Genomic DNA, 60,948 nt, shown 5'->3' on the forward strand with positions numbered 1-60,948 from the left:
ATGTGTAAATACCAGTATTTAGAACAGCCTTGAGAAAGGGCATGAACTGTAAACAAACAAATATTGAAAAACAAATATACCCAGATGTTTAAGAAATTATGCCATTTGTACAAGAAGGGAAGATTCTAACATTTTAGCCTTCTCAGTACGAGGCACATTGCGGAACTAATCGTGCTAAACCTTCAACTTGAGGTTTTTAATTCAATAACATGATCAACCGGCCATGAACAAAGTTGTCCATTTGCTAAATAAGATATCTTTCTCATTCGAAGCTTTGGTGTTTAGTTGTGCGTGTACTGGCTTATGTAAGGGGCAATGCAGTTGTTTACACCTTTTCAATATCCAATTCTTAGCATTTTATTTGGAAAGTGTAAATGCTTTTCTTAAAAATAACTATTAAGTTGATACTGACATTGTGTAAAACAAACCAGGCACAGTCTCACTATGTGCTACCGTCTTAAAATGTCCAAGGAATAAAAAACACCAATGAAATCACAAAAGACACCATGCAGTATTTTAAGAGAATACTATATGTCTGCCAAATGAATAAATGTAAATGAACTATATGTAACCATGACTACCCAACAGTAATGGGCCACCTGTGGGCTATTGGTTCAGTGAGGGAGCCTGAATAACTGTGGTTAGACTTCGTTACAAACACTGATGTTTAGTTAAACAGGTCGAAAGGGTGTGCTGTTTGACTAGGTTGTCTGTATCGTGTCACAATTCTCAGTTGCTCTGCCTTCAAATAAGAGTCGTCAAGAATGCGCACCGCGTAGGAACTTCAATTACACGTTTCCTTCCCTCGTGCAAAAATGATGCGAGCAAACATCGAAAAACTATCTTTAAACCAATAAGTAATACACATGTAAACACCAAACATCGGCACGTTCGTTTGATTGAATCTTCCTTGTGATCCACCTTAAATGACTGATCCACAAGTCCCTCCCTCTCCGCGGCAGCTCTCCCAACCCTCAGACCGAATCTCGATCTTCCCTCTTTCGATTTCCAGCCACGGCAACCACTGATTGAAACTGTGTCGTTTTTCGTTGTGCGGTGAAAGGTCGCATTCGTCCTCACTTTTCCCGGCGGTAAAGGGGTTCGAGTACGCGGTTCGCCCGCAGCAAACAGATCGATAAACAAGCAGAAAACAGAAGAGAAAACTAAACCAAACTTGAATCTGTTGCGTCGCGTTCACAGCGATACACAGTATACCTCGATCCCTCGCGATTATTTCCTCTTTTTGCACTGGACGAGGAAAGGCTGTTGGATCGGGTTCGAGCGCGCTGGCTTCTCAAGTCTCAACGTGCTGTCGTGATTTAACAAGTTTCCATCTACTATTAAGATACGTTTAGCCTGCTCCCGGAGGTCAGTTTTACATGTAGGAAAACAACGAATTCCATTCTGCTGGTTCGACTGGCACCGATTCTGAAGTTAGTTTCCAGATGCAGAGTAAACAAACGCGCTTTACGAGCAGATACCCAAAGAAAGACTTGATCTGCCCTTGCACGCTTTCGCTCGGAGACGTTCTGCGTCTTTATTTGGAGTTTTAAGGAGCGGGCTCGTTTCGAAGCCAAAGGGAAGGAAGTCTTTTCTTGATGTACTGAACGAAGAGCAACGTCCTATGTGCGGCGTCCACTTTTCCTGACAGGAACGGACATCACAGCCCTAAAGAAGGTTTGTTATTTTCTTCGTTTTACACATTTTCTCAACTTTGTTTTTGGTACCCACAGGTGTGTTTTTCGTGTTTGCGTGTTCAGTGTCAATTCTTATGTTTCTCGAAGCTACACGGTGTTTGCTCACAAGAACGAACTGTCTTTCGACCGTGACTACTGAAAACAATGATTTTCAATGAGGAATTTGAATGCGGAAGTAGGGTTTACCTTTACAAAATATTACACGTCAACTGTAAAATGGCTTTGATTTCGCCACGGCATTCCAACATGGCAACGTAAACGCCAATTGCGTTAAAATCATGCTTGTCATTCACCATAACCCCGTTTTATTAGTAATTCACAATGATCGCCGTCAAATCATACAACGGCCAGCTCTATTGAGAATTTGCTTTGCACGCTGGTAGTGATTAACTCCGTTTCCTCCACGGCACATTCACAACGGGCTTTTAAATGGGAAATAATAAACGGGTGCATTTTACGTGATGAGTAAAGAAGCTCTCTTGCTGATTGATGGGGAGGTGATCAGTCGATCACTCTGACGTCATCCCCTTTGGGTAACGTCCACCTCGCCTCTCGCGCGCCTCTCTGGGTGTGTCCCCGCGCTATTGCGTCGAAGGGGAAACCCTGCAATTTGTTGCCTGTGAGGAGCCGCGATTCTCTTACCCGACGACAACAAACCCCTCATGTTACACCAGAGAGCGAAAAATTCGAGGCAAATATACTTTCTGGTTTGCTTTATCCAAAATACGAAAGTTTTATGAGTATGTACGTGACACATTTGTTGGCGTGAAGCGGTTGTTCGACTTCACGTGTCTTCACGTGTCTTGTAGTCTCTGCTGAGGATACAACAAACTGTACGTTAGCAACAGTCGTGACGGGATGTGAAAGGTAAAGAAATTGGGTTATAAAATTGTGTTTATCCCCCCTTCGTTAACGTTACAAATTGAGTAGACAAGTTATGTTTACGTGGTGTATTTTGCATTGTGTGTAAACAGCAATATGTTCTTATGGACATTTGACGTCTAGCGCACATAAAGGTTGTGTAACGTTTATCTAGTAGGTTTATCTTTCAAAGCAGGTTTATTTTTCGGAAGGTTTAATGTCCGATAAACGTATGAGAGGTTTTAAAAACTGGAAATCCTGGTTTGGTTTGTTTACCATTCTACATTCACAAAGCCTCCCAGTATGAAAAGGCAGTTACTTGTTTTATAGCTCGCAATGATGTTCATGAGCCGCCTTCTGCTTGTGTGAGAATCATTTATTTTATGGAAATTTATGCGAGATATTCTCTGTGGCTGCAAAGTAATCAATGTAGAAAGGCCAGTCATTATGAAAAATGCTGTGATAATTTACGTGCAGATCCATAGTAGTCCAAGAGAGTCCATCCCGTGGCTGAAACACTATTGTTAACCAAATGAGAATGAAACTGCAAGAGATTGCAGTGTCATCGGATAGATTACAGTGGACACATGGTTGTTTACACAGAGACGTTGAATCTTGTGTACATATGTGCTTAATGTGCATTTTCAATAAAAAATATGAATTCAAGTCTGGTTAATGTAAATCGATTTCGTAGTTCAATAAAACCATGAGTGAATGCGTTGATTTTCATGCTTTTCATTTACATAACCTGTAGGGTGGGGAGGAGGTGCTTGTAATGAGAACTTTTATTCTCTAGTGATTGCTCCAGTCAACTGATGCAATGTATTGTTGTGCAGACCAAGTTGTGTTTGCCCTGCAGAGCATCTGTTCCCTTTAATTAGGGGAGAGTTGCAGCATTGTTCATCTCCCTCCTCTGACATGATCATGGATGCAGTGAAGATCGGCCTGTACTAGTTCCCAGTATCATGATTCTGTTCTCTCCTTTAATGTCAAATGTTAGATGCATGCTCTAGTTTGACTACCGTGTTGAAACTTAATGAGGTTTGGTGGATTCATAATTAGTGTAAAAAGTGTGGGGGATGAACCTGTTGAATTGGACTGAATATTTCCTTCCATTCACAAGTGGGGATATATGAGCTTTTGCATTTTGTAGCTTAAGGGTGTCGTTTGTTTCTTTCTTATGTAAACATGTTCAGGTCATGTTTCATCCTATAATTAAAAGAACAAGATACATCGTTTAGATATAGTTGGGTAAAGAAAAGGGTGCCAATTTTGTATGCAAATGAATTGCCCTCTTACTCAAAATCTGTTAAAAAAAATCTCTCTTTTTTTTAGATCAATCGGCTTGCACATTGAATGGAAATATTTACAATATTGACGGTTTCATCAGACACACATGCCTGGCCTGAAGTTAAATTCCCATCTGTGTTTGTTATAATATATATATTTATTACATTTATACGAATATTTCATTTTATATTAATTTTATGAAATACGCAGCAGTTGTTGATTCTTTGTGGAATTCTAATTTTGGCCACATCATTTTTATGTTGTTGCCGCTTTAACAGTCTTTATTCAATAACATGGAAAGAATCTCTATTTATTCCTACAGAGTTGTTAACTAGGTAAGATTTTCTTTTATCATTACACATTAACAAAAAATTGCCAAAAAAAACAGTAATACAAGTTGTTTCCTGCATAGAGCTTGTTTTGTCCTCCACGAATATGTTACACAGGTTTGTTTTACTGTTTGCCCTGTAGTTTGCTGTTATTTGGGACATTAGTGTCGCTAAAGAGGAGAACATTTGTACCAGGGTTAAGTGTGGCGGTGTAATGATTACAGAGGTCAGGTGATTATAAGCATCTGTGAGTTGTTTTCCTCTCCGCTGTCAGAAGCTGTTGTATGCTTGCCTGGGTTTGATGGAAGAGAAGCGTAATCAGCAAACCTTGCAGGGAAGCCACGAGTCATATTGCCTCAGCTTGGGTGAAATGATGAATGCTTAACTAAATGCATAAATAAGTAATTTTGCCTTAATGGCAGATTTGACGAAGCATAGATGTGTGTGGGTGTGAGGTTGCCTGGCATGGATAGTTAGGTGAAAGATATCTGCTGACAGAGATAAAGAGAGGTGCTGTATCAATACTCGTTCAGGTGGAAAAACAAACATGCCTTTTCTTATTTGTATGTTCCAAGTAGGATGGGCTTCAACAGTTGTGCTGATATCAATGGGCGGTAGCGGATGATAGTTTCATCACCTGATTCTTAACTAGCCATGTGAAGACACACGCTCGTGCCTCATGTCTTTCTGCCTCTTATTCACACCATTACTCTCTTTCCCTGCTTCTGTTTATCTTTTACCCTCCCACTTCTTAATGAAATACTCAGGGTGTGTTTGTGTGTATGGTCATGTTTGAGTTAACGTGATTTTTGATTATCTGTGTAGGTTCTTTATACATTTGCAGCGGCAGTTACTAGCAAGAACAGAGAGTGTGTGTTCTTAAGTGTATGTTTGTTTGTGTAGGCTCTACATGCACAAATAAACGCGTTAGCAGTACCATTACTGGGTACCTATGTGGATATTCACAGTTGGAGTGTTTAGTAATGCAAACACATTACTCATATACGCTGCAAGTGAGTGAGGAATGCTATGTAATAGCACGGTGGTTGTCTTTCTTGTCTGGTTTGGTAAAGTCAGACCATCCAAGTTGCACAGTTATCACTGTGAAAAACCCATTTCAACCACGCCTAAAATAGGTCATGAAAAACTGTATTTCTTAAAGGTGCAGTGACAGAATGCAAAATGTACCAGAAATGCGAGATTTTCTGAATGTTGTTCATCTGAATAGTGTGCAAGCAATCTCTGGTATGTTTTCTTGAATAATTTAAATTACTAAGTGACTCATTACATATTAGTCCGTCAATAGCGTTACAATGTTTCAAATAGATGTAATCAATTAAATGGAATAGATGTCGTATTCATTTATTACTATAACTTCCTGTCCTCAACGAAAGTTCGATTTAATTAGTACTTTTTTTACTGAAAGTAATCCATTGTACTGTGTTCCGTGTGGGTTTGTGAAATGTAAGTGTACCAAACGCATACCACAATTTAAAAACCCATTAATATAATACAAAACACCATGCCTTCCACTGCAATATACTAATTCATTATTACAGAAAAGCATTTACTTCTAATATATACTAGGACTGGTGCTGTTTTTTAAAATTCAGATTGAAAAGCTAGTCTTGGCCTGATGAAACAGAACAGCCTTCTTAGCTTTATCAGAATGATAGCACTGCTCCCACAGCCCACGCAGCAATGGCAGTTACATAACGATCACTGATGTCTCCCAGCGCAACTGTTAAAGTCAATCGACAGGTCTCGCATCACATCCAACCTCCACTGCTGGCCTAGTACTATGGGCCATGTTGGGTGGCATAGTCAATAACCTTAGTTTGGGCGGAAGATTGTATGAAAAAAAGAACAATGACGAAGCTTTGTAGAAAACTCCCAAAGAAGGCGGCTCGTAGAGATTGTTTGGCATGTTGCATAGTCACATTTTGGCCCATTTTTCAATTTGTGGTACATTTTAAAGATGTCCTAATTACACACGGTGGTTAGAGGTTAGAGATTGGCTATCAGACAGCCGTCTATATCAACAGGCACAGATGGAGATGGAGTAAAAAACGGTAAAGCTGATCTTTCAAGGGGAAATGGAACAGCCAGAGGCGCTTTATGTACTAATACTGCCACGTTTCCCATTCATTAATTAGACTTTGATGGCCCCGCAAATTTTTATACTTCTCATAACAACATATCATGGTGTTTTCTGTTTCCCATTTTGATGTATTCGTCAGGGACAGCCACACTATCAACTACGGATGGGCATGTAAAGCAAAAATAATATTTGAAGATCGATGAGAACTATTAGAAAATTATTCGAAATTCGCACACCTCCCCCACATGGACGCATTTACAGTATTACACACACATATAGGAAGAGAGAGAGAGACCATTTACGCTTTAAATCCGTGACGACACACTGCTTTATTTATTATGGAATAGGCAATCTTACATCAAGCTTAACATTAAGATAACGCGCTGAAACATTAATATATTAACAACCGAATGATGGCACTTATTAACAGTACTTCGATCAGCATCGACCACTCATAAGGCTAGAACATTTCCTTATAAAATATGAGCATGCACATTTATGCCTACTATAAAACAGCAGTGTGATTGATCAAGGAAAAGTTATAAAGCCATAAAGATTTCAGACCAGACTTAAAACGCGTTAAAACATATTATCCGAATGACGGCATTTATTCACAGTCCGGAACGATTTCATGAATTAATAGCTCAAAAGGCTTCCATTTCTATTGTCATGAAAAAGTTTCTCCAGTCTGGCAGTGATCGTTTTTTCGAGCTGTACAAACTCCATAAGATTTTTAAAACCCTCTCCTCCGACAAAGCCGATCGGAAGTATATCCTAAGCGATCATTTTAGTAATTAAAGCCGTTATTTGCTCCGCCCGTCTGGCATCCAAATTAGTTGGTCTGACCATAAAACTAGCAACTGATTGCTGACCTGTGGATGGACCTGCTGGGTGCTTCGCTCCAAATGATTGTGCATTGTAGTTGTTGGTCCACGATAAACCAGATTTTCATTGCAGAGTTTGCACTGCACTTTATTCTCATTCATTTTATTTAAGGACCCCACACAGAACTCATTTTTGACACCGTGAAAATCGTATCTTATCTTATCCGTAATGCCACGCGGGTCTACAGTGTGCGTAACTTAATTAACAATTGTTGTGCTAAAATATTTTCCTCTACTGTCTCTTGATTGACAGCCTTTAGGTTAAAGGTGCATCGTTAATGGCACCACCACCCTTTGGTTACATGAAAACGTTACGCGTCAAAACACAGCAAATTTTTTTAAGATCTCACACAATATTCTAAATTCTATAATTAAAAAACTAATCGAATATTCGAAATTCGTGACTCATCCCTTCTATCAACACTGACTGCCATGAAAAGATTTTTCATGATTCCTATTTACATTTTTATTTTACTATTTAAAACGGCTTAATTCATTGTAGAGTTGCGAGTGCTCGGCTCTCTGTCATGCTGTGTGCAGAGCCTGGTCAGCGCCTCTCTCTCACATGATAGTGAACGAATGAAAAGGTGGCTGTGTTTTCGGTATGGGTTCCTCCATGTACTTGCCTTTCCACGTAAACATCAACGGTCACAGATGTTACTGACAGAGAAGACGGCTGATTGAGTTCATCATGACTTAACGAAAGCTTAGCAGAGCTTCGCATACACCCTTTCTCTATGTGCTTGGTGTGAGTCTGTGTGTTAGCTCTCGCTTCTATGCTGTTAAGTGTCTTTGACTGGACAACAACACTTTTTTTTGCTGTTATTCTGCTTTGACCTGCCTGTAGTTCTTTGTGTCTCAGAGGTGCTAGACAGAGGCACAGTTCTAATTTAGCTGCTGGGCAGTGTGCCATGTGGGAAACTCTTAGGCACGATGCCTTCTCTCAAGGCCCTCCCTGATCTTTTGTGGGGCTAGAGTATTGTTGTGAATGGAGGCTGCCCACTGCATTTCTGCAACTTGGTGATTGCTGAAGTACCCTGACTCTCAATAACAAAACGGTTTGTGCTTCGGATATTCTGGCAACAGTAATCTACGGAGTGTCACACCGTAGACGAGAAGCACAAATATTGCTTTTGTTAAAGTAAGCCTATTATAAATTCTCTATTATATGGTGTTTGACCAGAAATGTTTGGCGCAGTTTGTGTAAACAACCACCTTCCAGTTTTCTGCTCTATGTAACATCACATTACAATATGCCCCCCTTAACTGGTGCCAGACTGCCTGACAGCATAGATTGAGTTAGCCATACAGCATGTTTATTTTCTTGATTGTTGTGTTGTCTGTAACGGTGAACATAAAGGGGGTTGTTGTTCGCTTCCGCATATTCAGTATTCCAGTTGGGTTGTCTTCCGCTGTGCCACCCTCTTTAGGTATTTATTATTTCGAGTTATTTGCTATTAATTTGAATGAATCCGATTTCATTGCCTGATGTATTTGCTCATCTCTAGTCATTTTCGAACAAACATTTCCCTTTTTCCCATTAAATGACTTTTTAAAGCCCTGCGGCGTTATAAAGTAAGACCCGTCTGATATGATCTACTCAGTGTTGCATCTTGTTTTTACAAGTGAGCCGGGCAGTTATAAAGTCTGGCGGCTCTGCGAAAACTGCATTTCCATTTGTACAGCACGATGCCCCGCAGTTCTTCTGATGTTTTATTCAATAAAAGGGTTATAAAGTAATGCGGCTTCTTAATACAATGCGAGATGCACAAACATGCGTTTCCCATTATAAAATTTTCTGCGCAAAACTGGGGGTCCTCTTTATACAGCGCAAGCTCCACAGTTATTCTGATTTTATATTCAATGAAAGAGTTCTAAAGTGAGGCGCGTCATGTCTATTAGCCGATGGCATCCTCTTTCTGCCCAACCCTACATTGTATCTAAAAACCTTATTACGTTATGTCAAGAAAATGTTTTTTTATTTTGTCAACTCGTTTTTGAATATGCAGTGTATCTTTTAAATTTGACGGGGTGTGTCAATAGGATATCTATCGTGGACATCTAAACCAGTATTGTGACGTCTGAGCAGAACAAGTTTCTCCGAGATCATTGTTGACCTTGTGCCATTTCTTATGACGGATGCAAAAATTTCTGTCATGCCTTTTCTCCAATTGGTGTGGGCATTGTTAAATTATTTGTTACAGATCTTGTTTGGGTAGTTTTTGAGGTTGTGGGATTTACACACTGTTTTCGTTTTGTTTACAAAACATATGTTAAGTCTTATTTTTGTGATGTAAAATGATAGGTAATCTTCTCAATGACAGTATTTTCTGAAATTCATCATGATGTTCAGTTGTTTCACGTTTTTCATCATCTGATTATTCTCCACTTTTCTTTGTGGTGTTTGGGGAAATCTTGCATCTATCTGGGTCTGTCACGGATGAAAACTGCCCTGATCATCTACCTCGCGATGTGACACATGTCGTAGGGAGGGTGAAACCAGTCAGAAATGTCTCACACACTCACTTTGCACACAAAAAGGTCTAAGTTTGAAATCAGGCTGGAGTAAGGAATGAAGCATGTGAGTCGAAGTCAGAGAGGAGTGAAAGGAGTCTTTGAGATGGAGCAATCTCTCCCAACTTTTTCCACTGCTGTGTAAGGCTGACTGTTAATGCGGTTTTGTATGCGAGAGCTAGCATAGCAGAATATTGTAAGATACGCCTAGTGCTGGACAATAATTTCTTTGTGTTTTCTGACCCCATCACAACTGAATAAAAAACAAATCTCTACAAGAAATTCAATTACCCCATTAAAAAAACATTATAGTACCCAAATGTTCTGAGTTTGTGCAGCAGTTGCTGAATGGTCAGATTCCCTGCATTTGCGAGCATCTTGTGACATTCATTTTTGAAAGAGGAAAACATCTCCAAAAAGACCATTGTTCTCAGGCAGATGATTTATTTCAGACATTGTATGATTCTTAACCTCTCTACCCAATTTGTGGAGCCATTGGTAATTCATTGTGTTTCAAATTATTCACGTTTCATGTAGCTCTGAGCTTGACCCTGTGCAGCAAAACAGAATGTCTATATGAAGATGAACTGCTTTGAATTGAATTTCCTACAGGGTCATTGGCTGACATTAGGTGGGGTAATTTCCCTAACGTTGTCACAGACACATCAGAGATGTATGGGAGCTCATGGGACGCAGCTGGCCTTCAACTGAACAAGCTTTAGGTCTTTTGGTTGCTCCCTGCGGTGCGATCTCAAGTCATGAGGGAATGATAGAGATCAAATGTGTCAACTGTTGACCTCCCCTCTCTGAGATGCCACTAGAGTCCATCTCCTTATGACAAAGCAAAAAGGCTTAACTATATCAAAACAGTCCAGTTGACAGCTGATGTAAATCTTTCCACCCATCATACTTTGCTTCAATTAAAGGTAGATTATTTTGTTCACTTTGTGTATACAATATGTATGCTATTTTAAGAAAAGACGGTTTGTTTGATGGTGATAATAGTCAAGTTATTGGTGGTGTTTTCTAATATATTGTAAATTTTGCACATAATGGTTTGTTTGAATTCTAAATATTCAACTTTGTTTTACGTCTTGTCCGCCAACATTTATGCCACATATGCAAATAATACCTTAAATTGTATGGCTTGAGGAGAGATGTGATTTCTCACATGAGGATTCACTTTTTTCAACCGTAAAGACACTTGCAGTGTCCCTAAAAGCTACTATTGAGACAAAGAAACCAAAGCTACATTTTCGGTATTACATCTGTCTTGCATTGCGTTTACTCACCGTTTTTTTTTGGCAGAGCTCTACCCACAATTTTCATTCTTGACAGTTTTGTCCTCCGAGAGGAAAAGATTGTGTTGTGATCAATCATAGTGTTCGACTTTTCAAAACTTTTATCAAGGTAACAGGCACTTTTTTTGTTTAGTGTGTGTAGTTGTGCGTGTCCATTGAGAGCAAGACTAAAGCAATGCAGATAGTCCGGCTTCACCCTTTTTCTTCCAGGGGCAAGGCAGCCTTACAAGCAGAGATTCTGACATCTGTAGCAACTTCTGCCAAACAGACCATGATTTTGTCAAACTTTTCCAAATTTGTCAGGGAAAAACTGGAAGGCTGAGATAGTTCAATAAAGAGATGGGGGAATGAGCCACAACTGATTGCATTGACAAATCCTAGGCAGCATCGCAATATGTTTAGACATGTTTATGCTGAGGGTATAATTTTCACAAACCGCTTTGGTCTTGGACTGTGTTGGGAAAGTGATGTTTAGAAAGAGCACAATGGAGCAAGAAAAGATTGATAGATGGCCTTCAGGCTTGCTTGTTAATTTGTCACATGCTTGGGTCCAGCAGGTACGGTTTCTTCACTTCCGTTTAAAATGTAGAAAACTGCAGAGGTGTCACAAACTGGAAATATTTGAGTTCTTTAAAAAAAAACAGCTGTGCATCACCATCATGAATCATGATTTGGACCTCATGTTTTTCCATGACTCAGAGAAATTTTGTCATGCTTACTGACGTTTTTTTCTACCTTCTGTCTTTTAAGGGACCATTTCCTCAAAATGATTCTAGTCAATTCAGGGCTTGACATTAAGCATTGCCACGTGGTTGTCCTTCAGAGAAGTATATTGGCGATTCAATAAAAAAAATTACTTGTCCGAAGATAATAAATGATATTTCATTTGAAGTTTCGGAATCGGAGTAGTCAAGTTTGCTTCGAAGAGATTTACCTAGTTTCCACTCTGTGGCTGCCTGAATTTGGTTATACTCTCCGTAATTGCTATAGAACAAAGTATAGCAGTAATTATTATTAGTGTCAGGCCTGTATGTTAACTTTTTTTGCACTAGCACTGGTGCTGAAGATGACAAACAGTTGTAGCACAAGTAAAAAAACAAAAAAAGAAATATGCAAGTGCAGTTCATCCCATGAATAGGTTGATAACTGACATAGGACATTGTTACACACAGATAAATAAGGGACATATAATTTTTAGTTTACCTTAATTTGTTGAATTTTTTTACCATACAAACGTGGTATATTTTTGGTATACAATTCCTAGATACTATAGTGTTTTGAAATTCACTATAGTGTTAAATAGAGTTTATCAATTTACTACAAGGGCACTGCAATTTTCTATAGCAAATACTATAGTACACTAGAGTATTCTTTTCGTCATTCGCCACATGATGCACATGTTCCTGTACTTAAATGCTGATAACCTAGAATTGACTAGGGATATGCAGAACTAATCGACAAGTCGTCAGTTACAGCACGCTCATAAATAACTACTTGAAAGACGAGTTGTGGGGATGTTTTAAAGGATGAAACGGGTAGATTTTTCATATCATAGTGGCATAATAATAATTTCACTGGACCCATGCGTAACCAAACTGTATTGGGTTTGTATTGCCGCGATGCGGAAATTGCGGATGGAAGCAGGAAATGCAGGCATAAAACGAAAAAGTTGATAATAATCTAAAGGTACATACAGTTGTGTAAAAAACTTCCAGTTTGCTCTGCATGAGATTACATGCGTTCTTGTAGCTTGTTCTGCACTTTTTATCCATTGCTTTCTATTCACTTCACTTTTTTGTTTACATACATTGCTTTGCTTTATAAATAATAAAAACATGATATTATGTAGGCTATCTTGTTTGTTGATAGGCTATAGACCTACCCTACTTATAACTTGTAGGCTACTTAATAGTGTAATAGTAATAGAAACATGTTTACTAAAAATGTATTTAATTTTTTTTATTTATTTTTTATTTAACTTTAAGAATCCAAAAAAACAAACTTAAATCAAAATAAAATATATTATGTATAGGCTACATATTGTATGCCATGCACAGACCAGCCAAAGCAAACACATGCTCATCTTGTCACTTCCTGCAGCCGCTTAAATGATCCAGTCAAGGTTGGCACATCAGCAAATGCAGATATATTTATGATCATAATGTAAGGACAGTGGCCTACATTCTTTAGTCTTTCAATTGTATTACATAGGCTACATAATGTTTTTGGACTGCTTTATGGGCCATATAGTTTTTGACTAATCGACTAAAAGTCGACTACACTGTAACACGGTTTATCAACTGTCAAATTAGTCGTAGCGCACGTCCCTAGAATTGACCTGCTCAAATGTTTTTTTCCCATGGTACACGTTTCGTTTATAAAAGTAAAAAACGTTTAAAACGTTTATAATAACACAGAGACTTGTAGAGCATTGTTTCTGTGATAACCAGATTATGCTGGGTTGCAATAAGCATATAATATCTCTGACTCCTGGTCTGTTTTTATGAACCCTACTGTTTATTTTCTGTGGTAAATGGTTTTAATTTGCGTTTGCTAGGGAAAACAATTCATTCATTGTGCAGTTACTATTATGTGGAATAGATCAAATAAGAAAATGTATATTAAGAGCCATTCATAATACCAGCGATTTGCAGTCATACAGCAAACTAAATTACTTGATTTACAATGAGAAATGCCAATTTGAGGTGAAATAATTGATAGTGTTGGCGAGGAAACCAAGTTGCACTTTTGGGAAATATGTAGCTTTGGTTATTAGTGGAAGCGTAGAGCAGTTTTTTTTCCACCTTATGATACAGTTAAAACTGTAGCGGAGTAGAAACGCCTACAAGGCACCAACTATATATTGCCTTGGTGACCTCTAGCAATGTTATTACTGATTGTGTGAAAACCTCTTTTGGCTTTAAATTAAAGTAAAGAAAATGTTTAAAATCTTTTTCATTTTCTCTGAGCAGGCAGTTATCCATCTTGACATTTTTCTTTGATTGATGTTAACGTGGCAAAATCAACTGAACTGTATTTCTGTATGCAAGTTGAATTTAAAGGTGTAATTTGCCTGCCCATCTGTTCATTGCTTCCTTCCCTGTTATGCTTTTGTTCCTCCTTCGCATGCAACCTTTTGAAACCATGTAAAGCTGACTTGACCATCTACAATGCAGAATGACTAGTTTTGAGAAAGACATCCGAATGCCTGAGCATTGACTGTACTCTGGTTGTGTGGCTTCACCTGCTGATGTCAGTGTCACCATGACACCATGACAGTGTCCTCCCACCGTCTAATAAAAGAGCAAAGACCACCTAGTGAACGGTGCTGCTCATTAACACAACACACCAATTAATAAACCTGGAATGTCATTTCAGAGCAGTAGCCCAGTGGTTAGCGCTCCAGACACATACATGAGAAGTTGGCTCACTAGGAACAGGGTTCAAGTCTAACCGGGGTCATGTCCTGATTCCACATCCTGTCTCTTACCCTCTTGTTCCTGTCTGCCTCCACTGTCTTATGGATTGAAGTAAAACAAACCACCTGGAATGTTGCATCTGATGATGCATTTCAAAGCACTTCACTTCAAAGCTCTCAGAGTCATCACTCCGGTAAGATGCTGCAAATGTTAAGCTGTTGGAATAGCGACGTGGGGTGTGTTAGTTTTTTTATTTACTACAAATGTGTTAGTCAGCTGAAATCTGCCAGTCCTTTTATCCAATACCTCAATGTTTTGCAGAAGAATATACTTTTAACCTTTGAGGGTGTTTTGGAACTGAATACTTACCCCATCCCAATACCCCAAGCAGGGTAATGCACCAAAAGTTGCATATGTCAGCTAGTGTTTTAAATCATAGTTTGGTGGTTTCAATTCCTCATTTATTTTGTGCTAAACATTGCTCTTGATGCCTCAGTCTTTGTCTCCTTGTTGTGAATATCTCTTGTGTGTTTGTACTTTCGGTTAGGGGAGTGTAGGGGATCAGAGAGGTTATGCAACGCTCGTCATGGCATTTTATTTTAAAGCTCGACTGCCTCACAGCTCTTGCGCAAAGTGAATGTCAACAAGTGTCGATTTGTTTTTTGTTTAATGAATCTGAAGTTTATCAAGTCCATCTGGCAGTCTATCTTCTGTAACAAGTACACATCAAGAAAGCTCACTTTGAACGCAAAGGTCATCAGAGTTACAAGATGTTAATTCAATAAAAGCGACCAGGACGGATCGGAATGGCTACCTTTTTCTTCCTAGTGCAGCAGACTGGGTTAAACTTGTGAAGCGTGTTATTAGCATGGAGGTGGGCAACAAATACGACTGCAGAACTAGAAATATCACAAGAGCACTCCGTCGCCTACACCAGCAGTGCAGGGTGGTTTTTCTTTCCTAATGTAGCTAAGTTTCCCTACGCTCATGTGGAATTTTTCCTTTTCCTGTCTCGCTGATTTATTTTGTAGGTCTGTAGGTACTATTTTCCCACATTCCACCCCTTACTTTGTTTCTCCTCTTGTCTATTCCCTTTTTCCTGAATACGCCCTCTTTCTCAGTGGCTGACAGCATGGAATAATTTCTAAATGGAGGCCAGGCCCACACAGTGTTTTGGGAGTGGCTCGGAATGACAGGCGTACAAATTAACAATCATTTCTTTCTGCCCAGTACAAAAAACTACAGAGAGAAGAACTGTTAAAGGGGAACAAGAAAGGCTAGGGGAAGAAAAAAATAGACATGCTTTGAGAGAAGGGGTTGGTGTGCGGAAATGTGCTTTAGGGTTTTCCGTATTTAGTTTTCCAGCTAAATAGTGATTTTAAAACAATTTCACAACAGAACTAGAGGAATGCATATTTTCTCGTGTTCGCTGGTCTTTGCATTCACCTTTTTTTTTACTTTAAGACAGGATTGGAATGCCTGGAATCAGACTAGTCTACATAGCTGAACAAAACACAAACTCGCATACTCGTGCTCATAAATTCCTGTACAGATTTGGACTTGAGTGGCATTCCATTAAAACATTGAGAGGATTTTCTAAGAAAAATCATGCCTGTCCTGTTTCTGGAATGCTTCAGAAAATGGGCTTATACCAACTGTATTCTTCACGCAAAAAATGCAACAATATTAAAAAAGAGCTGCAGTCCCATCTGATTAATTTCACTTGTAACATCTGCTATTACTGAAGTTGGGAATGATTCAGATTTCGAGGAATGTACTATTTTTGTACCAAGTATTAATCCTTCTTAGCAAATACTACAGGATCTGTACTTTCTAACAGTTTGTCAGAGAACTCTACAGGCATGGGGAATTAAAAGCCACGCTACATTACTCTTCTGTACATATTGAGAGGCAGCTATCATTCTGTCGGCCTCTTTAATGACTGTTTTTTTTTGGTGGCAGTAGAATATCTAGAGAGCAGGCTAGCTAATGGATGAAATAATCACTATCAAAAGAGCCAAAGGGCTTTTGTACTGAATTTCAGATATTTAGTGCTGATATTTTGGTACAGCAGCACAATTTCGACGGTTCTATTTACAAGAAATACTAATAATTCAAAGTCAAACAAACATTGAACTGTAATACTGAAACATGATAACAATTTACATGATGCTTGTGAGAACCGCAAAAAGTTGTATGATCCAAATGTTCATTGACTATTCGAGAAGCCAATATTAGATTTTTGGTGCATGAGAACAAAGGAAAATCCAGCCAAGTGGGTATGTTTGTGTAGCACAAATTAAGCTGGAGGGCCAGACGCAAGCGTATGTTTGCACACAAGACATACATAGAAGCACTCAACCCATTCCGTCTCACATTGCCTTTCGCATGTTGAACAAACATGTTGTCCCCCTCATTTAGTGTCGGTCTTCCTGAGGCTGAGGGGACACCAATAGAGCAGTGAGTCAGACTATAATTAACCCAGCACAGTCAGTAATCCAGGGATCCCCCCTCCCTGTACCGCATCATGACTTTATTAATAGTTCACCTCCAACCCCGGATATAGTCCACCTACCCTGCTGACATCAGAACAGGTGATGAGCGTGACTTTCCCCTTTCTTTCCTTTGCCCTCTCTCCAGTTGTTTGGATCCACACAAACAAGCGTGAGTGTTGACCCATTCTTGTCATCTCTCTGTGTACATGTTTTTTTCAGGTCTTTTAGTAGGACCAGAATTGATGAAAAAAATCTTGCAGCTTGTACTCTGAGTAAGCTGTACCAGAATTTTCTCTGACATAGCGGCACTGTTTGTTGATATGTTTCACACTTATTTAACGGTCACCGGTTGCTAGATACTGTCAGCTTTCTCTGCAACACAGATCTTTGTTGCGCACTTCGTCTGTTTGCTCATTCGGTACTCTCTGCTTTGGTGACTGAAGTATTTATCATATTGAAATGACCAAAGCAGAGGTGGTGGTTTGGGACAGCTGCCTGATCCTATCACCATTGTGTTTACTCTGAGGGACTGTTTTTGATTTGTAGGAGGCCATTGATCAAGGCATGGGGGTGGGAAATGTGGGCTGGTGACTGACCAGTCTGCTTTCACTACAGTTGTTTGAGTCAATAATAGGGTTGTTCCTTTCTATATTGCAAAGCAGGACTGTCAACTATTTTGAAGTTATCCATTTTGCATGGAAAGTTAACTGGGGATTTCCATAACAATCGAATGCATATCCCCCAATAGCTTTTCAAAAATATCAGAACAGAGAAATTGGGTATTCAGCCCAATTATTCTTTTAATGAGTTTGTAATCTGATTTTAGTAATGTTATTAATAAGTATTATTTTTTGTAATTTCGTTGGCGGTTTCAATGGAAACAAATCATGCTGGTGCTGTTTTGTATTGCTTGCATAAGGCTTAGCATGAGCATCATTATCGCCTTTCCTGATGGCGATTGTATCGAAGATTAAGAGGTGAGTTAAAAATAGTTTTGATTAAGATTAAAAAATTCCAGTCAGTGTGCCAAGATCATTTCAAGGGTGAGGATGATGCTTCCTTTGGCACTGGTGTTTCAAGTGCAAGTGAGATCGATCTCCTGTTGTGTTTGACTCTAAGCCCACGTGTGTGTGTTTGAAACCTTGTGAATGTGGCTTACATTTTCCAATATCAAAAAATTTTGGGCCCCTTTTGATTCTGTCTGTATGATGTGATGATGTCTTTTTTGTTAAAGGTTTATTATAATGTTGTCTGTCTGATTAACTATTTATAACTGAAATTTAGATTTGTGATGTTTCCAAAGAAAATCCATTTCATAATAGCAGTTGCTGCGGACCTGCTGCTTAAATGTACTAGTATCTTTTCCCCTTAAATTGATAGTTCGTCAAAAAATGAAAATGCTGTCATTATTTACTCACCCTCTCATGTTTAACTTTTATAACATTTTTAACCAACCAGCACTTGCCCTCATTGACTTTTGACACAAGACCAATGCAAGTGAAAGGGGGAACTATTCAAAATATATTATTTTGTGTTATACGGAAGAACGAAAGTCATACATGTTTGAAATGACAAGAGGGTGAGTCAATGATGACAATATTTTTAACTATCACTTTAAAATGTATTTGTGGACTTGGGGAGTACCCTGTCATGTCCTCGAAACTAATGAGCATTGGCTTCCTCTAAAGTCTAAAACACATCCAGGCCTGATGCAGGTCGCAAGCCTCATGATTTTGGCAAGAATGCACTGGCACTTTATGCCAGTAGGAGCTGATCAACATGACTGTTCCCCTCCTTTTTCCAACACACTGCTTGTATTTCCTTTCCTTCCACTTCTTGTGTGTTTTTTTGCAATGTTTTAACGTTCCCACCAACAGCTACTCCATTGGCATTGGTCTGTCTGTGTTTCCGTCATTTCTGTTATCACTATGTGGCATGGACCTGCATGGATGCTGTGTCAGTGGTACACACGTAATAATTTTCCTCTTCTCAGCAGCATGTTTCTCCTTTTCATTAGGTTTGTTCTCTTGCCATTCAGCATTGTTTATTCTGCCATCAACAGGGGAAATGCAGAGGGACCCTCGGCTTAGGTTCTATTATGTCTGCTCGTCTTGGAGAAAAACAAGAATGGAACAATGTGTTTGCAATCTTTTGAGAGCCTATTAGTCTAGCCTCTGTGCTGTTGTTGTATTTCAGTGAAAGTTAATGCATTTGCTTTTGAGAGCCTATTGAGTTCAGGGTAGAATTCCCCTCAAGGGCTAAGGAAAGGATTGTAGCTCCGGGAATGGACAAACATATTTCAGACTCAAATGGCAGTTAAACTACGGTTTTACTAGGGTTTACTAGGATTCAAATGATCTTGCATGAATTGTTTTTTACTGTCTGGAACCTTATTACACATGGTTAGGATGCAGTGCTATGCATTATGAATTTTGAATCTGCAAAATGGCACAGATGATTGTGATGACAATTTTCTTCTCTGTGAAACAGCCAAAGCAGAGTTCAGCGTTGAACAAACAGTTGGAGCATTTGTCTTGTTTGCACCTGTTCGCAATCCATCTTACCCCCACCTACACCTTCGCTCCAAGACCTTTGGCTGAATTTGGTTAGCATTTTTCTTCCATGTTTCGTGTCTTCTATTCTTTCTTTTGCTCCTGTGCCATGACAACTCTTGCTACTCACGCTCTGCTAATGATGGGTTTAATTGCATTCTACCTGCCTAGTTGTTTACACGTAGATTCGGGACGTCGCTCGCTATCTGTGTAAGCACATGGGGTTTGGCGGCTGAATGAGTTCTGAATATTGTTCATGACATGCAAGAAAGCACTTGCTCTGCATTTCAAGTCTTTTAATGTGAGCAGGCTTGTTTTCTTATCACCCTCCCCGCATACTCTCTTTTCCCTCGCTTCCCTCTTTCTGATGGGCTGCATGAGATTCAGAGATTGTGTAAGGAATTTCCAACTTCCTCTGGGTCACATGACTGTAGACAGGGTGTGGCCTTTTCCAGGCAGTCAGGCTTGTTCTGTATGCTTCGTGTTCTTGTGTCAGACATGAGGCTGTCAGTAGATGATTTTTTGCGGATGGGTGGGGGGTTGGCATGAACACTAGGACACAAACAATCACAGCATGCACACAGAGACGCGAGTGTGTCACTTTCTCCCACCTGCTCCAGTGGACATAAACACGTACTTTGTACTTTTCGAGTTAAGGAAAAATGAAAGAAATATCATGAGAAAAGTTTGACTGCCCTTGTAAACTTGTATTTGGTTTCTATAGCGTTTGCAAGTGTTTAAATCATGTTGCTATGGTAAGGTTGCACTGTGTGGTTGATGGGGCATTTGCAGGTTGTCGGTCGCTAGGGTATTTTAGATGTTTACTAAGTGCTTGTTCAAGCCCATAAAATAGGTCTACAGAATCTGCCCCACCTGTTTGTGTGTAAATTCAGTGGTTTGCGAAAATAGCAAGATGCACAATTTAACGTTAACAATAATAACAAGAATACTTAGGAAACACTAAACATATGTATATTTATTTTTTCTCAGATTTGAAGAGTGATTCATGCAATAACATCTATAATCTATAACTAAAGATGCATGATTTCAGTGTGCAGCCTTAAGGAAAAAAGCATTCCAGTTTCACAGAGTATGTGATTATACCAGGTCACAAATAATGCTTTGGAGAACCAGCTTTTATCTTCAAGTCAGCTGCTGTTTGTTCAAGAATAACTTGGATCTGTTCCTTCACACACAGTTGCGGCGCAAGCCTTGTTTGGTATGCGGCACATTTGTTTTTTGGTATACATAACATAACTCATTCAGTACCATACAATGCCCCACAGACTACGGCATGTCGCAACTTGGCGGTGGGGGGGTGATTCCCTTCGGCTGTGTGGGCGCAGCAAGTGTGGGTGTATGAGTGCGGGTCTGTTGGATTGGTGCAGAGTGAGCAGCTGCGTCCAAGGCTCCGCATTCTGCTGGTTTAGTATTCAAGGCAGGTGTGGCTGCAGTCAGAGGGAGGGTGGGCTCAGGCCGCCGCCTTGACACACAGACGGAGTGTTTCGCTCCTGACTGGGTCCAATTACACGGCCCCTGTAACACACACATGCACCACCACGAATGCTTAAATGCTGTTCTGTCTTGTCTTTCTAGCCACAACATTGTTGTCATTTTTTCCCCTCTCTTTATGCCTCATTTGTCAGGTTTAGATGCCTTCCACTCCATCTCGCGTCATTCTTTTTCATCTCCTGGTACCACTCCAGTCAAAAAATGGCTTACCCTGTCATCTGCATCCATCTCATGCAGTCATCTCTCCGGGCCATGCCCTTTTGAAAAAAGACAATTCTTGTCTACTTTGATATACATCTTCCATCAGCCTTTTTCCGATCAACCCTCTCTTTCTTTGGTCGCCTGTCATGTGTTTCAGTCAGAAGTTATTTAGTTCCCGCTCTCCTGCAGGGATCCAGGGCAGTTGACGAATGAAAAGCTGAAACCTAGGTGCTGGGGGAAGGAAACACATGGAGGCGTTGCAAAGATGAATGGGCTGTCTGTTCTGCAACATGGAGCCATAGTTGGGGTCAGGGGAAGGGGGAGACAGTCACCGATTAGGTGCCAAGACTGGTCATCACTCAGCAAGACACTCATTAAAGGGTTAAATATTACAGTATCAAATACACTCGCTAGTGGGCATCTGTTGTTTTCCTAACATAAAAAAATGACTGTTCACAAGTTGCCAGGGTGGCAGTATAGGTTTTTTGTGCACTATTTGTCACGCTCTCCCCAGGGAGCTAGTGGTTGCCTGTGAGGTCTGCAAGGCATTTTCCTGTTGTTGAGCTGATCAGCAAAAAATATTGTTTGGGCTTTAAAGGGGTCATTTGACTCGGCTAAAACGAATATTATTGTTTGCTTTTGATGTAACACAATGTGTATACACGATTTAAGTTTAAAAAAACACTGTATTTTCCACATACCCATGTTTGTATCTCCTCTTTGCTCCGCCTCTCTTAAACGCGCTGATATTTAACAAAGCTCATCGCTCTGAAAAGCGAGTTGTGCTATGATTGGCCAGGTCACTAGTGCGTAGTGATTGGTCGAATACTGCACGGATATGTAGCGCCTTCTACCATATTCGGAACATCTAGCTGCCCCGGCTACGGTACAATGAGATTTTCAAGACCGCCTACCTTACTTGCGTATACATTTGAGCGTTCTTATTACCATACCACAAAGTGATGTACATGCATGGGGGTGGGTTACACGAGGTGTTTCAGGCAGGTCTGGGTTCACATTCGCTTTTAGATAGAATGCATCTTTTGTTCCGACACTTACATATTTGCAATTATACGTGTCTAATACATGCATGTGCAACTTATATCACACACACCAAAGACACAGATAAACACGTATTTCTGCCATACGGCCCCTTTAATATGCTTTGTTTAATCTGCTCCCCATGGATTCCCCACTGCCTCACCGGTCCTAAACTTTATTGGACAAAGACCTATCAGGGGTAATTTAATAGCGGCCTCCATCCGGTGCTCCGCCTTTAATTATCGGGAGTGCATCAAACAGTTTGATTCTCCCCTCTGGCTTTGATGCCTGGACTGGCCTATGGTTAATTGTATCTCTCTGCAGAGGGGAAGACTTTTAAAAAAAACACCACATAGCTCTCTGCCAAATGCATTTTGATAGGTTCGTTGCCTAATTTCATCCGCTTCCTGATTAAAAATAAATTAAAAGCATGGCGCCATAAAGATAGCATTTATATTTTTTTGGTATCGACTGACAGACTAAAGTCGACATGTCAACGCAAGTACATAACGGGACTATTGTCATTTTTAGACACTAGCTGCATTAACATGGACCAATGCAATCCGAATAAAAGTCCAATCCGAATGAAAGCACTCCTTACAAAGATGTCAATCAGATAAAAAAAATTCCCAAACCGATTGAAATTTCTGTCGGATTGTAAGGGGTTGTTTATGCTGTTTTTAATCTGCTTGATGGGAAATGTAAACCCTTGATCAGAATAAAACCGAAATAGGAAGTTGTGCACATGTGCAAAGATGAGGCTGGGTCGTACAGACGTAAGGGTGTATGACGCACGGAACGGCGCAGCTGTTGCTAAAGAAACCAAACACCATAAATCCGACAAAGCAGTAGAAATTTCCATATGCCTGTCATCTCTAAATTAAAATATTAATGTATTTATGCATTTAAAATGTCTTTAATGTTTCCATGGAGATAGTCTGTTTCTTTTTAAAACGCAATAATTTTGCAGATGTACAAACATACTGTAGGCTAAAATATCTAATCATAAAGTTTCATTTATGTTTATAGTAGGCTACCGAACATTTATTTTATTTGTCGTTTACTTGCATGTGCTTTGGAAGGATTAACTGGTTTTACCATGGTTAGTCGCTGTCACACTTCTCTGATATGTAGACATTTTGTTGCATTTATGAATTGTACATTATTATCCTGGTGTCTGTGACATAAAATAAATACATCTGTGCTAATGACTTTGTTTGAGTAGCCATTTTGTGAATATTATAATGATACCCTAGTCAACCATGCCTGTCTCTGTTTAACGTTAATGCTGATATATGAATACGCATATTATTACTTCTAAAGTTTGTTATTACCTGTTGCTACACATTTAATTATTGTTTGCCTGCAGAAGCTCTGGTGGGTCTTGGTAATTTTGTCTTGGTTTAGGTAAAACCGCATCAGATGTGCACATGGTTCATTGGCACGAGACATTACTCTGCCTTTATAAACTGTCAGCAGATTATATCGTATTTTAAGATCGTCATGTAAACACGCACATCAATCAGATCACTTTATTTACCTTTCATGTAAACACTAGATTCAGATTGCACAATCTGAATAAATTTAATCCGATGTGTCCATGTAAACGCAGCTACTGACAGCATGAGACTTCCTCGTCTACAGGGACCTGTGATGTTTCCCCTTTCAGATGTCTGCTAACTTGCGTGTTTCAGTCTGAAACTTTTGAGATGCAATGTAGACTGATGAGTCACCCTAATAAAGAAAGCGAGTGAGAGGGTGGAGCGAGAGACCAAAGAAAGAAGGCAGAGGCAGCAAAGGGTCTGTGCTGCTCTAGGGCCCCAGTAGAGTTGAGGCGGATATCGGCCCTTAAGGCCTGTGCTGGCACAACTGCTTTAGGACAGTGGAGGGAAACAGATGTGGCCATGATCTACATCTGCTATGTACCAGTGACTGCTCATACGCTTTAATCCTACAGCAGTGCCTCTCTCTTATTTCCTCCCTCGCTTGCTTCACATCTTCCATTTACACCGGATGCTCCCGCCCAGTTTTCCACTCCCCCGGTGTTTGGTCTCCACTACTTCCATCCTGTGCTCAATCCACACATTCAGATTTAGTAATACAGCTTGGGCTTTAATCCTCTCAGTGTCTCACCATCCTCCTTACTCTCACACTAGAATATGGAGAGAAAACTGCTAAGCGCACCCTCTCCTCCCTGTACGCTGTCACACTTTGCACATAGATTTTCAGACTTTTGGACTGAGAGTATTGCACGTTTTGTCTCTCTTTTCTGACACGACAAGTTCAGTATATGAAGCTTTTTCTCTAACGAACTGAGGTCTTAAATGAGGTTTGTTTAATAAGGAAGATTTACAAAATCTGCAGAGCTGTGGGTCCCAGGACGAGGATTAAGAACCACTAATGTGGAGTATCATCAGCGCAGCATTATCTCTAAGATTTTCAAATCTGTGTCTGTTCTACGAATATGTAGGCTGTGACTTTTTATAGCAAATACATTGGAATATGTTGAATCACATAAAGGTTCAATAGGCCATTGTACTTGATAATTCATATTCATACATATATTTCTGTAATTTACCACTTTTTAAAAATATGTGAAATTACTGTTAAATAAAACGGTAAATTACAGTTTGTTGTATTTTTATCTCATACCTAATAAATGGATTGTTTGGGAAATGCTGGTCATGTAGAATATGTACATAGTCGCATTCAGAGGAAGTTATGTCACTCTATTGATGGAAATGCAATATAATGTACATAACTATGTCTTCAGGTGTATAAATACCTTACATAATGAAGCGTTATGTTTTAATTGCCTTAAAATTAGCTATTTCTATCCACACACACTGTGGGTCCCCTTATATGGAATTCACCCTGTTGTTTCTACAGTAGCCCTAAAAGGACAAACTGCACTATAGAGCGCATTTCATAAAAACATTATCTCCTTCCGTAAAGAAGTGAAAACATGAAGACATCTTGGCTATTTATCAGCCACCGTAGTGGGTCGGGTTGACCCACTACGCAACCTCACTACTAGATGCCGCTAAATTTCATACACTGGACCTTTAATGTGCAGTTTGAACTTGCAAATCTAAAACGCAGTAAGTTTGTCTAATACCAAAAGAGTGAAGTTAGAAATACATAGACTGCAAAATACATTAATTGTCCAACTATGGACCAGCTTTTAGCTTTTTTCTACATTATTAAACTGCCACCTATATTGTAACAGCTAACAACCTTTGGTCCTAATAAAAGTGCATTTTAGTTTAAATAGGCTCTTTGGTTGCACATTCACTGCACCTGAGCATAAGTGGGGGGGGGGGGTTTATGTGCCTGGCCTGTGCACTTGCTAAACCAGCCTACAACCGTTTGGGTTTCATTTTGATAAATGCAAATAGCTCTTTGGGCTGAGCTCATTCCCTAAATGCATTGTATGAAAGCTCATAGCATTTAAAATGATTTGTTAAATGCCCTGCTGAGACTGTGTGATAAATTGCTCCATTTTTAGGCGTCAATCAGTGTGACTGTCAGGCCTTCACACAGAGGGTCTGCTTCGATTATGCTCTTGGCAAATGAGTTATCATCTTGAGGTATTTCTCGGAGATCATGGATCGTTTGACCACCCACATGTGTAGGAAAATAGCATGCAAAAGTTGCCATTTTAATAGGGGTCTGTCTTTCACTATAAGAAGATGTAGCATGAATTTTGTATTTTAAATGGTTACAGAGGCAGTAAAGGGTGGAACCATTTACATTGAAATGCGGTTTTTGCACTGCCATACCGGTCTTCTCTCATTGTTACACATTCCTAAAGTAAAACGTTTTTGCATTGTAATTGCTTTGTAAAAAGAAATATTTTTAAACCCTTGGTCAAACATCATTGCAAATTGTACTGCTGACATGTTATTCACAGTGTTAACAGAAACTACACATCACATGGCAACACTCAGAATAACAAGGAACAACTAGGTTGTCAACTAGGTAACAAAACTTGCAACTTCTTAACTTCATGGCAGATTTTGCATGGTGAGGAACCGGTCGCATTCCACAGAAAATATACTTTAAAAAATATACTTTAACTGGAGTTAAATTTTCAGAGATGGAATCGGACACTTGTTTTTAACATGGCCTAAGCTAAGATTGTTTTTTTTGTCTCAGCAGAAGTGCTCAAACATTTTTTGTGCTCCGTTAATCTGAAGGCTTGGTAATGGCCTCTTTCAAAGCCTTGGGCAATGGATGACATTTGTTTGGAAACACGGTAGAACTTGTTCTAGTGGCATTTACACATTTCAACATTTACAGACATTGTTACATTAGTACTTTGTGATGTTCAAAGTAAACTTATACTCATTGGTACACCCATACACAAAATGACTGGGAATACATTGACCAATAAAATTCTTGGTAAACTCTAGTTTGACAGACCTTCAGCTGCTAGGCTGTTGTCATTTTGAAAACTCAAGTAGTCATTGATATCGGCAGATTAGCAATTCGTTCATTCAGTTTAAATACAAGGCGGGATTAAAGAATCAGGTCACTCACCCTAGGCTGATGTGTTTGCAAGAGGATAAGATAATTTATTGTACAGTGGCTGAAGCTTGACCTACGCTAGAGCTGAAAACACTATAGGAGTGGACAGTAATCCATTCTGGGTCAAAACCCACCTCGGGGCTTTTCATCATCCAGTGGTTTTACTTCTCTTGGCTTCTATCAATGAATATATGTGTGATAAAAAAAGAAATTCTAGTGTTTACAAGTGAATCCCCTTTCATAGCTGTAAGCACACATCAAAGAGTGACCTCCATTTTTTGTGTGTACATAAGAACACCCGATGGAGTTGGGAGCTCTCCTATCTCACATTAACACAGACAGACCCCTATCTCTCATATGGGGTGTTTTTGTCTTGTTCTGAAACAACTCTCTCTCTCTTCTCTCGCGACCCTTCTGTGGGCTTAGAGACTGGCTACAAAATGGTAAACAAGTTAATTTTCCTCCTTAACTATGGATTCCTCTGAGGTTATTTTTTATGTATGACTGAAATGAACAGTGTCTGAGAAGGAAATGGTGCTTTTCATTAGCTGTGTGTCTGTTTGTTGCAGACTGTTTAAGTGCACGAGAAAGTCATTCTTTGCACATCTTCTGGGTGCACATTTGTGAAGGATTTATGAGAGACTGCTTCTGTAATGTTTTATTTATTCTCAATGTGTTTTCTAAAAAATGTATTGAGAGCCACACGTGTTTGTATCTATTCAGATGGTGTGAACAATTCCTGTTGTCATATTTCTGCTCCTTTACAAAACTTAGAAATGAGGTCACTTTTTGTACAAAATGTAAACGCCCAATATGTAAGATTTTTACACATTATACCCATTTTTATGTGTACTTGTATGCCAATTGTAGCAAGCAATGTTTAAATCGTAGAAATTATCAATTTTTAGCCAGTGTAATGTGCCTTTCATTGCATCACCTGTGAAAGGATCACATGAAGATGATCCCATTCCGCTTCTACAGTCTCAAAAAAGTCATTGTTGTACTCCGCTGCGTTACCGCATCATTCAATTCGACAAATATACTGCCATGTACTGTATAAGTAGTAATTTGCCATTAAACATTGATGTGATCAAAGGTTAATGTTGCAAAACTTTAGTTCATTGTCATCTTTTTCCAAGATGACAACTGTCATCATTCCATGCTCCTTCACCTTTGTTTTTGTTTTGAATATGTTACCTCAAGCTGCCAAAATGACAGTCTTTTCTTCTTTATTCCAGTTTCTCCGTGGTGCGTCTTGAATCTACATCCCCTTGCCGCCCCGCTGCTGCAGTAACATGTCTGACCAGAATCATCATCTTCAAAAACACTTCCTCTGATGCATGTTCGCTCTCTACATGAAAAGACAATTCTGCTCTACATCCGGTTGCACACACAGCAAGGCCCGTTGAAATTGGGAAAAGCGTGTCTACTACCTGAAGCGTTCCAGTCTTAAGTTTACAAGCTGACAGATCAGAAGTCTCACGTCCTGAGGTGTGACTGAAACTCAACGAGTCAAAATGGCCAACAACACTGCGGACCACCCACAGGGGAACTCTGTTGTTGAGGTCGACCATGATGGGGAGTTTGGCTGCTCGACAATGCAGCTCCGCCAGCTGATGGAACTCCGCAGCGGTGAGGGAGTCTCAAAGATAGCTGAATGCTATGGAGATGTACAGGGGATCTGCCTCAGGCTTAAGACATCGGCAATCGAGGGTAAGACTAACTGAAAACCTGTACCAGCACAGAAAGCCCGTTTCGATTTAGTTTACACCTCTTGATAATTAAACATTGTTCCCATTTCCTTATTTAAGCAACTGTTTAATGTAGTGGCAAACTTTCTAAAAAAAATTATGCTGCAGTTGTTATCCAGAATTGACAACTTGTTTTAGTCATTTTTAAATAATTTCATATTCGAATATTTGAGCTCATCGAAAACTATTTGAAAATGTGTTTATTTACATTAATTCATTTAGCAGACTTTTATTTAAATGAAGTTAACAATGACATAATTTGTTTCGTTTTTATTTAGTCACAATTTCACGTCAAGCTTATAATTATCATTAAATATTTATGACACATTTAAACTATATCCTGTATATACGTTTTTTAATGTTGAAAAAAAAACAGCATTTAAACCTTGTGCGGTATAATACAATAAGTCTGTGATATATGATTATCTTGTTTATTTTGTTTTAAATGTTCTTTATAAGAAAAACAAGCATATAGGTCTATTTTACTCTGGTAAAAGTCTGTTTAGCAGGCCGACGGTTAACAAGCCAGAGCAGAGAAAACGTGCTGCTCTTCTCTAACTCCTGGTAACAAAACCCAGATCTGACAAGAACATCTGCCTTTATTTATTATCAACATTATAAACCATAAAGTAAACTGCTTGATACCTCCATGGCGACTGTTAAGATCCTTAAAAATACTTTCACTTTCACTAAAAAGGTCTTCACTTGATGGCTATGACCTTATTTGAACTTCTAGAAGGAAAATTCTGGTTTACTAGTATGGAAAAAGGTGCCAGTCTTATGTTAAGGCCAAATTCATTAACATTAGTTGCAGTGAAATGTACATTTTCATGTTTCAAGTTGTTGAATTTATTATAAAATCATTACAGATGTAGTGAATAAGCGTTAGATAAGGCGTGACAACTCGAAGATCTTCTGTAGCTGTAACTTAACCATGAGATGACGCAGTTTTATTCTTATGAAAAATATGAATATTCAAATAGCATTTTTAATATTTTAACATTCGTGCACATCCCTGTAGTTTATATACTTATTAATATTTTATTATTTCAGAATAAAATTAAACTCATTTCCTAATGTAACTATGATGCAAGTAAAAAAATGACTCAAGACTTATATTATATGTATAGATATATTTTGTCATCTTCCGTATTCCCACAAAGATAGCAATGCCAGTAACTTTTGACCTTGTGGGGACATTTTTGATCCCATTAAGGAAAGGCTTATAAATCAAACTGAATATTTTTTATTTGAAAATGTCAAAATGCAGAAAGGTTTGGTTATCATATCTTTAAGTGTAGCAAGAGATTTTGAGTGCACATTCTCCATAAATGTAGGATTTATAATTCAGTTCAATTATTCAACTCTGCAATACACTACTATTTATGTTTGAATGGGCTCAGGAAATGAGATGCTTGTATGACCTTAGTTATGGCTAAAGTAAGGACTAATAGTTGAAACCAGAAGAAGAATCTGATTATTGAGCACTATTAGTTATTTCAATGTCTGAAGTGATGCTGGAAATTGCAAGATAATTTTGCTCTCTGGATGCGGTCTTGCCTTTCTTCATAGGTCAGTCTCTTGCACAGGAGTTTGTTTACTGTGAAACCTTGCACGGTTATCTTGATTTGATTTGAGGGCATGTAACGCCATAACATTCACTGCACTGAGGGTGACATCGCTTATCAACAGGATAGTTTAATTCTTATGTTGACCTTTAAAAATATTTGCTAGCCCCTGTTGAATAAGCAACCCCTTTTTGAAAAAGAATCACCTTCAGCAGTATTTCATTATAAATGAGCTTGTCACGGCATCAAGATTATTTGACCTTCGTCAGTTCAAGGTGAAATTGGTCATTGCTCTTTAAGAACAGCTTGAGCACGCAAAGCAAACATCAGCAGGCCTGTCATCTTCCCCTTTGGCATATGGACTCAGTTGGATCATTCTAGCATTGAAATTTGCTCCACACCATGTCCTTAATTACATTTTAGATCATCGCTCTGTTCCATTAAGTAATGAAGGGACAGCTGTACAGACTTCGCAACACAAGAAATGACTCATTTTATTGAAGGGAGCATAAATAATGTTTTCTCTTTTATCATTAAATGCAGGAGTGGGTGGAAAAGCCAAAACCAAAGTAACATTTTCGCCATTCAGTTTAGGTGCCGTGGAGATGTTATAGTTTTTACATTATTTTACGATCCTATAATGTGTCATAAACAAGTTTAGTCTAGGGCAAAAGAAATAAGCCTATTTTCTGCTGCATCTGTCCATGTGGTACAGAAAAAAAGTAAAAATATTAAAATTGTAAGTAGCGGCATATTGGCTTGGCACTGGCACTTAGCTCTTGTTGCAAACTTGGCTTGGGAATAAAAATGAATCATCACTGGTCTGCTGTAATATTTTTTTGAAATTCAAGCCTCTCCTGTTTGCATTAAAGCATGACACAGACTTAAATCAATAGTCCATCCCAGTTATCGGCTCAATAGACATTTATTAGTCCTGTTGATGGTTCTTATATATATGCTTTGACCCCAAAATCATGGCATTTGTGTTGAAGATAAAGTCAAGAAATATCTGCGTTATCTTTTAGACTTTGCTTTTTGCAACCACTCCTTAATTTCTATGGTAAATCAATAGAAGCTGAGTTCACACCCATGACTTGCTGTGGGCGTTGTATGTGCTCATGTTTTTTTGGAGGGGGGATGATTTGAGCCTCGGGTTGGGGGTCCTCCTTGTTTATTTGGATAAATGGCTAAAATTTGATTTCTCAGACCACAAACTAAACAATGCTTCCTGGTAAAAGAGACCAGCTTTTGGCAGCCTCCAGTCATACAGAGACCTAAAAATAACAGATCTACTGATTTTAGCCTTCAGACAGTTTTTTATTAATGATTAACGAAAGATAAATTGTTTTTTTTTTTTTTTAAAGGTTAAAAGGCATTTTGAAGGTATTTTGTTTGTCTAGTCACCAACAATTAGTAGAATCTGAACATAACTTGGACACCACATGCAGATTAAAACTTTTTCTGTGGATCTTTTAATTTATGCCCATGTTTTAAGATGTCATCTTAAAACACAGGTCCCGCACATTTATCACGATGTTGTGAATAAAAGCATAGCTGGTAATAGTGTCATTTAAATACACTCTGTTGTGAGTTGCCATGGCTGCAAAAGTGAATCATAACCCACTGTTAAGTCCAATTGCAGGTTTGTCTGCATAGACTTACTGATGGTCAAATAATGCTGTCATTTCTCTCATTTGAATAGCTTCATGTAAAAGCAAAAATTCTTGTTTTCTGTGCTCCATGCCATCCATCTATACAGCAGGCCTGAACATTCACATAGGGAGGAAGAGCATTTTATGTGTTAGATGGATAAAAACATTTCCTGAAGGTTTAAAATGTAATAAGTGTTTGTGGATTTCTGTTCTAAATAGATGAAAGGACTATATGCACAAAGAAGGAAATACATTATATACATACAGAACGCCTAGTCAGGGTAACATTTGTTTATTCCAAAAAGTGTGCTTTGACATCAGTTCTAAGGTAGCTGAAAAAATGTATTAAAGCGTGCAACAAACGGCTTTTTCCTCTCTTTACGCCCCTTGGTGTTTAAAACATTTCCAAGCTAATTGAAGACCAGTCTTGCATGAATACTTTTATAAAGAGGATACCTCTATAATTTTTCTAGTTTTCCTACTGTAAAAGCATTTTTTTCAAGGATTTATTTGTCACACACACAATTATATAGAATATAATCAGCAGTGAAATGTGAGTCAGGTCAGGTCCGCTCAATGGACCGTGCTATTATATGTACACAACACAAGAGAATGAAAGAGAAAAAGTTAAAAATATTGAATAATAAACAAAGCATTGTGTACTGTTGGGTCCTGACATCAAGATGAACACTCCCTGTACCTGACAGAAAGTTAGATTGTAAAGTAGGCTTTCCTGTAATACTTGGACCACATAGTAAGCTCCGTTATCAGAGTGAATTGTATTCATCTGGAAATATTGTAAAATGAAATTTGCCGCATTCATAATAAACGATTTATATTGCTTTCCACACCGTTATAATACCCACAGTTTGTCATAAAAATGATGGTAAACATTTTTAAAACCATACTTTTTAAAATGGATTCCTTTATCTATTATATATCTTTCATACAAACCGTACTTTCATAATAGTTTCAAAAATAAAAACAACTTGACTGGCACTGCTTGTCATACTTAAAACCTGAAATGCTTTGTGATGTCATGTGGGAAAACTCTGCAGGATTTGAGTAACAAATTGATCTCAAATGTAAGCCTTTTAGTTGCATAGTGAAATAACCAGACTCACCAGCTGCACTTTGAGGTAAAACTCACGCTATAATAAGCTACAAAAGTTTAAATTAAATGTTTTAACTGATGTGAGTAATTAAAACCCAAGCACACATGGTAAATTTCAATTCAAAAGACGTTAATAATGATTTGTCTGCAAAGTGATTCATCAGACCCAAAGAGATGGCTGACAACCATTAAATTTGAAATGATTGCAAGGCATGTCCATTGTCCAATGTTGTTTGCCCTATTTTAACAGCAAAATAGAAATGCTATGATCACTGTGATGAAAATGTAAATCAGAGATATTGATAAAAAATGTTGAAGCAAGGAGTAAACTGTGTAACACATGCAGTAAACTGGAGTACGTCTACGATAGCAAAAGTTTTTTTCTTCTTCACCACTTGTGTGTGTTAATTTCATTACGCATTTAACTATCTTAAGAAATGAATACATTTCACCAGATTTAAGAGAATGTCAATGATTTCTTTCTTTCCAATATCAGTGCAGAAATTACTAAAGGTGTCTGAGGATTTTGTGTAGAATAATATGATTGTCAATGAAATGCGAGTCAGAGATATCAACAACAGCAGCTGCGTCCAGTCCTTGCATAGATTTGTCAATTTTTGCTTGGGTTTATTGATTCAGTGTTTATGACGGCATAATTTTCCCTAAGTGTGAACAACAGACATTACGGAGGAATCAGGTGCAGTGATGTGAGGGAACGATGGATGTGCTGTTCAGAAAGAAAGAGAGTTTGTGTAGCTGTAGGGGGTGTGGCTGGCTGTGCTCCATTTAGCCACAGCCCTTATGCTGTCCATGTGTTAAGAATTCCTCTCTCACCTCCCATCCTCCCACGTGAAGAAAACAAAATGCTCGATTTTTAAGGTGGAATCAACAGTTTTAATGGAACGGTGAAAAATGAAACTTTGGTTATCTCATTCATCGGGATCTAAACCCAAATGCTGTTGCTTTTGTCTGTGGAATGCAGACAGTGACAGTTCATATGGACCACAGATATTAAGCAGAGAAACAAAGAACCATGTACAGTATATCTCATCAATCCTGCTTCATGATATTTTAGATGCTTTTTTGTTTGTAATTATCTATCACCTGCAATTAAAGTTGATCAGTTGTTGTATATGTTTTCTTGTTGTGAACCCACTTAAAGCCTGTTATCAGCTTGGCCCTATTAATGTAATGCTTAGCCCAATCTTCTCCATTCCCCTTACACAACCATCACCTTGCAGCATCCACTTTCTAAGCCTCCACTTCCGTCACCTTGACACCAGCCCCCGGCAACACTCTGCCAGCCATAGATGTGACTGCAGTCTGGAGCCAGTCAGCTCCTGTTAGCATCTAGCAAATAAACAAACAAAAAATATTTTGCTCTCTCTTCTTGATGATTTCCGAATGGAGACCTTATAATTAAGATGTGATACGATGGATTGGTTTTTCCAGCTTCCTTGTGCTTCCAAGACCCGAGCTGACAGGGCCTGGTGCCGTTCTCTTGAAATGTTCAAGTGGTCATTTTGTGAGTCAGATGTTTTGTGGGAATGTACCTGGTGCCGTCCTGTTACTGAACAAGAGGGCATTCATTTAGATAGTGGATAGAGAGTCAATAGTGAGAAACTGGCTATTAAAAACAACATTTAAACAAAATGAAGAACTCTGAATGATAAGGAACGTCTTTGAAATGTTTCCATTTCGACTTGATATTCCTCTGGGAGGGCCGGGATGCTTCGTCCTAAATCTCAATTTCGTAAATGTCGAAACGTATACAAATCACTCTCAGGCCAGCCTGAAATGCACTGCAGCAAGAGATAAATAGATGCAGAGAAAGAAAGAGAGGTGCAATCTCTGGAAAATCTATTCTGACCTTCAGCTTGTCTAAAAGTAGAGGGCAAACAGAGGTTTTTAAGAAGTTTGAATAATATCTAACAACAATTGATTAAAAGCTTAAGTTTCATGATTCCAGTGTTATAGACACACTTTTTTATATAAAAAAAATATAATTTGATTACTCAAAATAAACTCTAAAAGTTCTATAAAATTTAAGCCCAGGCAAAGACCAGCCAAAGCAGACAAATGCTCATCGCGTCACTTATTGCAGCCGCTATAAACGATCCAGTCAGGGTTGGCACATAAGCAATTGCAGAAATATTAATAATCATAATGTAAGGAAAGTGGAACACATCTGCTTGTTTTAGCTAGATTAAATTAAATATTGGATATCAAAAGTTTGATTAATAGCCTACATTCTTTAGTCTTTTAATTGTATTACATAGGCGCTAAACATAGTTTTTGGACCACCTTCTGGGCCATAAATAGTTTTAGACTAGTCGACTACACGGTAACCAAATCTTTGTTTAAACGATTGTCAAATTAGTCGTAGCACACGAAATCTCAGCTGCATGCTTTCTGATGTGTTCCCCTTTGAGAGGACTGTTTTAGTGTCAATCAAGAACATGCTGGTCTGTTGACACAGTCTGGATCTATTAAGGGAATGCGCACATACCAAATCTTTTATTGCATAATAATATTTTTACCAATACTGACAGTTCGTCTCGAAGGCCTGCTGTTTGCACAAAGCACTTTGCACTTTTATTGTGATTGAGGATTGATTGTTTACAAGGGTTATCTTGGTTGGAAAAAGAAACCTTAAAGGGATAGATGACCCAAGAATGAAAATGCTTTCATCATTTGTTCACCCTAATGTCATTTCAAACCTGTATGACTTTCTTTCTTCAGCAGAACACCAAAAGAAGATATTTTGAAGAAAGTTGGTAACTGAACAGCGCCGGTACCCATTCACTTCTATTGTATGGATGCAAAACCAATGCAAGTGAATTGGTGCTGGTTAACAATGGATTAAACAAAGTACTTTAAAATGGTTTTCGTGCAATTTCTATTTTGCCTAACCCCTATGTATTGGTTTCTGGTTGATTAAACATAAAGTCTAAAACTCATTCAATATTCTGGGCTTGTCTGCTACAAGCACTCAACACTGATTAATTGTTCCACTGCTCCTATAAACCTTGACACGCATATCAATGATAATCCACCTGAGATGCAGGAATATCTGACCGTGTTCATTGTTTGTGCGCTCAAAATAATAACCGTATGAAGGTGTACGATTTCTGTTTCAACAAAATAGACTCTAGCTCGGATAAAGGTTGACAAAGCGTGTTAGTTTTAAGGTTTATGGGTTCCACCCAGGCATGCTTAATTGTTCTGATATTAAATGGAGCAGGGTGTGCTATTAGTCAGGATGGTTTTCTTTTCTTTTTTGAAATGGTTGTTTTGAATTGGGCACACTGAAAAGCAAATGGCTATGGCTTTTCATTGATACATCTTATTTGTCTGCGACCAATTTGGTCTAAAATGCAAATGAACCAAGAATATGGTGACACATTGAATGTCTGGCTTCTTGTTTTATGTGTAAGGAGGCTTGGTAAAAAAAGAATCAGAATAAATATTTCTGGTAGGCTTTTTGCAAAACATTAATTTTTTTTAAATGCCTTAAAAGTTCATTTTGTTCATTTTGTACTGTCTCATATTTTCAGGAGCCATTTTAGGCCAAGTGTTGTACCCCAGACATTACTGTTTGTCACTAGTATAGATGGTTTCAATGCAGCAAAATAATGAAACGTTTTTAATAATTCTTTTTGTTATTTTTTATAGGACTCTCTGGTGACCCTGCTGATTTGGAAAAACGCCGCACAGTGTTCGGTCAAAACTTCATTCCCCCCAAGAAGCCCAAGACCTTTCTTCAGTTGGTGTGGGAAGCCCTCCAGGATGTCACTCTCATTATTCTGGAGGTGGCTGCCATTATTTCCCTGGGCCTGTCCTTTTACCACCCACAAGGGGAAAGCAGTGACAGTGAGTTGCTGAATTAAAGTTTTTGGTCTGTTTGAACATTGTTATCATTAGCCTTACTTAGTGCTAAACTAGAGCTACGTAAGAAAACAATTATCAAAACAATGCTGTTTTTAGACCGTCAGACTTGTTATTTTTATTGTTCAGGGACCAGTCTTTTTAAATCAGGATTTTGTTAGTGACTCAATATTTCTTGGCATCTTACATTTCAATAACGGCCCCATTTGGGACTGTTGTTCAAAAGAACTTGAATTTGGCTGTGACTGCAGGCTCTTCCTATTATCCATATGGCTGAAACCACACGGCTGACCTTAGACAGTCATCAAGTTCTCCAGAAGGAAATTAGGTCAATGAAGTGTAAATCTGCTGTAAAACTAAATCTGGCAAAAGGAAGCCTTTCTAAAGAGGAGACACCAGTAAAACACGAGTGTGCAGCTGCTGTTGATATTGCTTTGACTTTTAATGGTCTCTGAAGGTTATATGAACCTCTTTAAATGTTATATTGAACTTGGACTGGAGAGAGAGATTTTTTAATCGCAGGATGTTTGAAACATATAAATTGTCTTTAAATTGATTTCCTCTGTGTTTATGTAATTCCAGACTGCGGTCAAGCAGCTGGAGGTGTGGAGGATGAGGGTGAAGCTCAGGCGGGCTGGATCGAAGGTGCTGCCATCTTGTTTTCCGTCATCATTGTGGTGCTGGTGACGGCCTTCAATGATTGGAGTAAAGAGAAGCAGTTCCGTGGGCTGCAGAGTCGTATCGAGCAGGAGCAAAAGTTTACGGTCATCCGGAAAGGCCAGGTCATCCAGATACCCGTGGCTGAGATTGTCGTGGGTGACATCGCGCAAATCAAATATGGTGAGTTCATGTACTGTATCATGCTGTAACTTTATTGTGAAGTTTCCAAAATATGCTTGATCTAGACGTGACGAGTCACTCAGGTTCCCCTCTGGGGCCCGTACGTGGCTTTTTTCACATGTGACACTGATCACTGAACTGCCGTCACTGTATTTGGTGATCTTTGCTAGTGCTGTGGTATTTATAAAGGATAGCTTCCCTCCACAACCCCTTGCCTTTCCATAAACCTCAGAGGTGAGTTGATCTGTGAGTTCTCCAGCGGTTGTGACAGATCTTATGTCACTGCTGGTCTTCCTGAGACACAAAGCATGGCTCATGAGTCATCCTTAACAACGTACGTGAGTCATTGCTCATGCTCATGATGCCTGCAACGTGGGCGATGCGTGGGGCTCCAACAGCCACAGGAGATATTTGTCGTCATGGCGGCCGACTCAGCCTCTGCTCCTTTTCTCTTTCTGAACATGTCTATCTTTCTCTTCATGTGCACCACACAATCATTCACCTCCCAGTTCTGTTCCATCAGGTGACCTTCTCCCAGCCGATGGTATCTTCATCCAGGGCAATGACCTGAAAATAGATGAAAGCTCTTTGACTGGAGAGTGCGATCAGGTTCGCAAATCTGTGGAGAAGGACCCTATGCTTCTTTCTGGTGAGACTGTGTGTCTGTTTCACTTGTTTGGCCTCACATTTTACATGTACATCTATAATTTAGAAGTTTGTTGAGTTGGTCAAACACAGTCAGGCTCTTTCTAGAAACCCATCAACAGCCTGGCTCTATCTGAAATGCGTCATGCAAATAATGCTATAATGCGAAAGCAAGTTTCAAAATTTCAGCACATATTTTCTGTGGAACTATTTTACGGCATATATTCAAAATCTGTTGCTAGGTCAAAAAATGGGCCTGAGCCTTAGCTACTCTTTGGTAATTGTCATGTTAGAAGTAATAATGATAGCTTGTTCTCTGACTTTACTTGTGTTACAGTGTGTGATAGAAAGTGACAGACTGGGTGTGTGACTATATAAAATCTGGACTATGTAATAATATGATATTATAATATAATGTATTTATAATATATAATATATGTAACATATAACATAACATGTAATGTATCGTAACATAAGTTTATTTTCTAATACAATATAATTTATATATATAATCTTGGCTTAGCTAGCCGTTAAATAGGCATCTTTGACAGTACCAAATATCTGAAATTGGTTATCGAGAACTTTGAAATGTTACCTACTTTGATATCAACTACTGAAGTCAAATTTTATGGTTGTGGTGCTTCCTCTTTGTTTAGGAACTCACGTGATGGAGGGATCTGGCAAAATGGTGGTCAGTGCTGTGGGCCTGAATTCTCAGACTGGAATCATTTTCACCCTTTTGGGCACTTGCAATGATGATGAGGAGAAGAAGGTCAAGAAAGGTGAGAGTCTGACATACTTTCATTCTCTTGTGGATAATACCCTCTGTGTTTGAGTGAGACAGTCTACCTCTCTGGTTATGAGGTTTACCGACCATCAGTCCTGCCAGAGGTAAGAGCCATTCAAGAGATTTGCTGGATAGTTTCCATCTACTCCAAATCGTCTACTAATTCCTCGGCCAAGCCTTAAATTTTGTGACTATTTTCTAGAGCGTCAGTGTCACTGAAATCACCCTACGTTGTGCTGCATTTATGTTTGATTTCTAAAGGTATTGTTTTTTTTCTGGCTCAAGCCAAATTTGAGCTCCACGTTCCTTATTAGCTATTATATCGATAATACAAGATGATTGATGATAAGCAGTTAGGGAAACAATCATTGCCGTCCTGTTGTTTTTATCGGCAGTTACATAGTCAGTATGTCCCCTCTGTGTGCGCAAGCTGTGATGGCTTTCAAAGTACCCCAGGGTCTTTCAAATATTCACCTGACAGCTACTTGACAACACCTGCTGTTACCTCTCATGGTCTCTCTGATGGTCGTGTCTGTTGGGTCACTATCTAATTCAGCAGTCAATTCAGTTGAAATGATTTGACACACTCTTTTGTCATGGCCTAAAGATACATACAACGTTAGAGGAACACCTAAAAACCTTTGCAGAGTCCTCACCGAATTTCTGACAATGACTCCATTTTTGTTTCCTCTAACCCCAAGTTTAAGAATGAACTTTCTGATTAAAAAAATAGAGAAAGCTGCTTTTTTGTTTCAGCCAAACAAAATTTATCACAACAAAATTCCTGATAAAAATGTTTTGTCAGGCGTACGCCACAGTCAAAAACAGTGACATTGCCATCAGTGTGCTGTGCATAAAGACCCTCCAGTCCTTCTGTTTCTTTCTAGATGACATCTCAAATCCCACATGTGCTCATGGAATGTAGTATTACTTATATAGCTTTGGTTGTTTTTTGATTTATGTTCTTCTGTCTATGGTTTATTTTACTTTGAGCCATGTTATATCAGCCCTCCGCCCTCTCTCTCTCGTTTTAAACAGGTAAAAAACAAGGACCCCCTGAAAATCGCAACAAAGGTAACCTTACCCACTCCCTATCCCTTCTCCCCCTTCCCCATTCAGCGGCAAGTCTCGGAGTCTCGTCTCAGTCCCACTCACTTGCTCGCTCACTTTCTCTCTCTGTCTTTCACGCTGTCGCTTACCCCTTACTGCTGAGCCCCGGGGAGCTTTTTGCCTCGCTTTACCTATGAAAGGGTGCAACTCTCACCTGCTACAAACGGCACTAAGCAGCCAGAAGGCTTTGCATGTCCGCAACTTTGTCTTTCAGTAGATATAAAAAGTTATCTGTGATTAATGGTTAAATGTGTTTTTCAGATTTTGCCGAAAATAAAAAAAATACACGATTCTTTGAAATGGAGCGCATGCAGATAAATGCATTCGGTCCTTTTTATAAGGCATGAAGACCAAATGTTTTTTAGATGTTTTATGGATGATGCAGCAGGTCTCCAGTGACCTTATTAGCACTGTTGTTGGATCCTGCGATGGTGCTCTCATTTAGATAAATCTTTTACCGCACAGAACAGATCGAAACTGTTGTAGTGTCATATATAAAATGAACACGTTTATTTAATGTCATGCGTAAATATGTTATTAGAAGTAAACTGTTAAAAACATTTTTGTTCTGTCCATTTAATTTTCCCCAGTGTGACATTTCGAGGATTAATTTTCAGACTAACTATCTCTGTGCGCTCGGCCGGGTCATTTTTGACCATGTTTCAGGGTGTGCCCTGGCTGAGCCTTAGCAACCCACCCCCTATAGCGCATAGAGACCGAGCATCTGCTACACACAGAACTGCTCATCTTGTCTCCTTCCCTTTGCCCTTCATCTCAAGCACGCACACACTCAGATGAGCTGTTATCAGGCTGTGATCTTCTACCTACACGTTTGGACGAAGAATACATTCACGTGTTTATTACGACATAGTATAGATAGAGGTTTATGACATTGATGTGTTGCTTAGGGGCGTGGCTTTTGTGGGAGTTGCACCCTTGCAAAATGGACCAGCTGTGGATTGTCGTTGTTGTCCGTTTGTTGTTTCATTAGCTCTTTGTTTTTCTCACTGTTGCTTCTTTCTAGGGTGTGGCTCAGGATCTCATGCTGTCTTGTCCACTCTTCTCGTGGTCAAAATTTGACCCTTTCTTTCACCTCTTTCTCTGGTGCCGCCCTTTCATTTGGGAGCAGAAAAACGAACCGAAACCTCTCCTCTCCGATCGTCTTCCTCTTGGTCCTTGTTTTCCTCGTGGTTGTATCTCTGCCTGTTGTTTGGACTGTTTTTCTGTTTTTGAGTTGTCTGCAAATCACTTGCCTCTCGTGTTCGTTGTGCGTGCCTCTGTTCGTGTTGTCAGTCAGACGGTCAGTTCGCCCATCAATCCCTAATACATGTGTGGTCGTCGTATCTGGTCAGTTGTTTGTTGTGACTGGTGGTCAGGTAGGCTCATGGACTGTTTTTCGACCTTTCGGAATTTCTGCACCCAACGTCATCATAACAGATTTTGAGCCCTTCATGAGCGCATGTTCGAGATGATGCATAAGCTAACTGTTATATGAAAACATTCCGGCCTCTCTTTATCTTTTAAAAGGGGGACTTAATGAGAAATTGGGGTAAGGGATCAATGTCTAGCTATGGCAAAGTGGCTGAATTGGATCTTCGACTCCATTAAGTTTCTATTTCAGTTGGATGCTGGGTAATATAATATGTTGCTTTATCCCTGCCTGTTGCGTAATTGAATTAAAGTTACTGATGATACAATCAGAGTTTTTTTTTTACTTCAGCAGCTGATTTCTCTGTTAATGTCTTAAACATTTTCATTCCGAATACATCCTTAGCAGTTTACTTATCATTAAGAGCATATCAGTAAGTAGCACTATATTGGAGACACGTTCATTGAGTTACTATGCACAGTAAAGTGAATGTACTTAGGGAAGGCTTTCCTTGATAACACAATAATGAAAATCAATGGCCAATTTTTTTTATGATCTTTAGGTGTATCTTGAACATAGGTTTAAATACCTGAATGTTGTACCTTTCTGGCCAGTGACAAAGTATTTTATCTATAAGAATAGGCTCATAATATATAGAAATGTCTCATGCTGCTTGGGAATTACACACAATTTTGTGTGCATACTTTAAACCTTAAAAGGCCCTGTGATTTAAAAAATCTGTCCACACCTGCTCAAATTCACAAATTTCAAAGTCACTATCAATTCAGAGTTTTTCTTTCTGCTACGGTTGATCTGCTTAATTCTCTAGAAACCTTTAATATGACTTGCCCTCTAGCTTTTAATCAACTGCCTATTTTCTCCTTCCCTTTCTCCATCCTCTCATCTTCCTTCATCCTTTTTTTGGCCACGTTCCTCCCTTGTTCCCATAACCACTCCTGAAATCAACCTCCACAGCTAAGACCCAGGACGGCATCGCTCTGGAGATCCAGCCGCTGAAGAGCGAGGAAGGAGCGGAATCCGAAGAAAAGGAGGAGAAGGAAGAAAAGGAGAAAAAGAAATTCAAAGTCTCCAAGAAGGAGAAGTCGGTCCTGCAGAGCAAGCTGACAAGGCTGGCGGTCCAGATCGGTAAAGCAGGTATGGATACCTCTAGCGCCATTGTTGAATTTATGCACTTTGATTTGATGAGTCATAAAGCATCATTATAAGGGCCAGATTTTGCTGGTGGTGTCCAATTTTGCAAAATGGCGTTAAATGTATTTAGCGCAACAATATTATGTATTACAGTATATTTCCAGCACATGGTTTCACACAAAAATTCTGTCATGAAAAACTCAATCATAGGTTGTTCCAAACCTGTATAAATGTCTTTGTTCTGTTGAACACAAAGAAATTTGGAAGAATGTTAGCAACTGATAACCATTTTAATGGGAGTCAATGGTGCCCCAAAATCTCAGAGGTACCCCAGGACTATCTGCTTTGCTAAATTCTTCAAAATATTTTCTTTTTGTGTTAAAACTGATAATAAATGATTTCCCAGAAGTTGCTTATATATTTCCAAATATTGTTCTTTGTGTTCAACCAAAAAAGACTTTTATAAAAGGTTTGGAACAACTTGAGGGTGACAGAATTTCGTTTTTGGGTGAATTACCCATTTAAGGCGTCCTCTCCTTATGTTGTTTTTGAAGGTTTCTTTTACTTTCAGCCCAAAGAAATAGTGTCACCCCATATAAAAATGCCTGTCTCTTTGGGCTGTGTTCTACATAATTATCCTACATTTACCCTCACACACAAATCACATTCAGATTGAGAGCATCAGCCCACGGCTTGTGGTGCTACGACTAACAGGAAATTTGGTAGGCTTTACCTTCCCCTGTCTTAACTTTCTTTTCTTCGTCAGGTCTCATCATGTCTGCTGCGACAGTCATCATTCTCATCCTTTACTTTGTCATCGATACCTTCGGTGTTCAGGGACGCGAATGGACTGCAGAGTGCACGCCCATCTACATTCAATACTTCGTCAAATTTTTCATTATTGGTGTGACTGTACTGGTGGTGGCAGTGCCTGAGGGATTGCCTCTGGCTGTCACTATCTCCCTGGCCTATTCAGTTAAGGTGAGAGGCTTTAGGTTGGTAACTAGTGCCAACACAACAGTGTCATTTACTGCTCATGGTGTCTCTGGAGGTTTAATGACAGTTTTTGCCTTGTATCTTCGGTATGTGCAGACACATTGTCAGTTATGTAGGAAATATGTTAGTTAGACCAAACTTGTGTGTGTTATTTCTGCACTAACACTAGACTAACTGCTGTTTTTCTCAACAGAAAATGATGAAGGATAATAACCTTGTAAGGCATCTGGATGCATGTGAAACCATGGGTAATGCCACTGCCATATGCTCTGATAAAACCGGAACGCTGACCATGAATCGGATGACCGTGGTGCAGGCCTTTGTAAGTGACATCCACTACAAGAAAGTTCCTGAACCAGATCTCCTAAGTACAGAGATTCTAGAGCTGCTGGTGAACAGCATTTCCATTAATTCAGCGTATACTAGCAAGATCCTGGTAAGAATAAACCTTAATTGAAAATCGCTGAATAATTGATCTACGGTGTTTTGTGGTGAATTAATTGTTTCTTTGTGATGCGTCTCAGCCCCCAGAAAGGGAAGGTGGTCTGCCAAGGCATGTGGGTAATAAGACGGAGTGTGGCCTTCTGGGTTTTGTGCTGGAACTGAAGCGAGATTATCAGCCTATAAGGGACGAGGTTCCAGAAGAAATGTTTTACAAGGTTTACACTTTCAACTCCACCAGGAAGAGCATGAGTACCGTGCTGAAGAACTCAACGGGTACAGGATTTCGTATGTACAGCAAGGGCGCCTCTGAGATCATCCTGCGCAAGTATGCCTATGCTACATGTTTATGAAATATAATTAACAGTTTTTTATTTGTTATGCTGGATTACATTATACTCTGGAATAAAACTGTACCTGTATTTCTACATTTATTTACATTTGCAAGTCTATTAATACATATTATGCGGTCCTAAACTTGATATTCCAAGCCATGGTGTAGTGACATTTCGCACGATGAATACTTGAAGAAATAATGACATATAGGTTACATGTGGGAAAGCAAAACCCTTCAGCTTTCAACAAGGTCTCCGATCAATTTAATTTGAATTTGGCTTTTGATAAAAAATATGATAGGATTATAAGAGGAGTTTAGGAGAAGGAAAAAATTGACTTACGAATACTTCCTCTTTGTGCTAGGTTTTAATATTCCACATTCTGTTTCTGTCAGATGCTCCCACATCCTCGATCCTTCAGGCCAGCCTCGTGTCTTTAAGGCCAAGGATCGGGATGATATGGTATCCAAAGTCATCGAGCCGATGGCCTGTGAAGGCTTAAGGACCATTTGTGTAGCAATGCGAGACTTTCCAACCGAACCTGACTGGGACAACGAGGCTGAGATACTAAACAACCTGACCTGTATCTGTGTGGTGGGCATTGAAGACCCTGTCCGCCCTGAGGTGAGAAAAATGATCTTTGTGATTGTTGCTGGAAGTGTTGTGTGAACTGAATCTGGAAGTGACACATTTTTACCTTTCAATGTTCATTTTACCTTCTCTTGTCCAGTGTTTAACTATCTTGGATTTGGAATACCGCCAACATGGCATATATTCAGTATACATTTTCTGACACTTAATTTGACACTTAAAACGTCTCTATTAATTTCAAATATCAGGAGTGTCTGTGTAAGTTGATTAAAATTCAGTGTTCTTCATGAATGTAATGACATCACAACCTTTCCATCATCAACCCACTTTAAAAACTCATTTCAGTCCTTAATTCATAAAAGACGTAAGGGGTATTACGTGTCAGCTTGTTGAGACTGGGCCAGCCCATTGCATTTTATTTAATGAAAATGTACTGATGGTGATTATCGTGTGATGTTGATGGATTATTTGCGGAATGTCAAGCCCTATAAAAGTATAAACAGGAATAGCCTTATCAGTGGAGGCACGATCTGACCCAATTCCTTTGAAGGTGATAAAATAGGTACATGACAGGCTATTGTGTTATTTTTGATTATGGATATTGAGTCTTTCAAATGAGATGCCATTTATAATTGTGTAATGGACATGTGACTGATATATAGGTAAATGGGGGGTGAAGACATGAGGGATCCAATTTCCCTTTAGATTTTATCACATACAGAGGTATTGCTTTCAATACGTACTATAACCTTCTCACATTAAGAAAAGCATTTATGAGCTGTGAAGTCGGTAGCTGGTTTTAATTTAACATTGTCAACACAAGCTAACAAAGAAAAGAAGCTTTACATGGCAAGAAAACTTAAAGAAAATAAATCTAACTGTATTCTTTACCAAATAGGTACCGTCACCCACTATGTCAAACATTTTCATCTGAATTCACAACATTTAATTACAAACGTCTTCTCTACCAACAAACTTTTGAGTTTATGAAAAGCTTGTTTGAGCTGATGCAAAGGACAAGTAGCAGTTTGCTAAGAGATCAATCCAATAGTGAAGCAAGCCCAATTCCAACTTGTAATGGAGTCTTTGAGAAGTGCAGTTGGGCTGTTTTTGTGCTAGCTTAGCATACTTGCAGCAATATATCCAATATATTAGCGATAAAGCCCATGTGTGCGGTTGCTGGAGAAAAGAAGTCCAGCCTAAAGGTTCAAATTGATCGTACTCGTTTCTGAGCATCGTGCCAAGATAACCGTTCTTCACTTGCCATGAGGGTGACATCCGTGTGCAATATCTCTGTCAATGGAAACACTGGGAGGTTTCTAATTATCTATAAATAAATGAGCTTATTGGTTCTAATTACGGGAATGGTGTGATTCAAGACTGAGTGGGGGTAATTACATAGGACTCTAGCAAACACACACACATACTGAACGTCTGGATCCGGCCCCTTTGTGTGTTAAGCCGTCTTTGTGCTATGATGGCTAAGCGAGTATTATAAGGATGCTCTGGTCACTCAAAGTCCTACAGTCTATATCACACTTATCTGGGGCCAGCGGTGATGCTGAAGAACCCACAGTTTTTTTACTTCCAGTTTTGAGTTCTGTAATACATCCTGATCTGATTGGTTGGAATCTGGAATCATTAATGTCAATGACCTTTAGACAAACGGATTTAATTGAAAAAATTATTTTGGTTTCTATAAGCTTGTAGGAGGTTTTTTAGTTTTCTGACGTACCTATCATTTTATATTTGGGACTTTCGAATTCACTTGCTTTGAAAATTTGTTTATCACAAATGACAATTTTACTAGAGGAGTTGGAGTCTGGCTCAATCGATGTGGATTTGTCAATGTATGTTAGACTGTCCAGTATCCCCTTAGGGGTTTTGCACCCAGTCAGATCATGCTCAGGTCTGTTCCTTATCCCGCAGGTTCCTGATGCTATTCTTAAATGTCAGCAATCGGGCATTACGGTCCGGATGGTCACCGGAGACAACATTAACACAGCCCGTGCCATAGCTACAAAGTGTGGAATCTTGCAGCCCGGAGAGGACTTCCTGTGCCTGGAGGGAAAAGACTTCAACCAGCAGATCCGCAATGATAAAGGAGATGTAAGAAGCTACAAAACATTATCCTATTACATTATACTATACATGCAAAGCAGTTTTTTTTAACGCAAATCTTTGTCTGTAGGTGGAACAAGAGCGTCTTGACAAGATCTGGCCTAAATTGCGTGTTCTAGCCCGTTCCTCCCCAACAGACAAACATACTCTGGTCAAAGGTGAGAACTTGTCAATGGTTGACTGGATGAATGTATCTTCCATATACTTGCTATTGCTACAAAATAAATAGTTAAAAATAAGGGGCTTGGGGTCTATTACATTTTTAAGATGCAATGCAGAGTTTGGTACAGCAGCAAACTACAGTGCACATAGTTTTGCTTTCACAAATACATTAGTATAAGAAAACAAATTCTGTAAAAAAGATGTGAAATTGTGTTGTCTTTCAGGCATCATTGACAGCACAGTTGGAGAGACCAGACAGGTGGTGGCCGTGACTGGAGACGGAACTAATGACGGTCCTGCTCTCAAAAAAGCTGATGTCGGCTTTGCCATGGTAAATCTCGTGTTCTTGGTGCCGAAAATACACCTTTTTTTACAGATCTCACTCAAACATAGAAGCATTGACCCTCTTCTTTGGTGCATGGTGCAAGGTGTGCAGAGGTCATGGTCTTGAATCCCAGGTTTACATGATACATGCAGTTGATGGTTTGAATGCAATACATGTATGTTTTGGGTTTATTCGTCTGCAAAATGAAGATTGGTAAATGCATATGTTGTATACTCTTGTGTAGAGTGTTCAATCCATTTGGTTTTGCTGATTTATTGAAAAAGTCTGTTTCAGTTTTGTTTGATGAGAAATTTGCTGCAGAATGTGTGTGAGTTCATTTGTTGATCAGTGGGTGTCCCCAGCTCACAGAATCCCCTGCATGTCTCTTAAATGACCTCACGAAAACCCATGACATAATGAGTGTGTGAGAATTCACTTAACGGAGCAAACTTGAGCTGGAGATAAATCCCAGTTCTCACTCATATACACACTGGTGTCAAGATGCAAAATGTATAACTCAAGAATTGTCCATTTCAGAAGCAGTAGGTGGTGGAATTATCAAAACTGTTGGAGATTAGGGCATTAGGAAATAGTTTTATGAAATAGAGGTCCTAAAGCTGTCAAAAACACGGCTGAATTTGGTTCTTTAATTTGCTGTGCTTTTTGGGCCCACATAACTATCCCTTCATTCTTCATTCAGCTGAAATGTCTTTATATAAAATTAGCGATGCATCAATATGTAAATTTCTCATCAAATAACACTGAAACAGACTGATAACGATTAACGATAAATCTTGAACATTGGAAGCCGATATATTGGCCAATAAACATTGCCTAAATATTAATATAACATTTTTTGATACTGAACATTCTATTTGTCTGCTACAAATCATGTACCAAGCCTACTTTACACTACTTCAGTGTGCAGCTGAAGTAAATAAACCAGAGAAATGTTTTAATAATTTATCAGCTTTAATCTATTTGCCTAAGTTTTATGATTGGCCGATACTGATAACATTAAAAAAAAATATGATTTATCGGCCGATACCAATATGGGCAATAATTTATTGTGCATGCCTATATAGAATGCATTCCAAGCCAATACAGGACTCCATTAAAACTCGCACTGCTGTATTATTTTTCTCTTTTAACTTAATAAAAACATCTTGTTTCTAAGAATGAAATGGTATCACCAAATAATGAAGAAGTGACTTTTTCCAGTGTTTACACAGACTCTGAATTCATATTTTTGAAAAACAGATGCATGCTTTGTCCAACAGGGAATTGCTGGCACTGATGTTGCAAAGGAGGCCTCTGACATCATTCTCACAGATGACAACTTTACCAGTATTGTCAAAGCCGTAATGTGGGGACGGAACGTGTACGATAGTATTTCCAAGTTTTTGCAGTTTCAGCTGACAGTCAATGTGGTGGCTGTGATCGTGGCGTTCACTGGTGCCTGCATCACACAGGTATATTTACATCCTATTGGGAAAAAAAGCATTTCCAGCATTTTGTTATGGCGTCTCAGTGTTTATGCATATAAAAATATTGTGAAATTGTTAATACTTTCATTTTATGGGACTATGTTGAGGACATCAGGACTAAGTTTGTTTCTGGGAAAATATGCTTGTCATAGTTAGGTTCATTGCTATTTTATGACAACAGACACGGTCACAATAAAAATAATGAAAATGTATTTTGCTTACATTTTTGATGATAGTACCCAAAGACGGATTAAATATATATTTAATCGGCATTTAATAAAAAAATGGGCACTTTTTTTAGCTTTCTTTAACCGCAACCAAACATAACGGTACCTCCCATAAGCTCTGAATGTTCTCTTTAAGATACATAGATGAACAGCCAGGGCAATAAATACAAAAAACATGATGGTTAAGCTAAGCAGGGAATTATGGAAGACAAATCATGTGTTATGATTAAAGGACTCAACCATAAAGACAAACTCTGCAAGCCCAGGTTTATTCATTTAGAGTATATTCATTAATTTGTTTGCTGTTAAGTGCTGGTGGCAGACTTTGACTTACATAGGGCTGGCTGGTCTTATTGTGTCCTTGTCTAACATTATTACATATGATAATACTTTCCTTTCTCACTCTTGGTTGTTGTGTCTGCAGGATTCCCCTCTAAAAGCGGTTCAGATGTTATGGGTGAATCTGATTATGGACACGCTGGCTTCATTAGCTCTGGCCACCGAACCCCCGACAGAATCACTCCTGCTGCGCAAACCTTATGGGCGGGACAAGCCACTCATTTCCAGGACTATGATGAAGAACATCTTAGGTCATGCAATCTATCAGCTTGTCATCACATTTACTCTTCTATTTGCTGGTAAGAAGCTCTGTTGTTTTCTTTGAGTTGAAATTACATGAGTTCCCAATGAAACGCGTTCCCAATATCTAAAATGAAATGAGTTACTATTCTTTCAAAAGTTTACAGGAATCTAGTAATGGCTAATTGCATTTTGTGTAATTATGGGATACATGTGTAGTTGCCAGGCAACTGCTGGATTAATTTGCAAACCTAATATAATAAATACAAAAAAGAATTGCCCTGAAAATAGCCATGGAAGCTGGTATGTTGTAAAACAAACAAACAGGTTTAATTTGCGGTGGTAATCTGATCCATCCCAACTCACTTTCCACACCACTCGCTGTTGTCTACAGTGCTTTAGTAGATCTCACTAGAAATCCCACATTGTGTTGCTTAGACTTTGAGTATATCAAAGTTTACATACTTAAAAAACAGCAGACCTCAATTTGTAAAGTTTGAATGAACGTTTAAGAATCAGCAGACCTCAATTTGTAAAGTTTGAATGAACGTTTAAGAATCAGCAGACCTCAATTTGTAAAGTTTGAATGAATGTTTCAAATATGTCTCTTAGTGGACATTACACTAGACTTGAATCGTTTTTTTATTTATGGGACCATGTATTTGTTAATAATCCCTGGCAGAGCTCTCCTCACACATACAACACAGTATGAACTGTGATGTTTTGAATGTTCCTATCACTGACTCATTGTCTTGCTGTCCCCAAAGGTGAGAAGATCTTTAGCATTGACAGCGGCCGCAACACTCCCCTCCACTCTCCGCCATCTGAGCACTACACCATCATCTTTAATGTGTTTGTCATGATGCAGCTGTTCAATGAAATCAATGCCCGGAAGATCCATGGCGAAAGGAACGTGTTCGAGGGAATTTATCGCAACCCCATATTCTGCCTCGTTGTGGTGGGAACCTTTGCTCTGCAGGTGAAACATAAAGTCATTACTTGCAGTTTGCAACTGTTAACAGCCTATATTTACAATAGGGTGTAATAACACTAGCATTTATTTGTGATTAATATTGTTAAAGATTTCCTGTTGAAACTAGACTATTTGGGTTATAGCAAAAGGACTGTAGTTCATTTTGTCAGTTAATTACACAAATTCTTGTCAATCTTAAGGTTGTCGTCAGTACTTTTGGTACATTTAAAAGAAGTTAAAATGCAAATCTGCCCAAAGTTTTTTTTTACCTTATACTACTATTTAATATACAGTAGATATGGATGAAAACACATACATCTACATTTTGTTTCATGGTTTTCATGGTTATACTTATGATGTTGTTGCAGATCATAATTGTGCAATTTGGAGGAAAGCCGTTCTCCTGCACGGACCTCAGCTTGGATCAATGGCTCTGGTGTGTGTTTATAGGGGTTGGTGAGCTGCTCTGGGGACAGGTAAGACATCCTTGACTAATCAATAAAACAGGTTTGATTACGTATCATAGGATTACATATCACGTATGATTTTTCTTGCTTTATGCGGAGACGGAGATATTAAGTATTAATATAAAAATTGGATTTAGTATGACTTGTATCCTTGCAGTTTATAAGAAGCATTCAAACTTCGCTTTAATTAAGCCCCACTTATGGTTTCAATACAAGGGGAGCCACTTATATTGTAGGCAGACAGAGGAACACATTTACCGATGACAGAGAGAGAGAGATGCACTGGCTTCTCAGTGGTGAAATAATAAAAACATCATGGCCGAATGCACACGCGTGGGTGATTTAGAACATCTTCAGTTCACTCTTCGGGAGCGCAGGGGGGGGAAGGTGAAGCTATGTGTGATTTCAAACCTGTAGGAGGGAGAGAGGGCGGCAAGCAGAGACTGTACATTGCCACACATTGCCAGGGAACGGGTGCCATCAGCTCAGAGTTTACCTTATGAAGAACAGGATGGCGAGCTTTACTTTATCAACCAGGAAGCACAAGCATGGCCCTCCACCCTCATATTGCTGAATTGCATTCTGGACCACAGCCTGAAAAACATGCATACATGCGAGACTAATGCATCATGGTAGGTCATCAACAGGGCGGCAAGCTATTTGTGTGGGTAAAGCTTCCTTCTGGCAGTTGCATCTCACATAAGCCATTTCCTACCAGCTTATCAGATTGTCTGTGTGTGTGTGTTGCGTTTGTTGTTTCACACATGTGGCCTCGCGAGCCAGCTGTTCGGAACATATAAACAGGATGAACAGCAGTTCATCTACTAAGTGTAGAGTTGTCATGTATAGATGTTTTAGAGCCACTGTAGGTTTGCATTGAGAGTGCAACCCCCATCATGGAAACATTCACACAATCTTCATGTTCAGTCGCGGGTACAAAAAATGTTCACGTACCACCTTGAATATCCATCAGGCTCTTACGGTCCTCCGTATATAATAAACATTGTGATTGAATGTCATAGTGATTTATAAAAATGCGTTTGCACATCATTGGTTGTCCGTATCCCGGTCCTCATAAAGCCATGGATAATCCCAACTGCTGAGCTAATGTCTTCGATGATCTACGGTTGCCTTTGAGTGACCGTGTTTTTTTTCCTTGTCTTCCAGTTAATCTCTGCCATCCCCACGCACCGCCTCAAGTTTCTGAAGGAGGCCGGTCATGGCATACCGAAAGAGGAGATCGCAGAGGATGTGATGATGGAGGGTGATGATGAGATGGACCTTGTAGATATGGAGCTGCGTAGGGGACAGGTTCTGTGGTTCAGAGGACTCAACCGTATACAGACTCAGGTAAGCTGCTCTAGACTTTATATTTCAGTATTCATGCCTGTCCTTTCCACCAAACGTCCCAGGATTTGGATAATGATGAAACTACAGGAGCCATGACCTGCATATATCCCTGATTCTACCTGAAGAAATTGTGTCTAAGTAGATCATTGTTAACAGATGTTTGGTTTATTTTATGATTTATGATCTCAACAGTAGTTGTAGTTGTTCAAACCTCTGTTCAGTGATAATTTGAAACATTATGGTTCATTTCCACTGCCGATGATTGATCTTTAAGTTTTAATCATTAAAAAGTCGTTTTATTGAAAAAGCAAAGTTGGCTTGAGTGCACATTTGCTGCAAGATTTTCAGTGGGATCCAGACGTCTGACTACTATATTTATTTTCATTACAAATGACATCATCAGCTTAAAATATTTATATTTTTTATTATTAATTTTTAATACTTAAGATATTTTCAATCAAGATTTCTGCTCCTAAGAAGTGTCTGAAAAATACAGATTCTAGTATCTATAACGGGGTGTCCACGGGGTCTTAAAAAGTATTAATAGTTTTTAGAGAAAATGAAGGCCCTTAAAATGTATTAAAAAGTCTTAAATGCCATTTTCCAAGATATTCAATTGTGTGTCATCTTTCATATTTTTCCAAAGAAGTCATATTCTTTTCGTAGGCGAAAAGTAGGACCATTTACACCCATTTGTTAAACAACATCGCTGACGATTGGGGAAATGCAAGTTTAGTGCACTTGTAAGAAGATAAGGAGTTGGCACAAGACCGCTGGGGGCCGTCTCTGGAAATAACTGTGAGGCATACTTCTCTGTGTCGGAAGGGGAATAGCGTAGCCTCGATGGGGATCAACACTGTCCGGTCCCACATGCTAAGTGCTAGCCACAAAGCTGGTTTCTCTTTCTAATAAACCTTGCATTGGGTTACTCAATTAATTCTCTTGTGCTTGGTTCCCACCCTTCTGAATTATGTTGGATTAAAAACTAAGACTGTTTAGCCGTGCTGTTTTACAATCAGTATATAGTTATTTCAAGTTAAAGTGTTGCCTATGTAACCGGTTTAAACTTGAGGTGGCAACGAGGTCTTAAAATGTATACAAAGAGCCTTAATAAAGGTCTTAATAAGCATTACATTTAGCTCCATGATTCCTGTATATACCCTGTATAACTGTTTTGCATCATGACCACTTAAAGAGGAAAATTCACCAAAAAAAATGATGTCATTGTTTACTCATCCCCTCGTTGAAAGAAAACGGTCTAAATGTTGTTGTTCCACGTAATACAAAACAGATATTTTGAAGAATGTTTCTATCTAAATACTACCATACTACGTCTTCCATTGTAGGGTAGATACTACTATGAAAGTCGATGGTACCCAAGAAAGGTTTGGTTTGCCACATTGGTTAAAATATCGTCTTATTTGAAAACAAAGACATTTGTACAGTTTTAGAACAGCATGAGGGTGGGGACAGATTTATTTTTTATTTTTGGGAGAACTGTCCCTTAACGCATTAACCAAATCAAAGATTAACGCATTCACAATTTCCATCTATTTTTTTTTATAAATCAAATGCTTTTCCAGCTCCAAACAGCACATACCTCATTTCCAGTGGTAATATTATTGAACTCTGTGAATGCCTGGTGGCTGTTTTCGAGTCATGTATCCCAATGGCCTATGAAAATTCCCATGGGTTCATACATGTTAGGAGTAAGCAGAGATTTGTGTTCTGCGTTGGTGGCCCAGGTTGAGAGCAGCCCATGCCCTGGAGATGACATGCCTGTAATGCATGAGGGACAGCTTTTTGTCTTTGAGACAACATGCAGAACCTTTAAGAGGGATTTTTGTGTATACAAGGGCTCATCTACAAATCCTCTTCACTCCGTCAAGAAGTAAGAGAAAATCCGGGAACAGACCTTTATTTTCCTCTGAGGATGGCAGGGCATGTGGGAGGATCTTTTAGTCACAATTACTAACAATGAGTGGGTTATGTAAGTGGGTTTACAGATGAATTTATGTGAATCCTTCAAGATTGCGTATGTTTGTGGGTTTGAATTCTGAAAAGGCGTTCTGTGCCTTTAAAGGATATGCTTTACGAAACACTGTTGAAAGGGCGGTAAACCTCCTACTGAAGACTGTCAATGTATTCCACAGGCGCTGATTTATCCCTCTGGATTTCATTTGTTTTCCTCAGCTCCTGAGAAACAGCATCGACTTTACCCTCATCTATCTAGTTAAAGGGACAGTTCACCTAAAAATGACAATTCTGTCATCATTTACTCACCCTCAGATTGTTCAAAACCAGTATACATTTCTTTGTTCTGCTAAACACAAAAGAAGATATTTGGAAGAATGTCAGTAACCAAACCAAACCATCCCCCATTGAATGAGATCTTTTTGATTACTGACATTCTTCCAAATATTTTCCGTTTTGTTCAGCAGAACAAACAAATTTGTGTTGGTTCTGTATCGTGTAATATCACAGATGGCCGTTGAAATGTGGGGTTGATTTTAACCCACTTGTCCTCTGCATTTTCTACCGCAAAACACAAAATATGATATTTTGAAAATGTTTGTAACAGAAAACCGTTGGTCCCCATTGACTTCTATTGTATAAACACAAAAACAATGCAAGTCAAGGAGACCAATGCTTTTCTGTTACCAACATTCTTCAAAATTTCTTCCTTTGTGTTCTGTAGAAGAAAATAAGTCATACCGGTTTGAAATGACAAGAGGCCGTATAAAAAATGACACATTTTATTTTAACCCTTTTTGATCCCTTTGATTATCAAGTCAGTGAGGCAGTAATTTGTAGATCAAGTCTTAACGCATTCCACATCACATCCATTCAAATTCTCCCAGACTTGCCTCAAGCCCAGACGAATAAGAGGTTGAACGTTCCTTTCACTGCCTCCTCTTCCCTCCTCCCTTCCTCTCGCTCTTATTCCTGATTACAAGTCAGCCAGCTGACCGCAAAAGCACTACTCTACTAATTAGCTGCTTATCTCTCTCTCTCGCCCAGAGTCCCACCACCCCACTTTTAAAATCCCACGGGATTTCTGTTTTTTTATCTGACATGCATGGTTAGGGGTACACAATGAAAGAAATAATTGGCACGAATAGGATTCAAATTCATCAGTACTTCATAGAACTAGTTTCTCGCTTTTCTTTTATTCTCTTTTTCCGGCACAAATTCTTCCCACATTAAACTTTCCTTTCGATCCCTCTGTCAAAACTTACTAAAGCTTTTATTTTGTCATTGAGGGGATATTCTGTTTCTCTTTTTTCCAGTAACAAATGTATCTGCTCTAACTGCTCTTATTGGCCTTCTCCATGCTTCCTTTCTTTTTCCTCTCATCTTCTTTGCAGATGGACGTGGTTTATACATTCCAAACAGGCCAAACGGCAGTGCCCGGGGCCCTGCGTCGCCAGCCCTCCGTGGTCAGCCAGCACAACGACGCAAAAACTGTTGTTAGCCCCACCCATGTAGGGATTTCCTCTTCCTCCCTGTCCGCCAACTCTGCTGCAGCCACTGGGCTGCCCGCCCCTGCTTCCTCTTCTACTACAGGCAGTGAGTGCCACATAACACGCTCCCGCTGTTGCATGACGGCCATGTTGAATGCATTCATAACCCGAATGCTTTCTAACCTGGCATACAACCCATTAACAACCCTCGTTTCCACCCTGCGTTTTCACACTTTATCATTCATTTTTTTCCAGTCTATCTAGCCTACAGAGGTGAAAATCCTCCTCCCCCAAATTACTTTGCATTTCTGCCAGTGTCTGAACCAGCGCATTGCGTGTGATTTGAATATGGCCGGTCTTGCCGATGTCTCCATGCGACAACCCTTGCGAGAAGCCACGGGCAGGAAGCATTTGTCAGGGTCGCTAACATCTCATTTGTTCATTTGTAATGCTGCATAATGTCTTTTTCACGATGCTTACTTTCTCACCTGTCCTAGCTCACTCTCTTATTTTCACAGCAATACTCACACTCCTTTTGTCGATTTCACTGTGCATTTTTGTTTTTCTCATTGCCAGGCACACCTCTCTCTCTCTCTCTAATACTTGGAGCCTATTTGTCACGCCTTGTGTCTTCTCCGTCTCCATTTCTCTTCATTGATATTCTAGCAGGAACTGAGTCATGAACTGTTTTTCCTGCCGTCTTTATTTAGGCTACATCCGTTGTTTAGCATTCCGCATTTGAGAGTGTGTTTGTGAGTTCAACCATTTTAGTGAGCTGTTCGTTTAAAACTAAAACAGAAATATCTAGAGATGAGTTGCAATGAAAAGGAAGGCACTTTGATCTCAGTAATCATAGTAGAGTCGAGCTTTCCGACATGATCTGGCATGCGGTTGTATGCATGAGCAACATCACTGTCACGACTCTCTCTGGTTTCAAGGAGGTAGTCTGGGGTAAAAGCGGACCGACATAGCTGCATGGCAGAGGAATGTAAACCTGTGAACGCACTGTTGAAAAGTGTAAGCCTTTGCTGATTGGTTGAGCTGGTAGGACAGAGTGTTCCTCAGTCGGCTGTGGGTTAATGTGAAGGAAAAAAAACAGGAATGCAAAATTAGTTTACGAATTTTATCAGCGTGTTTTGCACCGCGCCAAAAATCTCAGCGCAACCGTTTTGAAGCACTAGATACACATGCTTTGCATTTTAATGTTTGTCTGCTTGTATTCCTGGGAGCTTGGTGTTTCTGAGGGGAACAAACTCCAAAACATATTCACTTAAGATTTTGGATTCCGTCCTAGAAGTCAAAAACCGAGCATGTGGTTCATAACATATTCAAGTTGACGTCAAACTAAATGACACCCTCTGGCAGAGATAACGGTAACTTGAGTGCTTGGCACTGGATGAGGATCTCTACGCTCAACAGTCTGTCAAACCTCATTCCGGTTTATTTACCCACAAGACTACCTGACAAACCGTCCTGTTGGCATTCTTGCCTCAGTTGCAGCATGCCTTCACAGCATCTCAAGAGGACGGTTTCCTCTTCCTCCCCACTTAATGAATTAGAGATGCTGCCGGCGCAGCGTTTGAGTCATGCATACAAAGTCTTTGCACTTATATACTCCTTCGTAAACAGATCTATGGAGCAATAAATCCAGAATTGAAATTTAATTTGTTTTTGCGTGCGTGTGTGATTGTGAGGGTTTACTTTTAACGGCATATTCGCTCTCTCTCTCTCTCCCCTTTGTCCCTCTCTCTCACTGTTCATCTCTGACTGTGTTGTTATTTCACTCTGTGACTGGACTTATTTTAGGCTTGAAATATAAGACACCTAATACTTGTATGAGTGGGTGATGGTAGCAAAACCCATATGGGCTGTTCCATGCAACCTTTATATGAGTTTTATCAAAGGTTTTTACCATCCTGAGGTCCAGAAATCTAAATACCATGTGAAGTTTATCTTAAAGGTTGTAAATGCATCTTTGTGTTTTAAAGCATAGTTTACATAGTCAGGTAAGTGAATTGTCACATCCGCATCAAAATTATCACATGCGTAGCGGTCCATATTCCTCATAAATGGGCACGTGAAAATTAAAATACGGTAACTATTTCACGTTCTATAAAGGGGAATCCCTTCACCATTTGTTAGGTATTATTGCTTCTGGTTGGTGCATTTTAATTTAAAAAAGTATGTTGTCTCTCAAAAACACGCATTTTTTTGTAACATGCATAACACATTAATTAATCTATCCCTCTTTTAAATAAACTTCTGCGTAGACTGATTATTTTCTGATGTCTGGCCTCTATCATCAGGGATTTAGTCAAATAAACATGGTTCAACATAAATACCTTCTCTGAGAATTTATATTCCAAGCTTTGACTGAAAATGTCACATCCATAATGCTGGAATTGCTCAAATCACAATATTAGATTCAAATGTTATGGAAAACTATTTAAGAATGGAAACGATAAAAACGGCTGTTTTGATAAGACCAAAAATGAAAATCATTTTATCCCTGTTGGCTCCTAAATGACGTTGAGAACAAAGCTGGCATGTCTCTCCTGTCTTGCAGTGATTGTGTGTTTCTCGTCATTTTAATGTCATGAAGTGGTTTGGTGTCGTGTCCTACTTGTGGAGTGTACTTGTTCCAAATAGGTTTTAGAAAATGCTTTGGAGTGTTTGTGTTTTGTTTTATTTTATTTTGTCAAGCTGTTTGATTTGCTTGTGTTGGGTTTATTTGTGTTTGTTTTGTATTTCATAAGCAGGTTTAATGCTATCGTAGGTGTGAAGTTCAGTTTCATGTTTTTGTCATTTAATTCATTGAGTCTGTTCCAACTGCCTGCTTGAGGTGGACACTATTCCATTCCAGCTTCACTAATTCTCTCTTTTTGTCCCTCGCAGATTAAGGTGGTGAATGCATTCCGTAGCTCCCTATACGAGGGTCTAGAGAAGCCAGAATCCAGAAGCTCCATCCATAACTTCATGTCTCATCCTGAGTTCGTACCCCTTTCTGAGGAGGAAGCCCACGTCCCCACGATAAAGGAGAGCTGTGTAGAGATCGAGATGCTCCCCTCCTCTTCCAAAAACGGAGGCGGCGGCGAGCCCCCGGGTCGCTCTCTCCACAGCCAGGAATGTTCCGTCTGATCCCCTCACAACTGTTCCTTGTCCGGCCTTATTGCCCCAGAATGTTTTTGACATGCACGCCGGGCACCACCACTCGTCCGGTGAACCCGAGGAGAGTCCGGCCAATGGACATCAGAGGGACAGCGCCCGCAGTGGCCGTTTGGTCGACCACAACCCTTCTCTCCCTCCTCCATAACCCACCCTTCAACCCCTCTGCCCCTCTCGATTTGCACTGTGTCGCCAACAGCAGCAGCAGCAGCACTCTGTAAGTACATGCTGCTGTGCTGCAGCCGATGTGACGCATTGCCTAACTCGCACACTAGAGGGCGGCACTGCGTCAGATGCCCTCTCTCAGCCTGTCACTGGCATTTTTATCTCTTTTACAGTTGTGATAATGTCACTTCTCTGGTCTCGTGTATTGCTGTAATCATTTATTGTTTTGTCCTAGGACTCTCATTTGCATAATTTTGATCAAGCCCATTTTGTTCATCCACTCAGTTTCTGTTTGGATGTTTATTTAGATTTTATTTCTCTTTTTTTGTTCTGTTTTAAGGTGGATTGAAAAACATGGCAGTTCAGCTATCCTTGTTACTCATTCTTTTAATGTTTTCAATTTTAACGGACAGTTTGAAATAGTTCAGACACACTACATTCTTGTCAAGTAGGATGCTGATTTCGAGTGTTCTGTCACTTTATATGTACAGATGTAAGGCTGCTATAGTGACCATTAGCAGAATAAAACGACTCTAAAAACGCCTCTTGGATAGCCATGAGTACCCAATTGGCTCTTGAGGGGGCAGAGAGGGTCAACCCACATCATCTCAACACATCACACCCAAAGGCGTCTCTAGTCTCTTGTTAGACCATTTAATGCTTAACTGCCTCAAAACAAAGTTCCATCAAATACCCTGGCTAAACGACCAAGTACTTTATCAAAGGTACAGCACATCACCATAGTGTGCATGTATCTGTAGGTTCATCTGTGTCTGATTGTATGGGAATGGGAATTGTTATGCTTATCTACTAATAAAAAATATTCCTTTTCTTTCTATCTCTTTTAGAGGAAAAAACAATAGAAGTGATTTCAATGTATGTGCGTACATTCAAACTAAATCTGACAAGTCTTTTACACCTCATGATCGGCTCTGCAGATATGTGTTCTGTTTGTTATCTAACATCAGGCTGTGCTCCACATAAGCTTCAAGGGTTTGATCAGTTTTGCAGATAGCACTGGTAGAACTCAAAGATCCCATCACTGAAGTTACCCTGCACGTGTATGTTGTAGTTAGCATGCTTTTGCTATTAGAATGAAAGCGAAAACACTGTTCGGCCCGGTTATAGGAATAGAAAGAAAATAGATGGTACAGTTTTGTAAGAGCGTGACCTCGGCGACATGTACTTTCGATTAGGTGAATCACACTACTGCCATAGTCCAGCCCTTCCACTCCATACCAATCTAGGTTAAATCGATTCCTCGAGTTACACCTTTTCTACTTGCTCAGAGCCATATTTTATAGATTGTTCTTTTATATCCCATTGTTTTTGCGATTTATTTTGTATATCCAGCCAAATTCAGAAACACACAGAGAGTCACTGCCTAAAGAAAAAACAACAACAACTTAGATGGACCACCTTAATGTTTACTGAATGGCTCTACAGCAGTCAGCTGATGCTGCGCTTCCCCCTACTGGCAGTTCTTGTTATTTCGCT

At 39.3% G+C, this 60,948-nt stretch overlaps 1 protein-coding gene across 6 annotated transcripts; it reads left to right on the forward strand.

The window, feature by feature from the left end:
* Positions 1-971: 971 nt before the first annotated feature.
* atp2b4 (ATPase plasma membrane Ca2+ transporting 4) lies at positions 972-60,289 on the forward strand. Of its 6 annotated transcripts, none has more exons than XM_056735360.1 (22): positions 972-1,677; positions 27,966-28,440; positions 36,488-36,685; positions 37,283-37,540; positions 38,064-38,189; positions 38,842-38,967; positions 40,011-40,046; positions 42,427-42,606; positions 43,370-43,584; positions 43,793-44,035; positions 44,124-44,368; positions 44,771-44,999; positions 46,896-47,075; positions 47,158-47,245; positions 47,474-47,580; positions 48,855-49,046; positions 49,713-49,926; positions 50,635-50,846; positions 51,209-51,316; positions 52,475-52,657; positions 56,026-56,115; positions 59,017-60,289. In XM_056735360.1, the coding sequence occupies exons 2-22, from the start codon at positions 28,245-28,247 to the stop codon at positions 59,257-59,259; spliced, it is 3,669 nt and encodes a 1,222-aa protein (XP_056591338.1). In that variant the 5' UTR covers positions 972-1,677; positions 27,966-28,244; the 3' UTR covers positions 59,260-60,289. The 6 variants fall into 6 exon arrangements, with proteins under 6 accessions (XP_056591338.1, XP_056591335.1, XP_056591337.1 ...); XM_056735357.1 differs by having other exon boundaries at positions 56,026-56,227; positions 59,017-59,157; XM_056735359.1 differs by lacking the exon at positions 40,011-40,046 and having other exon boundaries at positions 56,026-56,227; positions 59,017-59,157.
* Positions 60,290-60,948: the final 659 nt, after the last annotated feature.

The sequence above is a fragment of the Triplophysa dalaica genome, chromosome 21 (genome assembly GCF_015846415.1).
Source record: "Triplophysa dalaica isolate WHDGS20190420 chromosome 21, ASM1584641v1, whole genome shotgun sequence".
Lineage (NCBI taxonomy): Eukaryota > Metazoa > Chordata > Actinopteri > Cypriniformes > Nemacheilidae > Triplophysa > Triplophysa dalaica.

Bases quoted from the DNA above. Each gene is read 5' to 3' on its own strand.
- atp2b4 (XM_056735360.1), top strand. From the start codon at position 28,245: ATGGCCAACAACACTGCGGACCACCCACAGGGGAACTCTGTTGTTGAG. The intron at 37,541-38,063 runs GTGAGTTCATGT...CTGTTCCATCAG, and splicing joins CATCGCGCAAATCAAATATG to GTGACCTTCTCCCAGCCGAT. The intron at 44,369-44,770 runs GTATGCCTATGC...TGTTTCTGTCAG, and splicing joins TCTGAGATCATCCTGCGCAA to ATGCTCCCACATCCTCGATC.